This window comes from Columba livia, chromosome 14 (assembly GCF_036013475.1).
Source record: "Columba livia isolate bColLiv1 breed racing homer chromosome 14, bColLiv1.pat.W.v2, whole genome shotgun sequence".
Classification (NCBI taxonomy): Eukaryota; Metazoa; Chordata; class Aves; order Columbiformes; family Columbidae; genus Columba; species Columba livia.
In genome coordinates, this window is record NC_088615.1 from 3,600,376 (window position 1) to 3,672,464 (window position 72,089).

At 42.9% G+C, this 72,089-nt stretch overlaps 1 long non-coding RNA gene across 1 annotated transcript in view; it reads right to left on the reverse strand.

Moving 5' to 3' along the window:
- Positions 1-71,015: 71,015 nt before the first annotated feature.
- The window catches only part of LOC135575403 (uncharacterized), a 3,275-nt gene continuing 2,201 nt past the window's right edge, over positions 71,016-72,089 (reverse strand). The window contains exon 4 of the long non-coding RNA XR_010466102.1: positions 71,016-71,225. This is a non-coding gene — a long non-coding RNA (uncharacterized LOC135575403). The remainder of the gene's footprint in view (positions 71,226-72,089) is intronic.

Here is a 72,089-nt window from a genome sequence, read left to right on the forward strand (position 1 = left end):
CAGCAAAGCAGCTACTGAGGCAGGTTCCCCACTCCATCACACCTGCTGGGTTTTGAAAGAGGGCACTTGTGAAGCAATTCTAAATTCTCTTCACCTAGTTCTTGAATGTTTTATGTGGGTATGGCTGTATGGAAGTCATCAGCTCTATTCTTGGTTCACAAAATTATCCAGGAATAAGTTGGCCTTGAGATAATTACCTTTGGTAATTTTTTTAGAGGATTTTGTACTGTTCAGCTGCAAAAGGCAATACGATTTTCATCCAGAACACTTGGGAACAACTATTTAACAGGATAATCCGCTTAATACGTGTTGGTCAAAAGGGCATAATTATCGACAGCCAGACCACGGGTAAAATCCCCATTAGCAAGTTCCACACATCAATGGATGACCACTGTGGTTGAATGAAAGCTGATAATGGCATTGTGTGCGCTCAGAGGCCGACGTAGTTGAACAGAGCTCTCTGGCTGTAAGGTTAGGGTAGAGTTCTGCGTGTCGAAACAACTGATAATTGCATTGACATAGTGGATACCCTATTTTTAGACGAATCAGTGAGGTCTTCCAGCCCTACAGTTGTTGCCCTAGATAATGGTTGAGAGAGAACAAGAGCTGTCTTGTGTAAAACATAGTGCACATACGTTACCACACTAGGATGGTTTTTACTGTTCTGACATTGCAGTTGTTGGTGTGATTTTGAATTCTTTAACCTTGCCATAGATCAAGCAAACACTTCTGTTAAAGTAAATATTGAAAATACATGTAAATACACGACACAAAGGTACAATTCTATGTACAGCAGCAGCACTGATAGTCTCCAGCACTCATCTGTTTCCTCTTCCTATAGCACTGGAAATGATTTGATGAATACCATGACTTCCTGTCCTGTCAATTTATTGTGCCGCTCAGTTAAGTGAACGTATCACTGTTAATTCTGTGTAGATAAGAAAGTCCCCTGCAAAGAAAAAAGACTAAGAAGAATTACTCATGTCTCTGCATTTTATGGCAGTATAGTTCTTGACCCTTGGTGTGTTTAAAAAATGAAACTACAAATTATTTATAACTAAATATACAGATTTTTTAAGATTTCAAATTCAGTAATTCTTTCTCAGAGACTTAAATTAATCCTACCATGTCTCTATCTAGAGATTAGGACCAAAGTTCTATTTAAAAGTACTAAGTGAATACTTTGCATCCTAAGCAGAAAAGAAGATAATAAACCGTTACACTTGAATAACCACTGGACAGAAACACAGAGAAAAAACATCTCTTTTTTCCTTTTCCACTCACCCAACTCTTTCGCAAACATTCAGTCTCTGAAATACAGTTATAGTTTTTTAGAAAACCCAAGAAAAATGCATTCAACATTTATTAAAACTGATGAAAATTCCTGTCACTTATTTTTTTATGTTCCCTGCTGATCCTATATCATTGCATCGTAATGAATGCAAATTATTCAAAAGCCCGTCCAGATCTTGAGGAGTACAAATAAAGGAAGGGGATGAATAAATCTCCAGGAAAATAATAATCAAGGTGCTATTCCCATTAGACCCATTAATTACTACAGAGCTTTCTGACCACAATAAAATTAAAGCAATATACCAATGCCAGAGTAGAAATATTTATTCTGAGGCAAATATTACATAAAACCAGGTAAATCCACTATGATTGATCTACTCTTTTTGGTTTTGGAATCATTTGAGATTAAACCTCTGATTTACAGGACCACGCTGCCGAGAGTGAGAGCTTCTTCATACTTTTAATGGAATTTGTACAAGGCACTTCAGAGCCGAGACGCTGAAATGGAAAAGGCATAAAACAAACTGGGTAAATAAACTCATACGTAACTGGCACACGAAAATAGCTGGAATGAGTTTTCATCCAGGCTGAATAAATGTGCAGCTGAGGAGCGCTGGGCTCGCTGCCCACGCTGGAGCTCAGTGCCCGCCAGGCAGAGCTGCACATTCCGGGTAGGCACCAATAAGCCAATGAACCAAACCTGGCACTTCCAGCTCAGCCCGCTCGGATGCGAGGAGGTAACCCCGCTCTGAGAAAGGCATCTGACAGCCCTGCTGCTCCTAAGAGCCTCAGAGGGGGAAATCGCAGGCGAGGGAAAAAGCTGAAAACATCATCAGTGAGGGATTTCCCACCCGGTGTGGGAGTACGTGCCCGTCTGGCATAAGCGAGTGTGGAAGGTTCCCATGTCCCAACACAGAAAGGTACAGGAGAGAATTTTACACAGCCCCTTAACCCCTTTCCATCTGTGCTTCATTAATCTACAGGATTGCTTGTGAGCTGTTTTTCTCCAAGCAATGGGCCAAAGGCATCCTTTGTGTACATACAGCAGTCAACAGAGATACATTTGGCTCATTGTACCTTAAAAACAGGAATAGGATGAAGAAGGTATGCCTCATTGGCGCAGGAACAGTTAAAATAAAGTTTCTGTTAATGACACAAACCACTGCAGAGAGAGAAAAACCTCTAAAATTCTCTTCCAATCTCCTCCTCTTTTTGTCTCCTTTTGTTTGTTTTGGACACTCACTAGTCCCAGAGAGAAGTATTTGTACCTGTGCGAATTAGAGTGTGTCACCCCGATGGCAAGCCCCACTGGTTTGTATTGGGAAAATCTGTCTTCATGGACAGGAGTGCGTGAGAAAGGAAAGCTGCACCCACAGATTAAAAGAATATGACCTGTTCTTACATTGTGGATTCAATAGAAGATACAATGTGCTTTCTTAATTCCACCTTTTTTTTCTAGCAATTCCAAAGGGATGCAAGCTTTTCTCTAAGTCATAAGCAATTTTAGGAAATGGGTATGGAAGCAGTTGAGGAGGAGGAGGAGCAGAAATCTTTGTAAGTGGAAAAAAATAACTCGAAGGAAGCTCCAGAAAAGCATTTGATGTTTAACGTCTGTATCATGCAGGGGATTATGTTGGTCTCATATGTAAAAACCTTTGGCAGCAAGGACCGTGCTTCAGAAAGGGGCATTTCTAGAGAAAAATCAGTGCTAACTCTGTCCTCTTCTGTAGGTCTCAGGGTGACTTGCTTCACTCAGCAGCTTCTCCCTGATATTTCTTGGAATACTGTTCTGAATCTCTTTGGCTCCCTTTCAGCTGAGACATCTGCACAGTGCTATGGAGATGGTACGAGTGTGGCCAGACACCACAGAACCCTTTCTCTGCTGGAGCACTGGGTGCTGCTCCAAGAAAACAACTTTCTGCACAACCTGCCACCTTCTGCAGAGCCAGAGAGGGATGAGAGCGGCATTAGGGCAAGTAAGCAGCTGAGAACCGATCTCCCCCCTCTCCTTTTCAGGCAGTCCAGCAAATATTGTACAAAGTCCTCCAAAAAAAATAATTTGAGTTAGGCCTGAAAATGGGACCTTCATTTCCATGAGGAGTGTCTTGAACAAGACAAAACAGAGGCTGAGGCTTTCATCATGAGACCTCACCTGAGATATGTTGGTGGAGAAGATACAACGTATGATCCTGTAGCACACTTAAAATTGGCCTAAATTGCCCCCGAAGTGCAAAAGAGACATGTTTTTTGCTTTAGACCATTTTTTTTGCCATCCATTTTTTCTTAAATAAACTACCTGGTTTTAGTGGTGTTGTTTATCGTTGCACCTATGGCCCCGAGCAATAGAATAACCATTGTGATGATATTTCACTGAGCTGCTCCTAGCTAAAGCAATGAACTCTAGAAAAGCACACAAAGAGATTAGCGTACAAGTAATGTTTCTACAGTTACCTGTAAAAATGAAGGATTATCTTAATTTGTTTTACAAATGTCTACAAAGACAGCGAGTAGATCGGTTTGAATTTGAGGATATGCGAAGCTAACTTTCAGCAACTGTGTTCGGAGTGAGTTAGCTGATATCATTTAATTTCATCTCCATCTGCCTTCTGAACAGTTTGCCATGTGTTTCTGAGTACCCATCTGTGTCTGTGGGCTGGGTCAAATGATTGTACTCACAGACGTCATTTGGGATCCTTCTGGTTTGGGGCATTCATGAAAACCAGCGATTCATTGGCACATCGCTCTTTAGTCATTCTGGACTCTTCCCACATTGTGCTTGTCAGCTCTGATATTTCTCCTGAACCTTTGTCCCAGGCTGGTTTGTGCAGTTGTTCATGCTGCTGAGAGTATAAAGCCAAATCACCAAATCTCAGTACAATGAAATGTGGCCTTAGTAGTGGCTGGGTGGCCAGAAAAACAAAATAATTTACAAGTCCAAATTTGATGCAAAACATAAATCTGGTTTCAGATCGAGAGTTCAAGAGCTCCTATGCACACTGCTATGAAAAGTGTGTCACTAACGACGCAGATCGTGGATGCCTGTCAGTGCAGACTTCCAAAGTCCCAAGGAATACTGATGCGTTTTAATGCTGCGGAGTTGGACAAGTTTGAAGAGAAGCTTTGGGGTTAGGACAAAATCCAGCTGTGGTGTCTGCTGGAATATGTTGTTACACCTGTGCAAATAGCAGTGATTGCCTGAAATGTTACCCTGCGGATCTGAGCCAGGGTTCCGACTGAGACCTCACATTCTGCCAGGGAAGGCTTCCCAAAATCATGGTGACATCAGGATTTTTTGGGGCCCTTCCAGGAAGTCTTTGAGCACAGATTTATTGTTGCAGTGTTATAGGCACTCACTCCACGTTTCTCAGTATTTGTCCTGCTTGACCAACTAAAGGGCAAAAGGCTAAAATCGTGCAGTCTTCTTTTCCTGGTGGTTTGTGTCTCTTCTTTTTTCAGTGAAGCTAACTATTGTTCCCTTAGCTCAGCAAAAGTTCAGGTCCAGCAGTAATTCCCAGAATTTGCTAAGAAAATGTCAGCCGAAAGCCCATCTTTTGCCATTTCAATGTGTAGCGAGGCTGAGGACAAAAGCCTTGCTGTGTTTTCATAGACCCTAATTTATAGGCTGTGATGCTGCATATTCCTGTATTCCTGAACAAGTATTCCTAACTTGCTGTACTCTCATTTCTTCTTTTAAAGGAACCTGACCGCAAAGGTGCTATAAACATAAACCCAACATTGGTGCTCAGCAGACCCAGGGCCTTAGGGAGTGCTGGTTCTGTGCTGAAAGGTAAAGCAGAGACCAGCTAAAAATCAACTTGGTGATTTAACGCTAGTGCACAGGAAAGCGAGCACTGCAGAGAAGACTTCTTTTCTTCAAGGTCTTTAGCATAAATTAACTTGAAAACAAAAAGCTGCTGCAAAGATTTCTGCTGCAAAAGCTTTCAGCCTTGCATTCCTTTTCTCAGAACACTGGTAACTGCTGAGCAGATTGTTTCACCCTCAAAATAAGTGTGGTCGTCTTAATCTTTGACAGAAACAAAATTTTCACCTTATTTCGATGAAATGAAGATAAATAAAGTTGGTGATATTTTCCTTCCCCCATAAAAATCAAGGCTTCCTCTTGCCCTGAAAGAAAACGCTGTACCCTCTTCATCAAACCCTTATGCGGAGGAATGTCTCAGACCTTTTGTCGCAGTGTCTGCTTGGTATCTTCACTGTCTCTGTCCCCACGACAAGTGGCACAAGATAATGCATGACTGCAGCACAGCTTAACCCCAGCGCTGTCAGTCCCCGCTAACTCTTCTGTTTCAACCCTGCGGTTCAAAAGGAAAGCACAGCAGGTCGTTCTGCCATTTGCAGCCCAGACCACGCGGCATCCGCAGAGCAGTGACCCACACACAGCAATTCTCACGCCTGGTTTTCTCCCGCATTCGGGAACCTAAATTTAGCGTTCTTAGCGATGCATTTGGCTCAAAGCAGAGCTCAGCTGCAAGGGGCTTTGCACTGGCTATTCTCGCAGCATCCTTTACCTAATGAACTTGCGGAGCACGGCTGCTCCTGGCTGCTCTGGACCGCTGGGCTCGCTCGGCACGGCTGCCTTCGCACTGGCAGCGAATGACTTCCTACTGCATCACACACAGAAATATATTCTGCTAACAATCCATTGCAAAGCTTTTTCTCTCAGTAGCCACGCACAGTGCTGGCTTTGGGGGGATTTGTACTGCAGGCTCCAGAGCAGTTGGGCTGCAGTTTTCCCTCTCTCCCCCTCCTTTTTTTTCCCCCCTCATTTTCCCTGACACTTTTTTTTCGGAACACTGACTTTCCAGCTCCAGGCAAAACAGCCGCTGCTATTTTTCTCTTTATTTTCAAGGATCACCTCAAGTGAAACTTTGTGGCATTTTAAGAACAGGAGCGTTTATCTCTGCTATTTATATAAAGCTTCTCCATTAACCCCTGGATTTCTGTTTGGATTAAAATCTAGATTGCCAAGAGTTTGATGGTACCCTCCTCTTGCTCCCACCTCCTCCCTCTGCTTTGTAGCAAAAAGATGTTGCTTAATCATGTTTGAATTACACCGTGGGAGCTTATTACAGAAAGAGTTATCACACTTTCTTCCTGGCTGGATACAGCACCCTTTGAATATTGAGTCAGAATAACTACAAATTTCAATTTATAGATGCCCAGGAGGTGACTAAAATATTCAAACAGTCTGTAATTAAAAAAATACATTGATGAAGTTGGTAAAGTAAACACTTCTGAAGAATGTGAGTCCCTTGTTATGGTGTGAAATCTTATCCTTGTGGGTCACAGCATCTTGGACTTCCAAAGATGCCGAATCTGGCCCAGAAAATTTGAATGTACTGCTCTTTTCCCTTACTTAATCTTTGCTGATGTTCTTAAAATAGTCCATGGATTCCCATGGGACTCCAAGCTGCCAGTTAAAAACCCTGTAATAAGCTAACCACATTTCACATTTAAGTCTTCTTGCAACAATTACTGTACTATTCCCAGGCCAATATAAATTATTACAATCTCAGCACCAGACTTGCCTGTCAAGATGCTGTTTCAATACAACTCAAATGCTCCGACATACAAAGGATCACTTCTCCTATAGCCGGCCAGGTTGTTAGGGGGAAAAAGAACACTTGTAGATCAACATAATAATTTTTTGTTAATCAAGCAAAATGATTCTTTTCTCTAGCTGGGCTCTGCTAGGAACATGGGCTTAAACCTTCCTGGGCTGCATTTCTGCCAGTCCAAACATGATATTGCCAGGAGGAGAGAGTAACAGAAGCTTGTCACGGGTGACTGCTTCTCAGTTTATGGCTTCCTACACGCTATAAATATAAGATGCTGTTGTTGTCAGTGCACTTCCCGTGTGTGTAGACTGAGCAGGGACATCTTTAATGCTGCTGTAGGTCAGGCCGTGTGGACGGTACCCACAGCTGCCCACGACTGGGCTGCCTGGAACAGCCATTCCCTCTTTGATTTAGAATTTCTCAGACAGATCTTACTCCCGAGCTCTCTGAGCTGGGTTTTGCAAGCCATGCACTCCGAGGCATTCCGCCTCAAGAGTGACTCGCCAGTCAAAATCAAGCACTAGGCTGAAATGAGATTAAAACACTTCTTTTCAGATTAGATTTGGCTAATATATTTCTGTAAACACTACAGATGCGATGGGGCCTGTGAAAATACTCTGTCTTCCACCAGCACAATGAAAATAAATTAGGACAAATTACAACAGCAATAAACAACAGAAATGCACCAGAAATCCCATTAATGTCTTCTGGAAAATGTTTTTTTTTTAATTTGGGTACTTGACAAAATGGGATCCTCAGTACACACGCTCATCAGAACAGGCCAAATTAATTTCATGCAGCAAAATTAAGTGGCCAATTTTGGTCAGAAGATCCTGCACAGTGTTACAATATAAAGATGGCATTTAAACTGATGCTGAAAATTAATTAGAGCCACCCTAACCATTTTGCATCTTTAAATTTGATAGGAGCTCTCTGCAAAACATCTGGGCTCCCCTTGCAGCTAATTGCAAGCACAGAGGAAGAAAACACAAGCAAGATGTTTGATGCCTCCTCCCAAAGACCTATTTACACTCGCTAACACAAACACAGCTTGCTGCAAAACTTGCCAGCACTCTGGGCTTCTTACACCATCTGATTTCTGCTTGCTGGCCATTACAGAAACACTGCGATGGAAACTGCCAGTCGATTACATATTAAAGTCCCGAATGCCTCATCAAGTAAATTGCATTGTTATGACACAAACTGGCAAACTGGTTGAGACTTGTGCTCTCTCCTGAGCTCCAGAAGAGATTCGAGAAGACCTGGCTGTGCGAGGGATGGCTGAAACGTCTGTCTTCATTTTGCAAACCTTTTTATGTTACAGAGAATTCAGCTCCGTGCAGGGATTCATGGGACTGCTGCTCTTTCTGGTTTCAGATCTTCCTTGAACTGTTGAGATAACCAGGAAGGACCAAGTCTGAAGGACAATTTAGCCTTGAGACGTGCCAAGGGCTTGTGGCATGTCAGCTGCTGTAGGTGCAAATGAAGACACTCCTATCTCTGCCTCAGAGAGTAAATGCCACCAAAACAGGGGAATTTTTCCTATTTTTTGTGGGTTTTAACTAGTTAATATTTGCATAGTAGACTTTTTAAAGTCTTCTACATGTAGAAACATAAAAAATAAATGTTCCTCTCTTTTTGCTAAAAAGGAAGAAGGGCAGATAAGTGCTGTGACCTTTGCGAGCTCCAGAGTTTCTTCTCACAGAGAAGATAAAACCTCTCTGGTATTCTCACGGGGCTATCTATTTTAGTGATGTGAGAGGACATCCTTTCTCAATGCATTGCCAAATGTGCATAGCAATGACGTTATCTGACATATCTGAGCGGGAAATAATGTTAATAAAGGAGGAAAGCTGAGTCAAAGGGAGAGCAAGAGGGAACAACACAAGTCTCAAATGGAGAGATGTGCAGACCTCGGGAAGGTGCTGAATGCTTTTGCAGAGCTGATGACTGATCCCACTTGATATTTAATCTGCTCCCACCGAACTCTTGGCAGCCACGATGCTGTCTTCTGCGTAGATTCACTGACATTTCTAAGCAAGGTTTATTCATCATTGCAAAAAGGTACATCGCCTCAAATTCTTTGTCATTATTCATTGGCAGTTTTTTCTGACCCTTCTGCAAAAACCCACTGAATTAAACACCTGGATATTTATCTGGGTGTTCTGGTTTGTCTGGGATACAGTTTATTTTCTCCGCCGTAGCTGGTATGGGACTATATTTCGGATTTGTGCTGGGAACAGGGTTGATATCACAGGGATGTTTTGGTTACTGCTCGGCAGGGCTTACACAGCATCAAGGCCTTTGCTGCTGCTCACATCACCCACCAGCGATGGTGGGAGAGGACGAGGAGCTGGGAGGGGACACGGCCGGGACCGCTGACCCCAGCTGACCAAAGGGATGGTCCACACCATGGGAGCTCATGCGCAGCATATAAAGTGCTTGCTGATGGGAAGGGGCAAATGAATTGTCTTGTTCTGCTAGTCCACAGGGTTTGCTTTACCTATTAAATTGCCTATTAAACTGTTTTTACCTCAACCCACGCATTTTCTCACTTTTAGCCTTCCAATTCTCTCCCCCATCCCACCAGGGAGAGTGAGTGAGCAGCTGTGTGGTACTCTGTTGGCAGCTGGGGTTAAACCGCAACACCGGCAGGAGTTCTCTATAAAAGCACAGTTTTACATTAGGAAAAAATATAAACAGCAAGCTGAGAGGCATATGACACCAAACAACGGAATGATTTCTTCAGCACCATGACCTACAATAGTCCACGCCTTGATTCTGTCAGCTTTCCCAGCATGTTGAACCCATTGTAGTGAGAAGAGAAGGGATCTGAGTTCTTCTATTAGTTTCCCTTTACTCTATAGAGAGACTGATAGATAGTGCCTTTCTCTTTTGATAGCCCCATTAAAAACCAAAGCAGACAAATATCGTGATGTCTGTTATTATTTCACTGTTACAGGAGCTATGATATGAAATATTAGTGTAGACAGCCTTATTTACCGGCTACAGTAATAATAAATATTATCCATAATAATATTTTGTAATTTTACAACCTTATTATAAAGTACCTCATAAATAAAGCACAAATTAAATGAAAGTCAGATTAATCTATATACATCTATCCCTGGAGATAAATGTCTGTGAAATGCTGGTAGCAAATTGCACATCTCAGGGGCCTTAATTTCTGCAGCACTAATGGCATTCCAGAAAAATGAGTTCTGATGAAGAGCTACCATTACCTGTGCGCACAGTGAGCACACACCTGGGACAGGTGACACCATGGGGAGCATTCTTTGGGAAGGACAACAAAACAAGGACAGGAGCCTGGGAGCAGGAATGTGCTGGGTTCGGTCTGGCAGAGGTTGGGATGGAGTGAATGGTGCTGGCAGCCATGGTGGGTACCAGCCGTTCTTCTTCACCGCCAGGTGTGCCGGGGTGAGGGAGATTGGGCAAGGGCATGAAGAAATGTGCACTCTGAAACCACAGGCAAAGGCCGTAAGTGGGTGAAGCTCTGGGGTGGAAGCAGCATGACCGGGGTCCTGAGTGCATCAAGCACAGCATGGCCAACCAGGCAAAGGAGAGGATTGTCCCACTCTGCTCTGCACTGGTGCAGCCTCACCTGCAGCACTGTGTGCAGGTCTGGGCACCACAGGATAAAAAAGATATTGAGCTACTAGAGAGTGTCCAGAAGAAGGCTACGAAGTTTGTGAAAGGTTTGGAGAAGAAGCTGTATGAGGAGGGGCTAAAGTCACTTGGTTTGTTCAGCCTGGAGGAGACCTCATTGCTATTGCAGCTTCTTCACAAGGGGAGGAAGAGGGGCAGGGCTGAGCTCTTTAGCAACCAATGACAAAACCCAGGGAATGGCAGGAAGATGTGCCAGAGGAGGTTTAGGTTGGACATGATGGAAAGGTTTTTCACCCAGAGGGTGCTGGACACTGCAACAGGCTCCCCAGGAAGGTGTCACAGCCCCAAGCCTGACAGTGTTCAAGAAGAGACTGGACAACATCCTCAGACACATGGTGTGAACTATGGGGTGTCCTCTGCAGGGACAGGAGTTGGACTCGATGATCCTTGTGGGTCCCTTCCAACTCAGGACATCCTGTGATTCTATGACCAGCCTTGCCCCATCCCTCCTCCCTCTCCAATACAGCCCCAATCCCAACTCAGCCCCCTCCAACAGAGTCGGCTCCCTGCAGAGAGCTGCATCCATACGTCCGTCTGTAGGAGAGTGGAATTGGTGTCAAAGGTGTGATTTCTTCCATCAGCAAGGGCAGAGCCCTGCGTGCACCACCAGCCCTGCTCAGCCCCAGGGAACAGCTGGGACACCTGCTGTCCGTGTGCTCCAGCCTGTGAGTCCCGGGACTGTTAGTACCAGGAGCAATCTCTATCAATATTGATAACGCGGCATTTGTCAGCTCCCCGATGCTTGTTTGCATTTTGCTGTTTTCATCCCCTAACTATATGCCATCTATCAACATTTCTCCAACATAAACTGCCTCAGGGGAAAACCAGAGATGAACAGCAGTAAGAAATTATACTCTAAATTAAGCACAAAGGAAAAAAAATTAAGTGCATTTGCAAAGAAAATATTTTAACTTTCCCTTGCAACAATTAGAACTTGTTCTTGCAGCGCTGTGTTCCTCCGCAATTACTTTTCAGACCTTCCACCACAGTGTGGGTGAGAAGCAGGAATGTGAAAATGAGATGAGCTTAATTAAAACTACTTAATTTATCTCACTTCTTTTAAGGACCAGAACAGCTACCCTGATGGAAAAATTTAAAGACATAGCAGGCAGTTTTCCTATTCTATTTAAGTAGAAATATAGCTCTAGAAATCTTGATTTTAAATATACTTGTGAAAATTGTTTTTTAAAACTTCTTATATTTTATTTTTAAATTTTCACTTTCTGCATAAGAATTTCTCTGGTCAGCCATAACAAAGAGAAAAAGCAGCCTTACAATCCAAACTGTGAATAAAGAAATCATCGTTATTTACTGAGCACTGGGATTTTGAGGTAGCGCACATAGCTGGGAAACAAGGGCAAGTGTCAGAAATTACACATCCTAAAACCAGTCTCATTTTCCATTCTTGAGGATCCCATCCAGTAATGGGTGTGTGGAGCTTAACTGGGAAAGAGAATGGTATTTTACAAGTTCTATCGAAGTAGAGCTGATTTACTTGGGAGTGTCAGAGAGTAGATCTGGAATTATTGCACTGGAGTCATGAGCATTATTTGAATGTCATAGCTGACGTGAGATGAGAATGAAGGTGATGATTAATGCCACGACTAAATTAAAATATTTATTATTGTAATTAGGTATTATTAGCAAATCTGTAGAAAAATAAATTATACCAAAAATACTCAGTTGCATTTGTGTTCATCAGAGCTGGGGTTTTTTTTGTCTCTATGGGAATTCATCTGGAACCAGAACCAACTATTACCAACAATCGCAGGGTTTTTTGCAGCTTATCTGACAAATGTCACCTAAATGAAAAGAAGCAAATAAATTAAAATCTTAATCTTACTGGGTCTAACATAATAATCACAATGTGAAACGACATTTGTGACAGAACCAGATGACTTTCGGTGTTCACAGAACCGATTTGGCAAATGCTTTCTTGAGCAGGTAGTCCCACAAGAAAAGTGGATTGTTTCCATGGACAGTATTACTCATGTGAGCAACAGCTTGTGAGTGTTTAGTGCTGCATGTGATACGTACAACTGCATTCAAGTGACTCTGCTGCTACTGTGATTATTATTTCTGTGTGTATGGTATTGTATTGCTGTTTCTTTTTTTCTTTCTTAATTATACTTGATTAGAGAAACCGCATCACAGCAGGAAACAGGCAGGATCAAATTTGTTTAACCCTTGCATACCTCTGTTTGGTGATTGCAAACCACCGAAAATATTTGAAGGTCATGCTATTCTGCTATCAACTATTTCTTTTTTCAGATGGTAGAAAATCTAAGAAGGTGCAGGGCTAACAGTTGGAGAGTTATTATGAAACAAAGTTTGAGGCAAAATTTAATTCCATTCCTGACTTAATTAGAAATGTTGTAAATGTTATATACGTCTGTTTGGGAGCTAGATGTTTAAAACCGCCTGCAGCTGTCAACAGCAGGGCAGGACCTGAGGTGTTCCCCGTCCCTTATTCACAGTGTCCGAAGTCCTGTCAGGCCAAAGATGTGCAGCCAACCCAGAGCTGGATGCCAAACGCATCCCTCGAGTTGGCTACGGGTTCCTTGCAGTGCCTGCAAGACAGAAACCCAGATGCTGGGCAAGGGGAGCCCCAGCACAGCTGTATGAACTAGGTGGTGTGCAGCCACCAGGTCCTCTTTCCTTTGTGCACATTCTTGAGTTTCTTGCTCAGAAAGACTGATCTTATGAGAGCACTTGTGGCTGCCACAACAGAGAGCAGCAAACAGCAGGTTTTACACCCAAAGTTTTCAGAGAGGTAATATGACAAGTGTCAAGAGCCAGAAGTGATGACAGTCAACAACATCACTGCGCACCAGAAACCCAAGTTAGACTGGGTGTAAGGGATCCACTGCACCCGGATCTACACAGCGTCTGAACGACTAGTGAGCTGCTGCAGCAAGGATCAGACCCTTCATTCTGGTCATAGCACAAACAGGACAAAACGATGGCCCTTGCCCTTAATAGATAAGGTTGTGCAAGGAGATGGTGAAGCCAATTCTCATCTGTGGGATATATATCAATCTTGGCACCTAATTTAGTAAATTTTTTTTAGAACAAAAATGGAGACTTCCAAGTCACACCAGGAACCCCACACCTGGAGCACTGTACCATCCACTTTCCTGCTGTGATGGGTGGTGCTCATTCACCACAAGTGAAGCAGGTACCTGCAACAACAGTTCTCACGCTGCGTGGCTCATATGTCCTCCTTACAGCAGGAGCAATAAGGCTAAAGCAGAAATTAAAGCCTGTCAAAATGAAAATGCACTTCCAAAAAATATTCATTTGTGTGAGGATCATGGCTGGCAATTTACAGTGATGTTTAATTATGAAATTACCATAGCAACTTTGTTAGTACTATAGAGTAACCCTGGTGATTCTTAAATACACCTCTGTATATGAGGAAATGCTTATTCTCACACCAGAAGGAAAAATGCTTTTGTGGTTAAGATGTTTGATTAGTGCTTTGGAGAGCTGGCTCCCAGCTTCGATGCAGTCACTGTGTGGGACTTCAGGTTAGAGGCTTTCAGCTTGCTGTGGGCTTAGTTTTCGGCACTCCGTTCTAAACACGTCCACAGGGGGAAACACATGCATTTAGCTCAAAACACATTTCTAGGTCAAAAACTGGGCAGTAAGTGAGCGCACGCCTTGAGTTTTATTACTCTCAAACAGCTATTCTGACTAAACATGTTCATCTTCGAGAGGTTTTGAGTTTAACTTTCCATGATGACCCTATTTCTGATATTACAGTGTGATAGGTAATCAAAGACAACAAGAGATGGTTTTGTACTAAGTTTCTAGTTGCTGTTTGAGTGATAATTCATAACCTGCTGAACTCCATCTTCATTGACTTCATATTTGGCCAAACCTTGGCTAATTAGATCACATGTAGGACTCCACTTTGGTTCACAGAATTTCCTTTGGACTATTCCACTTGTCTGCATCCAATCAGAACCATATGAATTCATTAACGAGTTACTTTTGTTTCATCTTAACAGAGAAAACTATTCATGAGGAAAACAAATCTCCCTGGAAGACAGAACAGTATGTCTGCTCCTTAACACTGCCTCAGCTCCAGATAAGACAGCACCTAAAACACATTCCTAGGGCTGTAGACATGTGAAGGCACAGACCAGTTTGATCTCTGGTGAAGGTGTGGGTGCAGCAAAAATGTAGAATCCAGGCAAGATGCTTAATTTTGCTCCCAATTATCCATTTGTGAAACAGGGGAAATTCTCTTGCCTTTTCCCTGAACTGCCTGTTGCTTTACATAGTTGAAGAGTGGAGCTGTCTTACCACTACTGTACATAGTACTTTGCTCACTGGTCTCTCGGGCACCTTCAGATTTACTGAAGACGTTACCCTGCTGCCCTCCTCCCAGGAGCAGCTGCTGGTACAACACACACCTTGTCTGAGGAACTTGCTGCCGTGCAGCTTTGCAAACCCCATTCCCTGTCTCCTCTTTTAGACTTGCATCCACTCAATTGCAAGCACTATGGATAACGACATTATTCTCATTGTAAAATCACTGTAGACTGATAACCTGGGCCAAACAAACTGCTTTCAGGTGATAAGTCAAATACTTTGAGCTTGTTTCTGGAGGTTGCCTTTGTTTTTCTTTCCCCTTTCTTCTCAGGGAAATGCGTAACAAGGGGTCGACAAAGCCTGGCTTTATTCTGGCTGCAGAGTTCCCGCACAGCTGTGTTCCCTGGGGCTGTGCTGAGGTACATGAGGCAGCATGTGAAGGCAGGACCTGCTACCCCCGGCTTCCAGAGCTCAGGCCTAAAATAGACTTGTCTGCCTGCATCTATCTGTGCGGTCACCGGCCGCACGCTCCTCACCGCCATCGTCAGAGGAAGCTTCTTGCCTACTGCTGTCTTGGCTGCGCGTGGGTGTTGTGATACCTTTTTCTACATTCGCTTCGGGTTTTTCAGTTCATACTTCTTTGATTACTCCTCCCTCAATTTTTCAGACCAAATAATATGCTAATTAATGATGAACTGCCAGTGACAAATCACTGCCTTTTGTTTCCAGCAATGCCTCTGTTTGTTAGTTTCACTTCCCAAAAGCAATTAAATCAATGGAAAATAGAAATATATATTAAGAAAATTTTTTTTTGTGGTGGAAGATTTTGAAAAGGACATAATTTGCTGTTTTTTAAAGGAAGCTTCATTCTCTCTCCTGTAACTACATATCTGGGAAGCCACTTCTCCTATGCTGGCTACCTTCTGCTATCCTGAAAAGATTTGAAACCTCAGCTCAGCTTGAGTGCATATAAACACTATATTGCAAGGATGAGTTCCCTTGATCAAAGCGAAAGACTTTAATTAACAGTGGTGCAAGTAAAGTGATATCTATATTGAAAATAAAACTATACCACAATTGTAACAAAAGCCCAGGTCTTACAACCAAAGACTATTGAAATGAAAGCCATCATCATAGCTGGCTTCCAGTTCCAGAAGCGTTTTCCTGTGATGGGCCCCTGAGAACATCTATTATCCATACTGCTCACTCTTAGAGCTTTCTCCTAAATCCACCATGTGTCAGGAGAAAAATAACGTCCAGAAGAAAAACTAATTCTCTAAATCACGTGAAAAGCTAGATGCTAGGGAGAAATATAATTCACAGCCATTAAAGTTTTATTGTAAACCAAGGTGAAAAAAATAATCCTTTAAGATGTTATTTATAATGTTCAACCTGCTTCACTCTATTCCCCACTGTTAATAAATACAGTAGCATTGTAGTAATGAAATGGGAGTCCCAAATTAAGATCACCTTCTTCCCAATCCTGAAACAGCACAATATAAAGCTTTCAGGGATAATGAATTTTGAAAGAGAAACTATTCATCAAAAACTTTAGGGATGGAAAAAGGGGGAAAATATAAAAGGAAAGGAACAATAAACAGTGGGTCCAATATGTATTGCTAGGAAATAAAATGCCACAGCTATACAATATTCTGGAGCGAGATTGCTGACAATTCATCTTTTGGCACCTAACCACTAGTGATGAAAGGTTGTCAGTGATGCTGTGTTTGCTCTAAAATCAGTGAGAAATAGATTTTCCCTGGTTGCAGCCTGCACAGCAGCACAGGGAGTGATTCGTGGCTCCTGAGTCAGGTAGAAAGCTTCAGTTGTCTCCTCGATACTGCCCAGACTTAGCACCCCTGCAGTAAAGTGCCTGTAGAATCCATACTGCATATCACCAGGAGCGCATTAGGACTCAGCATCCACGTGTCCCTTGTGTCTGTCCATGACCGCTGCCATGACCTGGTCTGCAGCACCTGCTCTGTCCAAGGCCAGGCCAGCAGGTACCGCAAGAGGAGCTGCCAACAGTTCACGTCATTGGCAACTTCATTTTAGTACCTATTAAATTATAATATCCTGATGATGATGATTTGACTGATTGCACCTGATACTTTTCCTTGCACTGTTGGAGACTCACTCATCTCAGCTGCCTCTTAGATGTTCATACCAGGCAAACTGCCACCCGGCTCCCAGGGAAGGCTGCGGGTCAAAGTTCTGCCTTTGACTTCAGTGAACAGGCCATAGCAATGACTAGTACACTTTTATACTCCTAAAAACAAGAGATTTTGAGGCTGGGATCCTGGTGGGTCCTACAGCGCGAGTAACTGGGCTGAATACCAGTTAGTCCAAAAATTTCATATGCAGCAAGCCTGAGGGTGAGCAATGCAGAGTGCAAGGTAACAAGTCAAACTTGGTAGACGAACTTCCCATGAAGTCATGGTCTTAAGCACCCATACTGAAATATTTGACCTTCTTCCACATGTTCTGCTACAAAACAACTATTTTTCCACTCACACTGACACGTGGGAGTGTTTGTGGAGACCCTGAAGCCCCTTCTCAGGTTGAGCTCCTGATCTTGCACTGTTCAAGTGCTAAAGTGTCACTGACCCAGAAACACATTGACTCAGGTCACACCTGCTTCTTACAGCACTAACAGCACCAAAACCTGCCAGCTGAATCTGTCTTGGGTTTATTGAGGACAAATGTCAGGTATCACTGCAGATATTATCGACAGGACATACATATCTCAGTATAAGGAGAGACTTGTGATTTCCACTATGAATATAAAATGTTGGTGTTGATGGCCTGTAAAAAGAGATCTGAGAAAATGAAAAGGGATTTATTCATGCAATAAGTGCAGAATTTTTGTGTTCTTTATACCTAATGTATCAAAACTGAGCCAGCCCATCCAAGGTGGCTGTTCAATAACATATCCAAGAGTAAATATTCACAAGAAAATGCTCTGCAGACTTCAGCTGAAAGCTTGTGAAATGAAGTATGCTCTCACGTGCAGAACATAATCTGCAAGAAAAAGATGGCCTACAGGAGGTATTAAAAGAATTAATATTTGTGCATTTGACAGTGTATTATTCTTCTATGGACACTGGTACAGTCATTTATGCCCTTCTTTTCTCATGCAGGGATGAAGTCTCTGACAGCACAGTAGACTGAATTAAATTGCTGTCTACTTACTGTAGTGCACATCCTAGTCAAAATTACTTAAACATTGACAAATACATGGAGAAACAGCGTGCATGACTGCATTGTACAGCATATAGAAGTGTGTGAGCTAAGCGCACTGATTTTGATATAGAGACAGATAGGCTATTATGAAAATCAACATGGCAAAATAACCTTCTAAATCCTTTAGATCCCAAAGTACTGATCTCTACCTGGAACATAACTATATTGTGACAAGATATCCTACAGCTAATACAAATGAATTAAACTTAATTTGTAAATGTTAGGAAGAAGCACTTGTCTTTACTGATGTGTTTACTTGCATAGAAACTCTTAAATTTGTGTTAACAATCAGAACGTGTCATTCAGTGAGGGACAATAAATAATAAACTTCTCACAGCTCTACAGCTTGTATATTGATTGAGCAGTGTTATTCTTCATAATAAGTGTCTCAAGAACGCACCATAAACTGAAACATGCTCGCATAGGGTTAGAGTAGTTGCAGTTAACAAACATTTATTGGTTTGTTGTTATTTTTTGTCAAATTCGTCCTTGGAGGAAAAAAGCCAAACTTATTAGAGAATTATTGCCTGTAAGAGTTTCAGCTAGATCTCAAATGATGTTCTGCACCAAAGTTATTTTTGTATGCAAAATTAGAGAGTTAAGATACTTTAAAAACTCTCATTCACCTCTTAGTCACCTCTCCTGAGATGTGTATTGAATAACAATGGAACAAAAGTCATTGTGCTTCGTGTTTTTTTAGCCACCGACTTGAGCTTGCAAGATCTGTATAATAACAGCAGAAATATTCACAGCTGACTAACTGTCAAGGGGCTATTTATGGATCAACCTCTGCAGGTTTTTGTATTTTAAAAGTTCAGAAGGTAAAAGTTCCGAAGTTCCTTGTGCGCCTCTGTGTTTGAGGGTCTCTAACACAGAAGCGGACTCTGCTTTCACACAATGTTTTCTCTTTTCCCATTCCTACCAGAGCCTTGCTGAAGGAAGGTAAATGCAGCTTGCTATATGATGGGGCCTGACAAACAAATATCTAGGTGAGCCATCTGGGGCTGTGCAGGCATGTCCACGGATGGGGAAGAAAGAGAATCCATCACGGTATGTTTTACATTATAGGAAAGTTTAAGACAAGCTACATTCTTTGTGATTTGCGCCGCCTCTGAAAGAGAGAAATTATGTTTTGGCATCTTTTCAGTGTTCTTCTAAAAATGGTGCTTGGTCCAGCCCCATGGAAGCTACTGCTGGGTAAAGAATCACTGTGTCCCTGCTCCAGAAGATGTCCCCAGCCAGTGGCGCCTGAGGGAACTTGGTTCTTCAGAAACAAAACTCTCTCTTCTCAAAGAGCAGCAGCTGAACTTTGCTGCTGCAAGGTGTGAGCAGCTGAAAGCTGTATGAGGAAACTATATATAGAACAAGGCATCTTCCAAGGGACTGGCTGTCAAAGAGCTGCAAGCATCTGCCTCTTCCTTTCCCCTGTTTCTGTCTGTGTGTGTAGAAGGAAGGGGGCATCAGGCATGTTTACTGCTCCAGACTGCTGATGATGATGTTGCCGTTCCACATGAACGGCAACAGGACATTTCACATATTACAAACGTTTAAAAACTCAAGCCCAGTAGTTGTTCAGGCCGAGGACACCATACTGCTTGCACCACTGCAGCCCAGACAATGTAAAGCTATCAAGCTTTATAGCTTTCATATAAATCCTTCAATATGCTACTGACAAATGCTGGGTATCTTTTAACAGCCACATTGGCAGCAGGTACAGTTGCTCCTGCCACTGCTGAATTCTCTCTCAGCTGCAGAGAATCATCATGCCATTGGGGGTAACACTGCAGGAAAAGCACAGGAGGTATAAATAAATACCATGTAGTTTGTGTTCCGTTCCTTGAAATGTCACTGGTAATGCACAGTTCACCATAAAACTGTGTGAAATCACAGCACCACTGTTAGCCATTTGTTGAACCCACTGCAAGGTAAATGCTCTTTTTTCCTCTTTTATGTTTTGCACAAGGTGGATTCCCTTTCCCTTTTGTTCCAGGTGCCCATCCAGGGTCTCAGTGTTTGAGGTCTGAACTCAAATGGGCTCAAACTGAGTAAATAAATCGCTCATTTTCCTATTTCCTTCAACAGCAAGGAGAAAGGACCGCATGGTACCACTAAGCAGAAGAAGTTTGGGCTTTTGGTTTAAGCATTAAATCCAGACTGGGAGAAGCTGGGATAAATACCTGTGTGATCTGACACAGGTAATGAGATCATTCTGTGCTTAAACAAGCCATTTTAAACGTGCTTTTATTTTCAGGCACCTTCCCCAGCAGTCATCGAGAAAGAGAATGACTATAAAAACAACTAATTGTGACTGAGTTATGCTTCTGTTTGCTAATCTGGAATTTAGCATTTGGCCATGTGTTTGCAGATCTTGCAATCATTTTAAAATGACTCAATACACTGGTGTAATTCCGAGGTCTTCCTCGCTACGTACTCTTTTTAACTTAAAAAAATAAATAAATAAAAATACAGCTTTTAAGATTAGAAGTCTCTATTATGACCACATATCCTGAGTTTTTGCATAGCACAGGTAAAACACCTGTAATTTCAGCTTTGCACAATAATTTCTGATTCACTCTAGGCATAATTTTACAAAAGGACTTTTACATGAAAAGCAGGTCCTTCATATCTACTACCCTGTGGTTCCACATTATAGCCTCTTCCAGGGGGACAAACTATTAAACTTTGCTACGGTGTTTGAATAGCTTCTAATTGAGGCATTGCTTCTCTTTTCCCACAGTACGAAGGGAGGTTGACTCTTTCCACTCAGCCTGCACCACGAGCTGAGATTACCCCCACCCCATTATATTTGTGTATACCTTCCTATTCATATTGTTTTCCCACTTGACAAAAAGCAACCGGGGGACAGTGTTGCATCTGTCTGGATGTGAAGGTGTCCGAGACACCGAGCTCTTGCCCTTCCAGCAAAACTATTCATGTAGGTGTCCCAGTGTTTTAGGCGCAACGTGAAATACCCATTGCAGCTGCAGTCTTCCTGGGGTTCATTTCCCTTGGGAAACGAACATGATAATGAATCTCACAATACTGATAATTATTCTGAGGAAAGTTATATTAAGAAGTGTTGTTTTCACAAGGTCTCAGATGTATGGAAAACAAAACCAGCTTTTTTCTATGCTTCTCTTCACCCTTAATTCTCAAGGTCCTGATGTCCCGAGGCTCTGAATGTGTTACAACACTAGCCTACATCACCATCAACTACAAATGTTCCAACAAGCTTCTTTAAACGTTAAAAGAATGAAAGAAATAGAAAATCACCATGACTCAGAATCCTTGCAACTTCGTATTCAGAAGCAGCTACACACAAAAGTGATGGCAAATGATCCTTTCAGGTAATTTCTGAAGAGCTAAGGCTGGAGTTTTCCAAAATATCACAGTTTTCCTGAGTTTCCCAAGCCAATGAACCTAAATATTCCAAGGTAAATCAGGAAAAACTGCAGTGGTATTGTTAGTGGTATTTTCCAATTTTTAATCTTATCAGAGATCCCTGCAGGATTAAGACTCCCTGGAATATTCTGTATATTTGGGTGAGTACTGCTCTTAGCGCATTCATGACCTGGGTAACATGCATTAGTGACCTGGCTCTCATAAAAGCTTAAAAGGTGTTTTATTGCTTTATCTTTATGTCATAAAGCATCCTATAGCCCTGGGGGTTCTTACAATGTGCTGTTAAAGATACTTTGCTATCACTAAACTGCTTACAACAGGTTCATTGGTTGTAAATACCGACCTGGTTGTAATTGGTAGTATTTTTTTCATGGGATTGCTCACCATAAGCCCTACAGATTCATAGAAGTGTTACCTGGACTTTCCTTAAATGGATTCCAGGTGGTTTAGCGTATATTACATTCAGTAACATAGGCCGATATTAGAGAACTTTTGGCAAAATTAACTTATGTACTTTTTCCAACTATATTTTGAGACACAACAACTGTGACAGCCTGCAGGCATCCTATTTGCTATTATTATTATCACTATTATGACTGTTGTTTTCAGTTGATGGATTGTCTGTTATCACGCATCGCTTCTTTTAATATTGCTCGCTTTCTGTGTAATGTTCAATATTCACACTGCTAACAAATACAATTATATATTCTATCCTCTTTATGCCTAGAGCCCTAGTGAGCATTGATTGAGATTAATTTAATAAAAACAATTAAAAAATAGCTCCTGGTCCAATGTGAAAGTGGTGAAAATATAGACCAGAGGGTGGAAAGCAACAGAAGATTTACTTAAACCTTTACAAGATTCTGGAAGCAATTTTCCACTCTTTCGAGGGTTTGTTTTATAGTGAAGGTGTTACCTGCTGCTCCAACCAGAAGACAATATTTATTTTTTACCTTCATATGTATGTAAATGAAAAACTGGGATTGTTACATCATGTAGCTATTTTCTTAGAGCCTTTCAGACAGCGAGTAAGATGGCTTCAAGTATTAATATACTTGTCTAATATAAACTGTGGCTTTCTAGCAGTCACTTCAGATATTCATCTCCAAAGTAGCAGCAGTTACAAGTTTAGTTAAAAGGACCAGGAGCAGGGGAGAGACACGTTTCTGCTTGGAATAAGCTTCTAATACAAGAATGATTTTGTCTGGTTCTTTCACTTCTGCTCTTTTGTGCTCTATCTTCAAGTCCTCACCTCAGACCCATGTCCTAAAAATGCCAGTGGTCTCTCTGCTTCCAAAATCCAGCCCTGCAACAGCATTTCTCATTCAGCAGTAATTCTGAGGATCACAGTATCATCCAGAAAGGAGAAATACTCCAAGAGAAGGGAGGGGAACCCCATTTCTTCCCCTTTTGTTGTAGAAATACGTGAGAACTGAAATGCATGTGCTATTCTGCTCTAACACAAAAGCATCTTTGTCTTTGCTTCCCTGATACAGTTCTGTCACTCGGCAAAAACAATGCTGTAAATTGCTCCATGCTGATTTAATAAAGTGACCTGGCTTATAGCCCAGCAAAGCAGATGGCATTATAGATTATAGGATAATGCCTTGAGGGAGGACCAATAATGAAAGATCTTCAGAAAAGAACTCAAAAGAAGAAAAAGGGCTGCGCTCACTGCCTATAATCACCCTTCTTAGCTGGCAGGATTGATAGAGTCAAGACAGAAAACCACTACACATCTCAAACAGCAAAATATTGAATGCCATTGTAAAACACCCTGCAAACCAGAAGGATTTCTTCCCCCAGGCCTGAAGTCGCTGAGCCGTTTTGGGAATCAAACGGTGTCCCCAATGCAGGAGTCAGCTTGCTCACCACAGGAGCTCATCACAGCAGGACAGCAAAGGCACAATTCTGACCTCACCATGGGAGACACAGACCCAAGCTGCGCAAAGAAAATCATCATAAGCATTTTACCTCACAGAATCTTCACATTTGCAGGTTCTTTTCCCATCTGCACCAGGACTGACGTGTTGCCGCTGTTCCATGGCTTGCTTCACTTGCATTAGTAACTTGGAGTTACGACCATGTTGATATTGCAAGTAGGAACCTCATTGTCTTCTGCTCTCATGCACTCCTTCTTAATCTGATAGGAGTATCTACCTTTCACAGTAGTTTAAGAAAGGCAATACATGGAGGAACAGTGCCAGATTGTTTGCTGACACCGTAAGTAAGTTGTGTTTTACCATCCTAACAAACAAGGGGCTGGAGGAACTCAAAGTGGGCCAGGACTTCAGTCCCCTACACCTCACACAGAAATCAGGAAACACAGGCACTGAGCTGCTCTGACCTCTTAAGTGATTACAATCATGATCCATTGTGTGCTTGTTTGTAACAGATCCATTTCTGTAAGCAGTTGAGTTTAATTGGGCCACAGCTGGTGTTGGTTAAGTACATGAAAAGCAGGGGGGTGAGGGGAATGGGTTTATTGACTCAACAGCTCTCTTTTAAGTGAGGATTCACTGTTCAATGATATCTGTTGTATTTGTTTTAGCTCATGAATGTTTATACAGGGCAGCTGGCCTTCAAAACAGGAACTACAGTGTGGGACTCATTACATATATCTCCGTGGCAGTTTGGGAAAAGTCACTTCTTCCCATCACATGGATTGGTGCTTCCAGATGATTCCACTTTGGCACAAATCCTTGTATTGAGCTGTCCCCAGCTTTGAACTACAGGTATACAGCAGTCTACTGGTCCTTCCCAAGTGATTAACCCTCTTCCAGGTTGTGCCTGTGCAGTCGGTTAAAAAACAGACAGGTTGCACACTGAGCCTAGCTTAGGGCTTATAGATCACAGTGAAGATCTCAGTTACAGCTACATGTATAGCTCCTCTCTGCAGCAAATCACTCGATGGTGATTTCTTGCTTTTTGTGGATGATCTTCTGAGAAAGACTCTGCAGGTGGTAATTTCAGACTTTCCGTAGTGGCAAATCCTTTGCCACGCAGATTTTCAGCTGTGGATGTGATGGCCAGTGACTGCAGCAATGGTGGCAGTGAAGGTGACGTACCTCTGTAGCTCAGAAATGACCATACTTTGGATGTTGGCAAGCCAAAGGTGTGGGAAATAACTACCTGCTAAGGTAGGCAATTGCCACAGCTTTACATGATGATTCATTTGTCAGACACTAAGAATTAATCTGCTGAGACAAATAAAACCCCACAGCAAAGCTTTTCCATTGGTGATTGCTTACTTACACATGGATGCTAACAGGACTGCTCATGTAGATGCCTGAAAGCCTTTGGTATGGCTCCTAACAGTAGCTAGGAGAATATCAGGTTCAAATCCAGACATTTCTTCTTGCTCACTAGTAAAGCTGGAGAGTGAATATAAAACCAGCCAATGCACAGAGTTGCTCCTTCCCTTTTTCTCTGCACACAGCCCTCCTATGAATGAAAATCCTAAATAAATAAGCTTAATTACCCCCCTTTTAAACCCGCTAGTGAGTGATCCTCACTTCAGCGTGCCTTCCCCTCTATGCCTTTTTCGTCATATCGAGTTAATGCTTCACTGAACATCTATAGACCTGCTTTCCTTCAGAATTCAGTTCTTGCATTCCCACCAAGCCTCCTAAGTGCCTGTGAGCTAGAGGAAAAAACTCTCGTTAACTGGGGGCTGCAGGTTCTTTGTCCTGTACCTTCTCCACAGCAGTGTGTCATCTCATTTTGTAAATGGAAGGGGTACACAGAATCCCAGATTTTGCCTCACGAGATGAAGAGCAGGACAAAAAACCTCTCTTAAGCCAGGCCTGGGACCACACTTGTCTGCTCTTTTTCAAATGCAGTCATTTTAATCCCACAATTTCTCTGACTTCCACAGCTCAAAAGCACTTCAAGAAAAGTGCTAGAAATGGAAAGGAGAAAAAGCAAGGGCACAGCCTTCGTCTGAAGGAAGGCTGTGAGGACCGGGGCTGAATCACAGCACCCAGCATCCCGTAAGCACCAGCAGCACGTGGGTATCTGACACCTTTGTGTGTCCTTTGAAATCTCAGATGACTCATCCAATGAGATACAAAAGTTTATACATCCATTTTCCAGACAGAGAAGCTGTGGTGCAAAAGGCCCATCTTTGCTTTGATTTCCTGATTGAGCAGCAGAAGCAGGAACAGCACTGGGAGAAGAGGAGCTCCCATCTCCTGCACTGGCTGCTCACAAGTTGGGGCAGCTGAACCATCCAGCTTTGTGAAATATACAGTTATGTTGTCAAAGGAATAACCCACCCCAGGGTCACATTAGGAACTCCTCAAAGAGGTACAAGAAGAGGAGACTTTCTGAATGTGACCCAGGAGAGGCAGGGGAGCTGCTGGCCAAACCGAGGACCTCAGTGAGCTCCCCAAATGCAGGGCAGCAAACTGAGGCCAGTTTTGGTGAATATCCAGAAATCAGCTGCGTAAGAGACTCAGAATGAACCATCATCATCTAGTTAGCTCTATTTTAGGTAAGAGAGCAAGGAAAATAATGTGAACTATTCATAGCTTCAGCTAGCATCTCATGCAGCTACCATTTAAAATAACATCTTTTTTTTCCCAGTGAAAGTCTGTTATAGTACTAAGATGCTGTAGAAAATTGAGACAATTTTGCATCTACAACAGGCATAAATGCGCTGATTTCCAGCATTAGGAATGTCACTGAAAGCATTTCATCTGCTCTTCAGGATGTGTGATACATCACTGCATAAACACTGAGGAAATAAACATAGTTCAAGGGCTTACTCTGAGACTAGGTCCATTATTAAAACATGGTAGTGCTATTATGCCACAAACAACCATTGTTGTGTCTAAAGGAGACATCTTGCTGGCATGACCTGTGTTCAAAGCTTCTGAAACAAATCTTCTTTGGAGCATGTCATGACAGCAGTGGTTTGTAACACAACACAGCTCAGCGTGTGTGCGCGCGTGTGTGTGTATTCTCATTTCCTTAAGTATCACTGTTGTACGTAAGGATAAAATTTATTTGTTAACACTTATGAATATTTATAAGCAAATTTACAATGAATATTTCACAAAGGAAGAGTTGCTCATATTCTTATTAATTAAGAACCGGAATAATCTTGCCCTCTGAATGTTTTTTGACATGCTGATACAGGGGAAAGTCAACGCAGTGGGTTTAATTCTGCCCTTGCGTACAAAGCCAGTGGGTGGGATAAGTGAGTCCCATTGGGCCAAAAAATTACTTAAATGATGTCATATCACATCTAATACAAATGAGTCAGATAATAGGCCAAACTCAGATCTCACTGAAGGCAGTGGGAGCAAGGGGAAAGTAGCAAGACTCATATTAGTATTGCATTCATTGGTTGTAACTAGGGAGGTGGGAGAAGAGAATTGACTCCCACTGTGTCTTTCACCTTAATTTATACTTTCCTGGTACTTTCTTTTTTATGTGCTTCAGGAGGTCATTTTATAGAATACCTAAAAAAATATTCTTAGTTCTTCAGTAATTAAATTGCACAGTGGCTGCAGATGCTGGTCTCTTTTCGACCCATGAATATAAATAGTTTTCACAAAATGTAATGATTTTGCATAGCTTAAAAAATGTGCAAGAGATGACAATTGATATTTTGAAGAAAATTGGAGCAATTATACACTCAACGAGAAGTCAAAGTGTAGGAATTATGCTGTTCCTCATTGTATTTTAGCTTAGGGCAGGTTCCCCGTGAGGGTCAACACACGGTCTCACACTTGCAGGAGGACGCAGCCTCACTCTTGCGTTGGGGGGCACAGCAGCCCAGGTGCTGGAGAAAAGTGGACCTTTCCTACAGTGACTGGACTGGCTTTAGCTGGTTTAACCTAACCAAGAAACACCCTGTGTAAATTATTTCTAATAATTTATGAATAATAGAAGTAGAAACAGTAGTAAGAGCTCTCTAGGTACTTGTAGTCTTTCCTCATAAATTTGGAAGTATTAGTAAAGAAGCTCCTTCTGGGTTTTTTTATAGCTCCAGTGCATGCTGGAGTCCTCAGAGCCCTCTTGAATTCAATAACAATGAGTAACACACCACACCGTTTTAATTAAGCTTGATGTGCACTGACCTTGAAATTGGATCACAATGTCTATTTAACGACCATGTTGAAGCTAAATACAACAATTGATTTTCATTAGTTACACTGGAAATACCAGTGAGCAACTCTATGCAATGCCAGTTGGTCACTGGAGAGAGTGAGGCCCTTCATGGAGCAATAAATGCACTTACCTTAAATGGGAAAAGATTTATTTAAATTTCTATTTAAGTAGCATGGGGAGGGCAAATTTGGTATCTTGGTGTTGAATGCAGAGAATATCAATTTAAAAAATCTATTTTACATGATTTTAATTTGAACACTCAAATCATTTTACTAGCATTGAGTTTCTTGGTGGCACTGTAACACTCACAAAAGTCTTATCTCCAGTTTACTATTGTGAAAATTGGGGCAACAAGTAATTGAACAGCTTGTTAAGACCAAATGGAAGGACTCTAATGTCACAGAATATTGAAGGGGTTTTAGTTTATGTCTTTAACACGATAACTCTGTTACATTCTGGAGGAAAAGTTGGATCCGAAACAGCATATACTGCAGGGTCGGGCTTCTGAGAAGATGAACATGGGAAGGCAGCTAACTGATCTTCATATCCATACCCAACCCAAAGCAATCACCCAAAATTCGCTGAGAACATCAATACAGTAGGAATTCAGCTGTTGAGGTTTTCAGAAGTAACATCATTGCCTCACAGTGATGTAAGTTCAGTTTGAGGCCTGATCACCTTTACTAGAATCAGGGGTCAGAGACTTTGATTGGACAGCATGTTATTCTTTTGCTCTTTACTGATGTGTGGTTTCATTTAAAAAATTAGCTCCACCACGCTTGTCTTCATGAGCTACAGGGAAATGGCTGCTCTCCCATGATCTCTCCAATGGACAGGAAGGACAGCTGCTTCACACCACAGTCCTTTCCATGGGCTGCAGGGGAATGTTTGCTCCAGCCCCTGGAGCTCCTGTGGCAGCACAGGGGACAGGTCACAATGGCCAGGGCAGTCACCAGGGGCACCAGGGACAGGGCGGCTACAGTGCAGCCTGAGCCAGCGGTGGGTGCACACACAGGGGACCGGGCTGGACAAGGGCTGGAGCAGAAACGCCAAACCCTGGGGAGGGGGGGTCTCTGCCTGGAGTGAGGGTCCAGCCGCTCAGGGGAGAACCTTGGCCTGAGCATAGTGATGCTGCGGGGACGGGTGCATCCCAGCTCCGTCATCCCCTCTCCCTTCCTGCCCCCAGGTCCCTGTGGTTCCCGCATCTGGTCCCCCCACCACGAGCTTCCTCCTTCCCAAACCCACTGAGAAACCTTCTCTTCCCTCTCCTGCAAGACATGGCTCTCATTGTGTTCCTCATCCTGGCTGTGCTGGGCTTTGCCCAGAACACCCTGCAGTTGGGTGACCAGCTGCACTGGGACCTGCACAGGCCCGTGCAGCAGCTTGCACAGCAGCTGAGCTGCAAGATGACTCGGCTGCTGCAGGATTTGGAGCAGACCTCGGAGCAGAAAGGGGTGGCCAGGGAAGTGCTGCTCCTTGTTGCTTCCCGGCATTGGTGCTTCTGGGTGTCTGCTTTTGGGGCAGGAGCCTTGTTCCTGCTCCTGTGGCTCTGCTGGAGGACCAGAAAAAGGAGCCAGAAGCCAGAAATCAGCTGCCAGCATGGCAGCCCTGGAAGTCAAGAGGATGATGATGAAGAGGCAGAGGAAGATGACGATGATGACAACTATGGAGGCCCAAGGGATCTGGCTGGATATGTGGCTGATCACATCTGCTGGCCAGCCCTGTACATGGCTGACCAGTGGAGGCTGGTGGAAGACCTCGTAGAGGAGCTTCTTAGTACCTGCCGAAGACTTTCCAGGAAGACCTTCAAGCCACGGCTGTAGTCAGCCATCATGGTGGGCTATGGCTACGAAGGGTGGAGTGCCCGGGAGGACAATGTCCTTTACCACCTGCTTGTGCCCCTGCAGCCTCCTCCCGGCCATGCCTTCTTCTTGGAGACGGACATGGCGAAGGACTTGCTGAGCAGCAACTCCTGCCTGCGTGTGCAGCTCCAGCGCATGTGCAAGAGGGAGAGGACGGTGGGGGACATGTGCTTCCTCCACCACAGCGAGGAGGAGCTGAAAAGTCAAGGCCCCAGCCTCCTCAGCACCCTTTGCACCAACTCATACTTGGACATCGAGAAAACTGCCTGCTGGGTCCAGATGTTGGTGAAAGCCGCCTGGAAGCTGATAGCTCCCTCACACCACTGCCAGCTGACCGTGCTGCCCGCCACACGCGCCTGCAAGCTCAGCCTATGGAAAGGGCAGGAAAACCTGTCCATTCAGATTACTTTAGGGGTGCTGCTACCTGACTCCGAGTCCTTCCTGAGCCTCTAATAGGACACCGTGTGGATTTCTGCCTTTCCGTGCCCTTTTTCCCCATAGAGTACATTGCTGACCCTCTGAAACCACACCGCTGCGGGAACGGCAGGACATGCGATTCCAGCTAGAAGGCCTTGGACAGCTTATCCAGAAGTGTGAGTTTGATGAGTATAAGGGGTGACAGCCCAGGCCAGTGAGAATGATATCTCAGGCCGGAAAACTGCCCCCATATGTATGACGTGTGAATGAGTGGGTTGAATGCCACCCTCCCTGAAAATAAACTGGTGTTACAATAAAAGCTGTGCGTGACCATCCTGTCTTTTTTAGCCATGGGCTCTGAGCATGCAGATACTTCTGGGCTCAGCTGCGGGGTGGTAATTTGTTAGACAGCTCTTCCCTGACAGGGTATGCAACCCCCTGAATGTCTTACTGTGTCTCCACTGCAGCTGGGGTGAGGAATAGAGCTCTCACACGGGTATCCTGGGATGGCTTCTCAGCACAGGCTGCTCTTGGCACATTGACCCCCTTGGGCAGTGCAAGTAATTGCCCTCAGGATGTGTGGTGCCTTTGTGTGATGACGTCTGTAATCATTAGTGACCACACGCCTTTTATTTTGCAGAAGTATTTTAATCAAGACATTTGTACTGAAATCAATCGTTTGAGCACTGCGTTTTGCCTTGTGTTCCCTTGCCACTGGCAAGGATGAAATTCCCTGTTTGACAAGCACGCACTCGCATGCATCGCCCCTGTCCCTGCGATGGAGACTTGAGCCAGGAATTCTGAATCCCTGGGGCAGCATCTTTCCAAGTGAGCATCCGTCTGCACGAGTCCAATAGCGGCCTCAAGCTGCCCTCAGGGTAACTCAGACTTTAAAGATTTAGGCACCATTTTTAGCACAGTGGCCATGACCAGGGATTCACGCTGCTCAGCACCAGCCGTTCACAGCAGGAAAAACAAGTCAGAGGAATATTCAGCATAGGCAGATGAGGCAGAAGAATAGGATGAAAAACAACACTCAGCGGTGCTAGACAAAGGTGAAATGACTTGGCCAAGATCAAGCAGCAGATCAACAGCAGAGCTCAAAACAGAGCTCACATTTTCTGTTAATTCACAGCACAAGTACTCAATCTCTTTATTTCCTCATGTACCTGTGTTCATGAGACAGACTGTATTCTTCAGCAAAATAAACATGCTGGTGCTTAAATAAAAATCTGATGCCTTTTGCCTTACATTTTAGCATTTCTGTACTCTGTCATCTTTATGATTGTGAGATTAATTTAAAAAGATAAGTAAAGATTGTGAAGAAAAAACACAATATTTGAACAAGATCAGAAGTTAATTTTAAAGGAGTCTGTTTACTCAACCTTCCGTTTCACCTTTAAGATTTGTTTGTTAAAATCTTAAGAAACACAGTCTTCTTTTTATATGTCTTTTTATATGTCTGTATTAAAGCAAGACAAGATGTTCCTTGAACAGGTATTTAACAGCAGACTGCAGATAAACCTGCTCTCCAGACGTGCCGTGTTATTTATTAAAATGTTAACTCAGTTATAACATCATTCAAAATTTGAAATTAAATCATTACAACTGTGATCATCCTAATTAGGAGCACCATCTGCAGTGCTGTTACTTGAATACTACCAGCATTCAGAAAGAAACCTTTTTAACTAAAGTGGACCATAAAAATTTCAAGATACGAAGTTATTGGTGGAACCAAGAAATACACGTACCTACATGAATTGCATGCACCAACATTTGAGGTTTTCTTGGAAGACCTTTGATTTTCAGGTCAGCTTCCCTAAACACTTTGCAGTTGGTAAATCTCTTTGCCATCTTAGTTCAACTCTTGTTTAGTCAGATTAGTGGTCATTAATCTAGAGTCCATTTGCAGTCTGGACTTCTCTATCTTCTTGTCTTCATATCAAAGATGGTCATACCACCTACTCTGTCCCCTCTACCGCTGTCATGAGAGCCCGTCTCACTCCCCTCACTCACACATCTGATGCTCTGCCTCTGTTTCTTTCATTGTTAAGTGTGGAGCTCTCCTGGGTCTGCTACCTCCATCATTCACTCTCTGCACTTTGCTCTGCAGCAAAGCACAAATCAAAGCATTCCTACCATAAAGATTTGCACTGGTCCTCTCTCCAGTGCCTGTTTTGGGACAGTTATGTATAGTGCCATATGTGAACATTGGCACTGGTCCTTGCCGGTAGCATGTGTCTGCCATCTATTGGCATGTCTATACAGGCAGATGCAGGCAGAACCACCTCCTCCATGATCATTTGGATTTGTCCAGGTGCAAATCATCCCTAGTGCTGCAGCACTGCCCCACTGCTAACGAAGCTGCGTCCCCAGACAAGCTGGCAGGGAGGGCGACACGCGGGCACCTCGCTTCCCAGGTCACTGGATTCCGACTGCCTTCAAAACCTTGATCCGCAGCCACTGCTTATTGGCAACAAAATTTCAGAAAACTTAGTCAAATATTTACTTTTCTATTTTTAAAATGCATTTGGAAATAACAAAACTACATTTTATTTGTATGTGTGTGTATATATATATATATATATATATATGAGTTACATTTTACATACATATGTATGTGTGTGTGTGTATATATGCATGTATAAAGGCTTACATTCCTAACTTAACTCAGGCACAAACAATGCTGGTCTCCTAGAATGCCCTGCTGGGATGGATTTTTAAGCTTAGCTGAGTCAGAATGTATTTGCTTTTGCATAGCACTGGGTTAATGAGTGTGTGTGACATCTCAACCAGAAGTCTTTTGCATCTAACAACTTGGAGCATGATGAACAAAAGACCCCAGGTCTCCCTGTACCTCTCTGATAGCTTTGCTCTATGTTGAGGTCAATATCCTGTTTTTCGATCTCTTCTTCCTATTATTTTACTCTCAGAGCTTTTAGCACCAAGCACCTTCTTGAAGAGTGATTCTGTTAAACGAGGATTTGTCAGCAAAGAGAGTCTGTTTTCAGCATTTTCATTTTGGCTTTAATGCAATGCCAGTTTTAGTTAACTGAAATACCACAGGCCCATGGTTCTCTACTGCAGAGCATCTCAGTAGTTAGCTATTAGTGTCACAGTGGATGCCATGATTGACTGGAGTAATCCATCACAGAAACAAAACCCCAGAGCCTAATGCAAACAGGCTAAGTGCTTGCATTACTTTTAGGGAGGAAGGAATCACCTGCCACTAAATTTGAAGTCTCAATACTCAGTGCTGATGACACTTCCACCCCCAGATCTGCAATTTCTCTCATTTGAAGATAAGATGTGGTTTTCTTAGTTGATATTGCAATGCTATTATTTACATATGCACATGTACACAGCAATAAGCAACATCTTGTGAAATCGTTTGTCACTGCTGCTGTGACCATCTCTTGAGATGAATTTGCCTGTCCTCACTCTGCTGGGGTCAGCCTTCCCACCCACCGGAGCTGCATCTCTCCTCCCCCAGCTCTTTGCACAGTATATGCTCTCACTTGGCATCCTCTCAGCACACGTCCTCTCTAGAGCCTTCATGCACTGTGAATATCACATATATATACATATATATTTTTTTTTTCCCATGTGCTGCTCCTCAAGCTACTCTCCTAGTCTCTATGCAGCAGTAGGCCTGTTTTTAATACATATTTAGTTTGCATATCTTCTCTGGACCTGTTTCACCAGCTTCCAACATGAGAATCAGCCTCGTGCCCCACTGTATGCGGTCCCCAGAGCAAAGCTTCGCTGGCTGCGTCGGAGCCCAGAAGATTGCCAAGAGCACAGGCTCAGCGTGTGGTATAACAAACAGATGGTTCCTTTCCAGCCTGAAGTCAGAAGACATTATGAGGACAGATTACTGAAAACCTGCTGGCTTCTCCATGACAAAGACCAGGAGGACATACACTGCACTGCTCCCGCCCATTCTCCCTCTGTACAGACAAAGCAGCGCTTTTGCAGGGGGAGAGGATGAAGGGGAGTAAGGACAAATAGGTGCTTTCTTAGGTTCGCAGCACTCCTGCAAGCTTCTTGCTACTTTTATCTGGTTATTAATTACAATCAGCATTCAATACATTTTGGTCCTGTTTCTTCTGCTGGTATGTGGCAGGAGATCTGTTCAAGCTAGGATGCCATTCTACATCACATAGAAAAATCCTAATCTGTGAATGAGAAGCTTCCTGGGAGCCAAAAAGGAAGTTAAAACAGATATATACTCAAGTCAGAATTGCTAAAAAATAATCTTGTTTTCCCAAACAGGCATACATTAGACCACAGAAGGGAGAGTTCAAATAAATTCCATTTAATTATGTCTTGCATTGAAAGAATATATTTTATCTTGAAGAGAGTGACCTGTTTACATTTTGCACATCATCTTCAATATTCTTCCCCTGCTCAGCTGAATCTAATGAATGTGCCATTTGTTTGAATAGCACAGCACAGATTTTGTTCATATGTTTCTTGACATATTACCTGGGTAAAATGGGGCAAATCACCATTTTGTGTTTCATTCATGCATATTGTTATTAAGCGAGAAGTAACATGGGGATGAAGGGAAAATGAAAAGGAGAGAACATATGAAGATTAACACTGGGAATCAGTTATTTATTTTAAAGAAGATAAGACTACGAGTCCAAATGAAAATTAAAGTATGGAGAATCTCCTATGCCAAGAAAAATCTAGCAGTAATATACACAAATGTAACCATTATTTATGAAAACTGAGCCAAAGAACAGGGTAGAGAACTTGAGATTTTCACAGTCCCTGTGCTACTGATTTCCTGGATGTCTTCATTCTCAGCAGGTTTCTAAGAAAATCACTCACTCTGTGCCATGGCTATGAGCAAACTGTCCAAACACAACCAGCACCCAATGCCTGGCAACTATTGTGGAGCCTTCAGACGTTTAAATCAAAGTCCAGTCAAACCTCACTAGGAAAAATTTCTCCTAAAAGAGTGAATTGAAATGAGCCAAGCAGCAGCGACAAAAGCAATTTTCCAGCACTTGGAACTGTCTGATATTGCTTTTTATAGTTGCATCTGAAAAGGTTTTATTCTAAGCGATATTTTGTTTACTTCCCTACTGCATAAATCATCCAGGCATTTCATTGTCTGTTTGGATGCATTTCTTCAGCAAGTTGTCAGACAAGAGTGGGTGCAAAATGATGGCCCAGGAGAGAGGCTATGCTTGGAAATGTCAAAGCCAGTCACACAAGGAGATGGTATCACTTGGCATTTCATTCATTAGAATTGCTAGTCATGGAGATTTCCAGATCCCAAATGTTAAGCAAGCATGTATTTAAGGGGCACTGGTGGTCCATCTTAAACAGCTGATTTTTTTCCAAATGATGCATTTGTTGTCTCTATGGTGATTCTGATGATTCGTGTGACTCAGATGTCCAATTAGCTCAGGAACATGCCGTGCTATCTTCAAAGAAGGGTTCAACTGCAGAAGAGATGCTGTGCGAAGCTGCAGTTTGGGGCGGGGGTCACAGTGCTCTCCCTGCCTCCTCTTACTCTCCATTTGTGGAAATGACCTTCCACTAATTTCTTCAACAACTGCCAACTTCTTTCTTTCTTTCTTTTACAGGCTCTGTAGTGCCTCAGCTGTGGCCAATGTGCTAACGCAGCCAGCGATGCAAATGACAGGGGAACTGGAGTAAAAATTGCAGTATATTCTCATTCTCGCTCTTTTTTACACACAGCTGTATAATTTGAATTAGTTTCACCCAGTCTGCAGTCAGAGTTTAGGACACGTGTGAGTAAAAGTGATTTTGTCACATTTATTCCTCCTTGATCCCGGCCTGGCTTTAGGCCAGTCCAGTCTTCTTCAACTTGCTATTTTTAGGTTCTGCACCAGCTCACATTTTGAAGCTTTTGACATGATGTGACAAACATTTTTAAGATCTATCAATAGAAAGTTTTGCTAAGAAAGAGCATACAAACCCAATAGCCCGATGAATGTCTTTGAGAAAGTAGTTTTTACACTGCTGTTGGAGGGATTAATGAAGGGAGGTTGATAAAATTATGAGAACTGTTGATGGAATATGGATTTTTCTACTCTGAACTTCTTTTTGTCCTATGAACAAGTGAGCTGTGACAGAACCAATATGTGTGGTTAGACAGTAGACAATAAAAGATTATGTTTGTCTATTAATGATAAATTAAACAAAAAAATGGGGAAAAATTTTTTTAATGAAATGTCAATAAGCTATTATTGATCACAAGGTGAGGGAGTGACTGCTGTTATTCTGCAGCCAGCAGGCATGTTTGCAAGTAGTTTTATCTTTATCCTTATTTTGCATCTCATGCCCACGGACAGTAATTAATTCAAGGTTGTTTTGGGAAAGCAGACAAAATCAACATTCTGGTTCTTTTTCTCTCTGTACTACAGAAACACATTATGAAGGAGCTGTAGAAGCACAATTGGGGGTTCAAAACGCTGGTTTTAAGCAAGCATTCACAAACATGGAAGCTGAAGCCATGTACAAACTCCCAGTCAGATTATTTCCCATGTCTCTCAAAACACAGACGGGGCTAAACACCACCTGCTGCCTTATAGACTGAATGAAGGGATCTATTCTTATCACTAAAAATTAGCTTCCCAGTGGCCTATGTTTCATTTGTGCTGTAGAAAAGAGCAAGGTGGAGATTCGATACGGATGCTCCACAGCACACATAGGGAGCTCACTGTGTTTCTAACCAGCATTCGCTTTTCCCGCCAAACTGAACAGCTTCATCGCCTGTTGTCAGTGCCAGGTACCTCCTTCCCAGCTTGTCACCATCTCATATTACAAAGACATGCCGGTTTTAATTTGCAGCATTTGCAAAAGAGCTCTGGTGCCTGCCCTGGGGCAGCAGTGCTAATATCTTAGGCTCTGATTAAGAAGCTTGTCACCATCTTTGAAGATGACGGTTTATACAGCGTTTTGCTGAGATGGAGACCCCTTGCAGCTCAGTCTTCCAACTCAGCAAAATCTGTGTGTATGAGAAAGAATCAAGGGCTTAAGTAACTTAAGCAGGTTGATAGGTAATGCTTCTGGTTTAGGAAGCTGTTGAGATATCAGCTTTAGGTGTATGCGAACTACTTTGGGGATTTCTGTTATGTGTAAAATTAGGCACAGTGTCACAGCCCCTTAGGAACTGGAGTTACAACAGGTCTGATTGTGCTTCCAGAAGGCAGAGTGTCACCATTTATTGCAGGGCAATAATAAAGAGTGGCAGATGCCCTCTGTTAACCCTCACCCTCCCCACTAAGGAAATGGAATAAGATGGAAAAGGAGAGAGAGTTAGAGTTGGAAAGGTTACAGAAAAAAAACAATACTAATAATTAGAGAAAATTATGCAAAATATACAGAACCAATATTGAATTTCTTGGAGTTGTCAGTGATAGTTCTCAGAAATCATCAGGATATTGTACAGTGGGAGCTAAGGCAGCATCATTTTGCAGATACATAAAAGCTGATGATTCTCATGTCTTTGAGGACGGTGGATGTCCCAGTCTCCACAGCTCGAGACAGAAGCAGTGGCAGCAGAGAAGATAAAAAGGGCAGCTAAAATGATCAAGGGGAAGAAGTTGTTTTATAAGACACTGAAAAAAAAAACACCTTCACCCTGGTGAGAAGGTGGCTGGGCAGACAAAATTCATGCAGAGTGAGAGTAAAGTGAATGCAGAGCTGCAACACTAAATCAAAGTAATTACACAGCAATGAACAACTGGAACTGGCTGCACTTGGGGACACTAATAGTATTAACAGGATGACAAAGGGATAAGACAAATTCCTGCACAGCAGGTGTCTGAGTGGATATTTGAAGGATTAGGTAGGGACGTGCCCTCTGACATCCTAAATACAGCAGCTGGGAATGCCAGGGATACAGGGGGGATGAACTGCAGGATGTGGCCACTTTTCTGTGTTCTTTCCAACTAGCAGCTCCTATCTCTGCTGGATGAAGAGTACTGGGCTATTGGGCCCATCCAGTAGGACATTTTCTATGCTTTCTTACACTATTGCTTGTCTTGGAAATGGGACATTCAGAATGATATAGATATCAAAAATTTAAAATCATCATTAAGTGACTGGCTTCACTTTTTCAATTCTTCAGACAAGTAATGGTACCAGAAGGAAACTGTTTCTCCTAATGATTTGTTTATTCTTTGAGCACTCATGTACATCTGGCCAGTATTGTGACAGATTTCAGTTCTATATTGCAGTTTCCATCTTATTCCTGATTGATTTATTCATCTTTGCCAGTATATGAAGAATAGATTTACAAAGCTGCTCATTTTTTCCAGTTTGTCAGATGTCAGTCCAGCACTAACAGTCTGATTCAAAGCACAGTGCCGTAGATTGACATTACACCCTAATTAATACCACTTAGCAGAAAAGCTGAAAATTTGAATTGCTGCTCTCATCTTCTCTGGTCCAGCCTAGAAACACCATTAAAAGCATACCTTGAAAAAAGGCTTTGCTCCCAAACTCCTTCCTCCAGTCTTTCCCAGGATTATTTTTTGGATGGTTAATTTGATCAAAAACTCCTAGTCTTATCAACTGTATATTTACTACTGGTTATGAGCTGTTATAATGGAGTTATATCTCTTGAGACCAGTAAGATCAGCTGCAGCAAAACTGCAGAGTGCTTGCAGTCTCATTTTCTAGGATAAGAATGGGAAACCCATTGGGTTTTCCATCTCAGAGGAGGTAAGAACCTGAAGCTCCTGAGGCTTCATGCCTGAGAGCCCAGAGAACAGATGAGAAGAGCTGTCAGCTCTGGATGTCACAGTTCTCTTTAAGAACGGAAGGCAAGACCAAAGCCCCAGTACACTGACCAGAAATACCTGCACTCGTTATGTGCCCAGAACCCCAGTTCTCTTAAAACACAAAATCCAATTTGAGAGCTTTATTTTAAATGCTCAAACCATTATCCCAGCCTCACCTACCCTATGCTGTCCTAGTGACAGCAGAATGATATGAAAGCACTTTGATTTTTCTTTGTAGACTCTTGGAGTTTGACAGTAAGTCACTGAATTTGTCTTACAAGACACATTTGTCACACATTGTTTGCTGTGCAATCACAGGCACTATTCAACAACTCCCTTATACTTGTTGCCTTCCAGACAGCAGAGGTCTTCCACCTGAAAGAAAAAAGGTCCTAAAAGTATGTATAGACTGTGACACAAAACCAGGCAGCTCTGACTCCATCCATGCATGGTTTCAAATTCATTAGGGTATTTTAAGAGCAGCTGAAATGGATCATTGTTATTTCTGCTCCTCAGAGACTTCTGCTATGTTTATTCCCATGACAAAATGTTTAAAAAAAAAAAAAATGATGTGGCAGATGTAATCTGTCTGAGATTTGATGGCTCCTGAAGATAAATGTATGCACAAATCTACAGACTGGATTGCACTAAAGAGCTGCTTCAGAAAACTCTCCTTCCTCATCTGTAATGAATTCACATCCAGAAATCCTCAGATTGTTACAAATTAATACTCTATAAATGATGCTGTTTCAAAATAAAACACAATCCATCTGGCTGGCAAGACAAACTGGAGCGCTGTGACATGCAGAGGAGTTTTCATCACACTCTGGAAGGAAACAGTCACCAGTGGTGACCAGCAGCCTCCCACCTTGGGACAGATCTCTGCTATAGAGCCACTGGCATGAGCCTGGGGCTGACCCTGAGATCACTTGTAAATACCAGTATAGAAATAGCCTGGAAGATAACTTTGGCACACAAAGAAAGGGAGCACTTTAATGCCATATGCTTTTGGGTAGTTTCACACCCACTCAGGGCTTAGGGGAAAAGAGAACTGGAATTTGGGACCACCATGTTCACCAGCCAGACCATCCTTGCTTTCTCACTTTCTCCACACAGTCCTTGTGAAGAAACATGCCCGATATCAAACAGGAAAGTACTTTCTAAGAAACACATTCCTTAACTCCATGGTGCGATTCCCCCTATGCACTGCACGAAGCCTCCTGCCTGTCCTTTCAGTTCCTGAGCAAAATACAGCAGGGTGCATGGAGCTGTGTAATGCGAGACCCCAAACCTCTCACCATTTGCAACAGCTATTGGAAATATGGCATTTAGGTGCGTGCAAACTCTGGCTAAACCCCACACTGCAAAATAAACAATCACTCAAAAAAAATACGCGGCTAAATCCAGAAAGATGGCAATATGTTTGCTATTTTGGGCTTTGCTACCAAGCTGCATGCAGCTATGCACAATGCACTCTTTGGAAAGGCAGGAATCAGCAGCAAGATACTCAGTGAACCATTGCATTCTCCATATATCTTTTTTTCCAATTTTATATTTATATATTTCTATCCTTTTTGCAATGTGCATCTGCACAACAAGGCCCCTCTCTTTCCAGATGGTGTCTTGCCTGCTTCACTCTGGCTTCCATCTGGAAGAATTGCTCTGCATCTGCCTCCGAAACTACAGCCAGCTCTGCTCCAGTTATCAGTCAGTGACGGGAAGCAGTGAGATAGTTCATGCTCTCTTAGATGAGGATCATTGCTGTGATCCCCCAGCTTTCAAAAGGATTGGCCCTCAAGCTAAAAGCTCTGCTATCTCCTTTTCTCAACAGAGCTGCTCAGAGCAAACCACTGGCCCAGCTTTGCTGATATTCATGGACCAGAGCTAGATGGCACCTATGAAAGAAAAAGATATTAAATGCATCCATGACATTAAGGACTGGATGACTTGTTTTTAATTCCTGACAGCTGAAGCTAAATCCTGACAGAGTTAAGGCAGAAGCAAAAGATAAGATTGCAAAGTACCTCTACACCAAAGGATTTATCTTATCTAAGCTTGAAAGGAAAATATTTAATCAAAACTACTCATCTAGTCAGAGGACAGAGACAGGCAATTCATCTGGCTCTTCTTATCTTGCAGTGGGGGGAATCACTGACAATCATGCTAAACTATCTGTCAAGTCTGGCTAAAATCAGATTATATGAATCCCAGCCCCATATAGATCTTGATCACAATTCAGAGTAGGCTGAAGAAGTTAAAAACTGATTTTCTAGACCTCAGAGTCCTTTTGTGACAGTGTTGGAGATGACAAATGTCATCAAGACATGTTCACACCAACTATTGATTTTAGTTGAAGTGTTACAATATTTTCAAATGCAAGTGGTCAACTATCTGATAATAAGTTACAGAGAAGATATCTTCCATGGAACATAGGAAAATGATTGTGCTAACCTTGACCTTGGAATGCCACATGGAAAAGACTCTCTTTGCAGTCGTTTGTAGCCATCTCCTGAAAGCTCCCCTCCCACTCTCCTGCCATGGATGATGGCATATCTAGAGGAAATCTTCTTGCCGACATGTGTGGGCCCACTGTCTGCTGAGCACACTGGTTGTGTTCACTGTAAGGATAAACGTTGACTAATTAAGGCTTATAAACTATCAGCCACAGATGGTACCAGTTTTAATGCCTCCTTGCATGAGTCTACATATGGCTGGGAGAATAGGAGCCAAACACCATCGGTAAACTTTCATTAACGATTATCCAGGACCTAAAGCAGGTCTTCCCAAAAGACTGAGTTTTATTCTCATTTTCTGAAGTCCCCATGAATTTTGAAACATGCACCTCCCGTAACTTTTTGGGTGTTGGCATTTCCTTTTCTATGTGTTTCTCCCTTCTGAATAATCCCGTAGCAAAACTTCTGTATTAACACATAGGTTGGATGTTAAATTCAGCCGGGCTATTCCACTTTGTTTTTGACCTATTGTGTGAGTACAGATAGCAGGTGACTCCCATTGATGTTCAGGTGTGTGGAGGTGTTTATCGTCTTCTTATACTTTGAAAAGTCTCTTTGTGATCTTTTGCTGTCACAAATGTAAAATGTTTTTGTATTTAGTCCTCTTCTCTGGCTTGTCTCAGTGGGAGTTTCTGCTGTTCAACCTCCACCTTAGCATCTCACCTTGCTAGTGCATTTCTTTGTTAAGCTATTTTTGGTATCAGCATCTTACCTGATGACGCTTTTTATTCTTCCTGCAAGATATGAGTTGCCTTTAGCCCTTAGGAAAAATGTTTGTACTGGATTAACACTCAGGAACAAATAAATGAGAAACTGGACCAAATTCTGCTCGGCTGCAAATGCAGAGGCACACTGAAAACACTGATTGTTTAAAAAAATGGCAGGGGAGGAGTCCTTCAAATTCACTATAATAAAATATATAATGAAAAGAGAAATTACAAAACGTGCATCTGTTCATAGTCCAGTATTTATATCCATCTGCTCTTTAACACAGTAATGCCCCAGTAAGATCTGTGTATTGGATTAACTACCTCTGCTAGGTATGAAGCACGGAACTGAGATGTAGATGGGACTTATCTCCTGCAGGCAGCTGGAGTGGAACACAAAAAAGCTTTTTCAGTTCTGTGCGTGTCTGTACAGAAAACAGTCACATTTTAAATGACGACATGATTGTATTTTAATGGGACAAATTCAGGATGAACCAGCACTGAACAGGTGTCAACCCCCACATGCGCCACAGTTGTCAGAGCCTCTGAGCATTCATACAGACTGTTCGTTCTACTGCTGCAAGAATGGCACCTTTCTGATGAGGAGAGATTGAGAGAGCTGGGGCTGTTCAGCTGAAGAGGAGAAGCTGAGAGGGATCTGATCGATTTTTATAAATATCTCATGGGTGGGTGTCAGAGGATGGACCAGACTCTGTTCAGTGGTGCCCAACGACAGGATGAGGGGCAATGGGCACAGACTGAAGCACAGGAGGTTCCATCTGAATATGAGGAGAAACTTCTTTATTCTGAGGGTGCCAGAGCCCTGGAACAGGCTGCCCAGAGGGGTTGTGGAGTCTCCTTCTCCAGAGACATTCAAACCCACCTGGACACGACCCTGTGTGGTCTGCTCTGGTGAAGATGCTTTAGCATGTGGATTGGACTGGATGATCTCCAGAGGTCCCTTCCCACCCCAACCATCCTGCGATTCTGTGATCCACCAAAACTGTCTTGAGCAACCTTTACCCAGCAAAACCAATGCTGTTACTCAGCTGCTGAGTTATCCACACTTGTGGGCAACAGCGGATATACAAACACACCAAAATAACTCTGTCCCCACATTAGCACAACCCAGCACAGCCCACACTACAGCTCACACAAGAAAGAAATGTCTGTGCTGCTTGGCAGTGGTCCCCCCCTCCACCCCACACCAGCGCGGTGTTCAGAGCCTTGTACTAAACCAAAGGCAAAAGGCATGTCCCAAAGCTCAGCCCTCTGTTTTTTAGCCTCTTGTACAGCTTGGCAGCACAACGTAAACACCGTCCCATAGTGCTGTTTCTATAGCACACAGTGAATGTGATACGGGAATGCTTGGAGGAGCCCCCCTGGAGAAGAGAGGACCTCAAGGACAGCAGATGTGGTTGGCTGCATGGCATGAGGAGATCACTTAAAGAGATATGTAGAAAAATGATCCATAAGATGAGGTGATAACGCCACTTCAGCTGACTTCTTTTGAATGATTCAAGGTACTGAAAACATGTCTCGCTTCAACTTCAGGGAATTTTATATCATACCCTATGTTTTTTTTATCCAAAATGAATAAAATATAACATCTCTATTAATAACTGAACAACTTCAGCTTGTCTTCTTCAAAAACTTTTAGAGCATCAGTAATAGAGTAATAGCAGTGGCTGGTAATAGGCCTGCTCCACCTACTCCCTTTAAATAATGAAGTAGTGTTTTTAGTACAGCGTTTTAAAGATGGATTTGCAGACAGAGATTGTTTCTCATCATGTGCTATGGTTAGGATTGTTCAGCTTTGCATTTTCCTCTGCAGTTCCAGCTCTGAAGCCCAGCGGTGGGGAAGCTGCTGGATGAGCTTTTCTAACTGTGCCGGGGAAATGGTTGTGACAGTGGTCACTGCAAGTCATACAGTCATCAGATGTAACCGGACATGAAGGAACGCTTGAAGCGTGTCACGGCTTATTTTTAACTCACTACCCTGCCCTACTTATTCATTATTTTTGATGCAAAGTGCTTTTAATTCCATGTGAATAAATGAACAAAACAAAGCATGTCCCCAGTGCTGAGCCTGAGACTAAACAGGCTCAGTCTTTGCAGAGGGGGGGTTCTGAGCAAAGGGTAAGAATCCTTCAGAGCTCCCATAAAAAGGCTGCCTGAGTTAATGGAACATATTCACCGAAGGCAAGAAATGAGGCAGGACAAATAGAACTCAGTATTTTTGAAGGGATATAAAGAAGCTGAAGCTTTGATAGTCGGTGATAAATGACGGGTCAAATTTCTGTTGATACAGAAATTGGTACAATGGTAATTGGCTCGAACAACATAATTAACGCAGTAATAGATCTGGGACAAAAATGGCAGGGAAATAAACGTGTAAGAATGAGAATGGATAGAACCAAGGGAAAACATGGTTTATCTGAATAACAGGGCGAATTCTGGAAATGCTGCCACCAAGCAGAGTCTTCCTTTAGCAGAGACAACCAAAAGCAGATCTGTTCAAAAGACGCTAATACCAACATTATGCTCCATGAAGGAGTCTTCCAGTCTCAGTGTGCTGCTCGTCACAATGTTATTTGCTTAACAGGAACTTAGTATTTCCCTGCAGCCAGAATTTCCCATCGTTTTATCTCTGAGTGAAACACATGGATGTTTGGAAACAGATGCTCGTTGTCCCCAGGCTCAAATCCTCACTGCGGGGAGGTTCAGGGCAGCTCTGTTCTTCTGCCTCTGGACAGGAGCTTCTCCTTCCACATTACAGCTCTTCTGTCAGGATCAGATGTGTATTACCTTGACGCACTGCATGACATTTGATGTCTCAGGAGAGCCATAACTGATGAGCTAGAGAACTTTATGTTTCTATGACAGAAACAAAATTTATTAAAAACCTAAAAAATTAGGTTTAGACATAATTAGACATACTTCTATTTAACTTCACTAAAATTGCCTATTCTTTCTTATATTTGATTGCTTTTTTCAACTGTAAATAGTTCACTTCATAGTCTTTCATCACAGAGACCCCCAGACCTTGTGCTGTGCTTGATTCGTCACTATTGAAATCCCAAACAGGTTTGGGTATTACAAAATCAACAATTAGTTTATAAATACAACCTTGCATTATCAGAGTGCAGAAATTGCATATATTTCTGTAACAATGTGTCTTCCTCCCCTTACTTTGTATTTTATATATGCATTAAAAATACTCTAAAAGCATTGAAACACTTACTCAAAGAGAAACAAGGAGCATAACTCCATTTGTCAAGTAAACTGTGGTTCTGGAGGTGTTTCTAACACAGAGAAGTCTGGCCATATGTGTGGGTTTTAATTTAATATCTGCTCTGTTCCCATTTTGATTATTTAGGCAGAGGACACTTCATGGATTTTCCTTTCCATGTTTTAATTTTTCACTGCATGAATTAAACTTACCGTACTTTCACCAGTTCATTGAATCTGTTCATATTCATACATATACCATTAAACAAACTGAGTTCATTTATCCCATATATCTTCTTTAATGAAAGGATTTCCTTCCAGCCTGCATGTACAATGCAATTAAGTATTTTTGTGCTCAAGTCTAGCAAGCCTTTCCTTTCTTTGCCGTTAAAACAGCAAAGCTATTGGCTGAACTAGGCAGCGAATAAGCTTAGGGAGCTGGAAAAGACCTAATAGAAGGGAGCAAGGGAAGGCACATTAGCAAATCAAAGCTATTCAGTCATTAAGTAACTGTTAGCAACTCAGAAGTGAAAGGTCCACTGAGGCTAGGAATGGTGCTGCATCTCCCACAGTTTGGCTCACCAACCCACTGAAATTCAAATTGTCACTGGAAAAAATATCCATTAAAACTTTCCAATGTGAGCTGAGCCCAGAGAGGGTTTGTTCACATCCCGTGTGGGACTGCTGGACACCAAGAGGTGCTCAGGTTCCCCAGACCAATCAACCTGAGCACGAGCACCTCTTGTCCATGCCAGGTCCCACCTGGTGGACCAGCCCCTCTGCCATCAGGGCTCTGGATGCTCCCTGTGAGCCGCATTGAACCTTTGGTCCCGTTCAGGGTCAACTGGCAGCGACGTTTTCACCTGGGATATGGCCATGACCTCAGTCTCAGCCATTTGAGATATCGTCTTCAGTGATGCATGTTCTCTGTCACAACAACACGAAAAAGAACAGAAATATTTAGGAAGATGGTTACTATCCTGAAATCCAGCATGCAGTGACAGCCCTGATCAGGGATGTATCAATCACAGGAAATAAATGCTACTCATCAGGTTGAGAGGGATAATATATTTTGCATAGCTACAACCATAAAAGGCCACTGTGGCTGTGAAGAAAAAGGAGAAAAAGGAAAGAAAACTATGCCTGGCATGTTTTCAGTTTGAATAAGATTTCTTTAGCAGAATAGTTTAGTACTCTCACATCTCCACATAATCAGTGTAAAGATTAATTCAAGGGCACAGTGTTATCACCTTTGGAAAGCTTTATGCTCTTCAGTATAAACTCAATATAAACTTAAATATTAATATTTACACTTCTATGTACACTTCTCAGTCATGAAAATCAGATATGTGCATGGATTCTAGGAGGGGGATGAGTTTTCCTGAAGATCAGAAGCGCTATAATCATAATTACTGATAAACCGAATGATTAATTAAGTATTAGAGAGACATATTAATTCATCTAGTGCCTGATCCAGTTTTAATTTAGAAGTCCCATTAGTAACATCGATGTGAATTGCAATAGGTATCTCATCCATTTCAGTCTCTCCACCCATTATGCTTTAGGAAGAGTTGATTGAATGCTGCAAAGAGAGTGAGTGCATCTTGGCAAATATTAATTTGCACTTTGAAATGAATTTGCTGTGACTGTTCTAGTTTGCCAGCTGGAATAACCATCAGAACAGGGAATTTTAAGCAGAGATTGGATACCATTCAAGAAAAGTAGAATTAGGATGGTATGATATTCCCCGGCTAAGCTTTTCTGTTTGTTTATAAATTCATTCAAATAAGAAAAATACACTGTATCACTATAATGTGCAATAAAAGGAGTAGTGTTTTGCCACCTGATATCATACATGAGTTGAGGATTATGAACTACTTATAGCATGTAACAAACCAAGCACTATTCACAGAAATCATTTGATTAATGTAGGCAAAGAACAAAACCCCGCAGATCTGAGGTGATCTGGCTGACAGTTTGCAGTCAGAAAATGACAAAATTCACTGAATCTCCTTTTCATTTCAAAGCCTCCTTAGATGATTTGAAACCCCCAGAGGAGAGCCCAGTATTCAGCACGAGGCAGAAAAGAAGCTGTACAGCATCTGTCATGTTGGAGAAATGTGGAACAACCTCTCTGAATCAGTTCACCAGCCTCATCATCACACCGTAACTGCCCCAAAGACCTGTCACGTCAAAATCCCCGTACCCTCCCTGTGAACATGGGGTCACTGAAAAAGCAGCAACACATTTATAAGAGAAAAGTCCTGTATTCAACGGTTGGAGAACAAGAGGAAAAATTTCAAAGCATCAAGACCTATCGGCTGACACCTGTCAGTTGAAACATCAGTGGGACTTTCCCTGTGACAAAGCAATTCACGTGTCAGCCTGCACACTCTTGCTTAGCCCACTGTTCCCTCATTCATCCCAGAATAAATGACAGGGGCTGGTCTACTCCACCTCTCTGTTTCAGTCTTCTAAACGCATGTAAATAATCTCACCTCTTCAGCATTATTCAACAATTGCATCATATGAAGCAGTTCCTCAGCTGACTGGAGGCAACATTAATCCTATTGCAATATTTCTCTAAGCCAGAACAAAAAATTAAGTACGGTTAGGAGCATTGCATTCATCACTCAGTTTTCCAGTGGACCTCGGCAAAGTGTGTGTCTGAGCCTTTTAGCTCTCTGGTGCAATTTTTTTAACCAGAAATACATGAATCAAGTGCAGGATCCGAACTGCTGTGTGGACAGATGAAAAAGGGACATCAGCTAATTTTCATCTTCACATCCTATAGTCCCCACTTACTGTTCTCTGAAAACATAGTGAAATAAACACTTTTAGACAATATTTCAGCAAATCTTCCAGCTCAAACCTCAGCTGGGTGGCACAACCCAGTGTGCTGAGGGCCAGGGGCTGTAACTACCTGATGAGTTGGCAAATAAAGGGAAGGTGAGAGCCACTTGTTACAAAGATGATGCTCACTGTGGGGAACAGAAAGTATAAGTGCTCAGACAACACACACAGCTCAACTTGTTGGCACACAACTCATGGGCAAGCTTAAAAGAATAGGAATACAAAGCCCAGTTCATGGCATTTAAAGACTCAGAATGCTGCACATGTAAATACTTTTTATACAGAGAAGGTAGCAAATAGCTTGATGTTTCTTTTAAAACCTTCTGTTTTCTACTTCTCAAATTTTGGACAGCTCCAGACTCAGGAAAGCAACGATGGAATTTATATGAAAATTAAAAACCATTTTACATGTTCCATCTCTGTCACTTTTTAAAAGTTACTTTCATGAGGGCAGAGGATGTCAGAGTGACATCCCTGCGGACTGGCATCTCTACTTATAGCCCAAGGGCAGGGACAACAAGGGTGGGAGCAGGGCAGACACCTGCCCAGACGCCCTCTTGCTTCCTCCCTTTGCTGCCTTCTGTCTGTTTTGCCTGAAGTCCCTCAGGGAGCTGCAGACGTCGTTTCTCCTGCTCTCCCTGCAGAGATGCCCTCAGAAGAGCTGATGGCCACCTCGAGCCACCAGCCAAGCTGGGTCCGTCACCGTTACCCCACATCTCCAGGTCCTCACAGGCCAAAGGTGATCAACCAACGTGCAGCCAGCAATATGAAGAGACTGAGGAACATAATAGGGAAACTCGGGATTGTTTTTAGAGGATAAAGCCCATCAAAACAGCCTGGGGTGGGCTGTTTCCAGGCTAGAGGCAGAAAGTTGTAGAAATGAGGTTGCTGGAATTTAGTGCACAGGACTGGAGAGTGAGCATGCAACAGCAGGACAATTAATGGTAAAGCGATTAGTGTAGGGCAGAACTGATATTTAGCACAGAGTAACAAGTTTATCATAAATTTATCTGAAGCCAAGGATCAAGGGGAAATAGTCTAGTAAGATGAAAAATTAGTTTCTCAAGCCTGAACCAGCACAGCCTACATAGGGCAATGATTTCATTTCTACAGCCACATTTTTGGGAGGAAAACTTCACATGCTTGCAAGACTGTGAACAGTTGATTCAATTGTCAGGTCTGTTTGAATATCTTAGCATCACATTTTGAAGAGGCTCTTGCTTTATTTTTAAATTCTTTTTCCATTTCAAGAGCAGACAATGACATCTCAAGTTGAGACAAGGCTGTCCTTTCTTTTTATTTGCAAATTGAATCAAGGTGATAAACTGAAAAGGGCTGGGACAGAGACTAATAGAAATTGGTTAAAGACCACACAGTGATCACTAGATCAGAGATTATTCACAGAATCACAGAATCACAGAGTGTTAGGGATTGGAAAGGACCTCAAAAGCTCATCCATTCCAATCCCCCCATGGAGCAGGAACACCCAGATGAGTTTACACAGGAAGGTGTCCAGGTGGGTTGGAATGTCTGCAGAGAAGGAGACTCCACAACCTCCCTGGGCAGCCTGGGCCAGGCTCTGGCACACTCACCAGGACAAGTTTCTTCTCAAATTTAAGTGGAACCTTTTTTGTTCCAGTTTGTATCCATTACCCCTTGTCCTATCACTGGTTGTCACCCAGAAGAGCCTGGCTCCATCCTCCTGACACTCACCCTTTATATATCTGTAAACATGAATGAAGTCCCCCCTCAGTCTCCTCTTGTCCAGCTCCAGGGCCCCAGCTCCCTCAGCCTTTCCTCACACGGGAGATGCTCCACTCCCTTCAGCATCTTGGTGGCTGCGCTGGACTCTCTCCAGCAGTTCCCTGTCCTGCTGGAACTGAGGGGCCACAACTGGACACAATATTCCAGGTGTGGTCTCCCCAGGGCAGAGCAGAGGGGCAGGAGAACCTCTCTGACCTACTGACCACCCCCTTCTAACCCACCCCAGGTACCACTGGCCTTCCTGGCCACAAGGGTCCAGTGCTGGCTCATGGTCACCCTGCTGTCCCCCAGGACCCCCAGGTCTCTTTCCCCTATGCTGCTCTCTAATAGGCAGGTGGCTTCCCAAGCAGGGAGGAGAAATAAAAGGTGATCTGTCAGACTGTGCTTTCTCTCCACAAATTCCAAAGGAAGCTTTTAAAGCTGTGCTGAAGGCAGCAGAGACTTTTCCACATGGTGAGTAAGAAGCGTAACGTCAACACAAAAATGAAGCCAGAGAGGAATGGGAAAGAGAAAACTAATGAGTCAGAGTAGCAATTGTGGGGGTGTATCAATATTTATAGCAAAAATCCCCAGGCTTCAACTGACTCTATCTAGTGGCACAAAATAGATTTTCTTTTTTATTTATTTTTTTTAGCACTAATCAGGAAATCTGTTTGACAACAATGAGAACCTGTTGATTCAAACCTTGTGCTCTGCAGAGCTACACAAAGCTCTGAAGATCAGTTTTTGATAACTCTCTGCTATTGCCTGTACATTCCAAAATACAAATATTTGCTAACAGCTTCCTTAAAGAACAAATCAGTGTCTTTTTCAACGCACAATGATTGCTTGTACTGCGTTTTACCTAATCTGCTATCCCGTCATTAAGGCAAAAGAAACTAAGAATGAAATTAGCTAGATTAATCTATCATTTATTTTCTATGTACAAATAGTTATTCCAATTGCATTGTTGAAACAATCTAAATTTGCTGAATCTGTTGCTAAGAAATTGAAGCCACCAAAGTTTAAATCTTGAATTCTTATCCTTTATTGTCTGAAAATATGATGCAAGTGAATGGCTCAGAATGTGAGCTGATATGTTCTAATTCAACTTCCAAGGGCATCTCCCAGTCAAATCTCACCACGATTCATGTGACAGGAGTAAGCCCATTTTTAAAAACGACAAATTATTTTCCTGTTAAGCTTTCCCTTTCAAAGTACCATTTGCCAAAGAGACTTTTGAGGGCATGGAAGCAGATTTTAATAATTAAATGTATAAATGTATCATCGAGCATTTTAAATGCTTAGAACACAGCAGTTAGTGTTTGGGGAGGCATTTTAAACAGTGGAGAAAACAGCACCTAATGGAACAGACAGTTTCTCACATCCAGCCATAAGCTTGTCCCACAAATGAGTGTCTTTTGCTCACAACAGCTAATGATATACTATGCTCTGGATATGTTTGGAGTTGTGTTTTGTTTCTTAAATACTGATAATTCTGTTTATTACACACAGATATTTAATCACCCGTGGCTTAACTTTCAAAGCACATTATCATCACTTGTTCACTTAATCGCTTGTTTCAGGCTGGGTTTTGAGCAGGAAATTGTCCCCAGGCAGCATGAGAAGTTTGGGGAGCTGCTGATGGAAGCCGGTTTGGGAATTATCGATTGCTGATATTTTCATACTGTGCATATTTTTATTTCAGGTTGGTTGGGGTTGTGGGACTCTGTGCTCTCTCATGTGGTCTGAAAAAGATTTATACCAATAAGAATGAATATGGTTGGAAAAAGTAAAGTAACATTAACGGCACTCCATATCATGTTTCTGCTTTGATCTGCCTACTTAGTGGCTTTTAAAACGTAGTTCTTAATTTTAGTAACATTTCTGGAAAGTAAAATTAGAGTGAATTTTGGTTTTCTTTTAATGTTTCTATGATTTCAGATAGATATGTAAGAATAATGTCATGTAAAAAATACACAGCACGACATACACAGTTCTTTATTCTTGCACAGTCTTGTGATATATAATTTAGTTCAGTGAACGATATAAGTATAGAATATATACTGGAAAAGATTGATGGAAACCTCTGGGCCTTTAAAATGGAATAAGCCCATGTGTATGGAAACCCTGGGACTCCTGCAGGAAGCTCCTGTTTCTACTTTTCAAGTGCAAACATCCCAGAAAAGACTGAGAATTTGGCCTTGCATGAATTCACATCTCTCAGAATTTGTAGACACATCAGAACAAAATAATATTAACAATTGTCCCAGTAATTATGATTGTGTGCACCTGGTGAAAATAACGTACTGCAAATAGTACTTTCACTGAGGAACAAAGCAACAGAAGAAAGCATGAGGGAATCGAAGTGATATATGTTCACAGAAATCCTGTTATGGAGCTCTTAACAAATACTTGTCCATTCCAACACAAAATGTCATTAAACTACATTTGTTCAAAGGCTTATCATCCAAGATAATGAGAGAACTATGACTCCACTGAGATAAACCAGAGGGCAGTTTTCTCTAGTCTATTATATGTTACTTAAGAAGGGAAAGGGCAAGTAGAACTGTTAAAATAACCTTGAATTGTTGTGGTTTGTACTCGCACCTCCAAAGAAGAATTATCTGATGGGCATTTCAGTTAATGCTTTTACAGCCTCCAGGAGGTGATAGAAACAAAAGGTCTTTCAAAAACGGCAGGTGTAAAATGGAATAATTCAAGGACAGATTAGAAGAGTAGGAGATGAAATCAAATATGGGAGGAAAAAAACTTCTCATTGTATCCTTGTGCATGCTTAATAAAACTGTCGTTAAACCCAGCCTGTGTTAGCCTGATCAACACTCTGCCCATCGTCAGCAAAAGCCAACATGAAGGTCCAAACACAAAGACACTCCCATTACAGGGTTACCAGCCGCAACAGCTTTTAGAGACCCCTCAAGCAAGAGCTCCAATATGTTCTGGTATATTTTCGATATCCTTCCTCACCTCGCAGGCTGGTTTGTGCAAAGACAAACATTCCTCTCCTGAAGCACAGGAATCCTAGCATATATTTCAAGCTAAAAGGTATAATTTCACCCTGGGTTTCCAACCTATCATTTTCACAACTGTTGTGAGATACATGCAAGTAGTAACTTAATCAGTTGATTTGAAATGCAGGAGTTGACAGCTCTACCACAAAGCTGTCAGGAGTCCCTAAACTTTTTGGGCTGCAAAATCACTTATTTGGCTCAGCTAGAGCTGAGCTAGATTCAGAAACCACCGTGTGAAACTCAACAGTCTGTATTAGAGAGAAAGCCCAGTAGATGCTGAACACGGTGTCTTCAGTCCATATAACAGCGATCAGTTTACTCAATTTTGCCTCATGCTGGACAAAAAGCAGAATGTGTCACTTGAGCAAAACCCACGGGGTAATCAGTCACTGTGGGGGCGGATTGAAAACAATCTGCCCTCCCACGGTAGGTTCAAAACCACCAGCACTGTTCATGGCACATGTTTTATGCATCTGTTATTCCACAGTGGGAAGCCATTCAACAGATGGGTTTGTCTCATATTAGGTATATAAAGTTGTGAGCTTGTTTGCAACAAATGATAATCAAGTTTGAGCTATTAAAAAAGAAAAATCATATTTATGCCATGCAAATTTTCATTACAAGTTTGCTACTACATTAGTGAGACGTAAAGTTTTGAATAGACAGGGACTCGTGCTGGTAGGGACACAAAAGGATCCACCCAGCGAGCCAGGGTCAGGGCTCCTCCAGCCCCTTCTGCTTTAGCTCTGGTGACAGTAACATCAGCCTGGGATGCTCAGAGATTTTCCAAAATGTTTACAAAACACACCTCTTGTTCTTTAATAATTCCAAACTGGAACAAAAACACACCACAAAATTTCAGCACTTGTGGTTTTCAAGAACTTTCAAGTTGTAACCAGCGCTGTCCCCATGCTGCAGTTTGCCCTTGCTCTCTCTTTGTCCCTTTATCACATGAGGCATTTTCCAGTGTTGTTGTAGGAGTGTTTCAGTCCTTAATTCTTCCTTAGGGAGAGATATAAGTAGACTGGCAGCAGAAAAGAATTGAGTGTGAGAATTTAAGTAGGTGAATGAGCTTTGGGTGTAATACTAATGGTTTTTTTTCCTCTTTTGTAGTGAGATACAAGTTCTCACACACTTTCCCGGTGACTCCACCTCCATCTTTCTATGCAGGTGATAAAATAGCTCCATGACCTGCCAGGGGCTGCCGGGTGTGCCTGGGATTCCTTCCACATCCGGATGTGGCCACCGAGGACAGAAATGAAACCACCGATCTACTGAAATGGCCATTGATCAATGGTTTAAATAGAAAGGGCTTTCAGACAGCATCTATCTGAGTTTAATGTCAGTTTATGACTAAAGCGGTGGCTTAGTATTTGAAAGCTGCTAGCTAGGTCATAAGCAATGAAATGCACAAAGTCGTCATCTTTTCCAAAATTCTAATTGCAATCAATAATAAAAACTGAATATTCCTTGATATTCCTTCCTGTTCCTGTATTCTTGGTGTTCATATAAGCCCCAAATTCCTCTGGAATTCTTGTCTTTTTTCTCTCAATGACTGTTGCTTAAGTGAATGTCTCATGAAATTATTCCCCACTGCCAGCAGCTTCACACCTTCCAAAGCCCCTTTGTTCATGGAGCACGACACGCAGAGAAGCTTCTGATCCACTGCTCATCAACCAGGTGTTGCTTTGTGCCTTTCCATCACGTTCCTGTCTTCCCAAAATAAAGAATCCATTTATAAATTCCAGGAAAAGAGTTCTAACTATGAGGAAACAAAGTTACTTTATGTTCACATTTTAAGCAAGTAAATGATTTGCACTTAATAGACAAGATGACAGAGCTGAGTTGAAGCACAGTTTCTGAATGCAGATGTTTCAAAAATTCATGTAAAATAGACTCAGAGAGGATTTGTGATGGCTTTGGCGGAAAAAAGTGAAACATTTCTGACAGTGATGGTGTTGGTATTTTTCTTACATCGTTTTCTCTTTTTCTTTCCTTGCCAATAGCAGGTTTCACCCAAGGTAAAAACAATTTCAATTTCTTGAGGAAACAGGCAGATAAGTACTAGTGAAAAAAATATATATAATAAAAACACATGAAAGATGAGCAGATATGGGCACACGGCATCAAAAGGAACCTCCTGAGCCATCAAGTGCAGCTGCTGCTCGGGCACAAGCATCGTGCAGTCACTTCCATGACCTGACGGAGCCGCTGCGATGTGCTCAGAGCCCTCGTGTGCATCTCTCCCACCCGCGCTGCCCCTCACACCGTTTCACCCAACAGGGTCATGAATTCTGCCCTTTGAGCAAACCATTCTGGTAAGCCCCGGATTTGTTGGGTTTGGGATTTTTATGGGTTTTTTTGCAACATTGCCTGAAATATTCAGTTCTGCTGGGAAAAATGTAGGTTCTTCCACGACGTTTCCTGGGCTGCTTGCCTGGAGGGCTCCTCTCCATCTCACATTCTGCCTGCAGGGAAGGGAGGGAGCTGGCAGGCAGAGGAACGGGCAGGGGGAGCAGCAGAGAGACAGGGAGGAGGAGGAGGCTCTGCTCTGTGAATCTTCTAAGCCCTCAGCTGGCATGTCAAAGAAATAGAGGAACAAAGCTATTTTGACTCCTTCAAGAAAGACAGAGACTCGCTTGGTACTGCTGTTGCAGAAGAGGACAGCATCAATAGCATCTTTACTTTAGCAATTCTCCTTGTGACCCTTTTTCCCCATCTCCAACCCACTCTTTCCACCAATGCCCTCTTTGTACCCCCCACTCTTCATAACTCTCAATTTCCTCATTTGTCCTTTACATTATAATCTCATAAACACCTTCCTCTCTCTTGTCTGCTGGCAAAGCGCCTACACAATTTCAGAATACGACCAGGCAAGTCAGGCTAATAACAGAAAACTGGCAATTTGCAAATATCTGGGCAGTTTTGTGTAGCCAAGATGCCTTGAGTACGTGTGCCAGTGCCTGGGGATTAGGCACACCAGGGTCATTGACAGTAATGGCAATTTCACGGCTCTGTCACAAATGCGCTGTTGGGGAATGCACCCAAACATGCATCAGACACGGAATGTCCATAGGATGGCATATTTTTACATGATGATTCCTCTGTTACTGAACTGTTATTTCCCTGCAAACTGCCCGTCCCACTGAGTCTGTTGACATATAAATTCATGCTTGAATTTGCGTCTTGACTTACTCAGGAGAACTTTCTGAGAAATGACATCCTGAAAGACCTGATGGGAAGAGCCAGAGAACTGTGGGCAAAAGAGTAAATGTCACTTTATTTAGCGGGAAAAAAAAAATGCATCAAAACAGCTCCATGAAAGTTGTTAGGACACAGCTTAGCTTTAATTTGTATGTGTAAGATCGCAGGACTCATTTCTACGCTGTCATTTCAGTTATACCATTGCCATCGTTGCCATCACTCATTATTGGCAGCTTTGAATACTTGATTACAACCTCACACACATGTATGCCTACCAACAGGCTCTGATTTCTTTGTGTCATGACAGCTTAAGCGAGATCCTGTTGGATCTGTCATCAGCCCTAGACCTCTAAAGAAAATTCATGTAGCTGCAGTTTAGGAAGAGTAAAGTGTCCACTGTTACCCCACTGCTTAAATCTGTGGAAACCACGTCCTTTACCTTAGTGACAAGTTGTGTTGGGTTTCTTTGTTGAGCAAAACAGAAAAGCAAAGATCCAGCTTTCATTGCTTCGTAAAGATCCAACAGTTACTATGGAGGATTTCTCCTGTTCTGCTGAATTTCTGTATGAGCAGTCAGTTGCTTTCTACCTCAAATTCTCCTTCAAAAGTAATAGGTGCAAGATATTTTCTCCCTTCTTGCCCCAGCCTCTTTGCACTGACTGATATGTATTGTAAAAAGACTGTTATTTCAGCCCAGAAGGGGCTGTGGGGAGCTGGTGAATAAAAGGATGATTTTTTTAGAAAGATCCCTAGAAAGCAGTGCTGGAAAGGACAATAAAAACGAATGTTACAGTGAAACTTGTCCTCAAGATGTTCTGAGGGCTGAGATAAAACATATTTTGTGTACACGGTTGTTCAGTTAAAGTGGACAAAATCGCTCTCGATACGTTCAGGAACCACTGCAACTGAATTTTTTTGGAAATGAATTGGCCCTGACAGGGCTGCATCTTCCCCAGGTTTGAATGATCTATGCTACCCAAAGCCCTGGTCTTTGTCTGAGTCCTTTTCAACAAATACTTTAATCAGCCTTGGAATATAACCCAAGAAGCGACGAGGATGCGGCTGGATGCTGTTCTGTGTCCTCAGTGAAGCGAGCAGGCGAACACATGGCTCCAGTCTCTCTGCAGGTTCGCTAACACGATTAAAGCAAAGCCTGGGCATTGATTTAACGGAAGGTGCCTGTGCGGGGAGAGGTCGGAGCTGGGCAGAGCTCCTGGAGCTCAGCAGCAGCTACTGCAGCCCTGGAGAGGGAGCGACCCTCCGCGATAGCTGCACGACAACGGGAATTCCCGGGGAAAATGTCATGGCAAATTGCCCCCATTCATGTGCTGAGCACAGCAGCGGAGCTGCTGTGTTGTAAAAGAAAATACAGAGGTTTTAAGTCTCTGTTGCAGGGGGGAAGCTGCGTGCAGGCACCGAGGAGGAAGAGTAGCTGATGAAGAGCAGAGCTTCGCGGATGGAAAAAGCAAAGCTTTTCGCAAGCTCTGCGGACCCTCCTTCATCTGACTGATAAACAGCAATACAACTGGACAACATAAGCATAGGAGCTGAACTGGGGAAATGCTGTTATTCAAGAAGGGACTGAAAAAAACCTTCACTAACAAGCCTTCGTGTTGCTTCTAAAATAGCCCACTTCTTACAGGTGATTTATTAATAACCTAGATATTATCTAAAGTGATAAAACCCACTTTAATCTTATGTTACCCTGAAGCTGCAAATTATTTTTTTTTACATTTTTACTTTTCAGTTTGGGTTCTTTCCATATATTTTTAAACATACATTAAACTGATGGAGGTTTTACTTTTGCTTGATAAAGCTTTGAATTTGCACTCTGGGCAAATGTGCACTCTGACACACACACAGTTCAGAAAACCTCCTGTGAGAACGTTGCTTGGAAAATACCACCTTCCAACCAAAAATCTCACAAAACCAGCCCCACTCTGAATTTTCAGGGACATTTCAAAAAAATGCTCAGATTTCAGGTATTTCACATTTTGCTGCATGTATTGCATGGCATACTTAAAAACAATCCTGGGCCTTTTGAATGAATTAATACTTATTCTTCTTTTTCTGAAATAGCTTCATTTTATAAGACAAAAGGTTTTATAATTCTCTCTTCTGTTTCAGGAGAATATTCACACTAAATAAGAATTCATGTTGCTATAACCAAATCGTTTATCTTTACATTTTCTGTGGGAGGAGAACTTCTTTATAGCTTGGAATTTCATGAAAATTTCCAAATAGGTAAGGGCAGCATATATAGGAAATAACATTTTTTTGTGGCTGTTTTGCATGTATAACAGGACAAGCATTGATTGATGAAACCACCCTTAGCCCACCCAGCTGTACATAATACATCCTTATTAAAGAGGACCTTGGCAGAAGGAAAGACCAGGTGTAGGAAGAGCAGAAAATGCCTCAACTGCTAAAGCACATGAGGTTGAGGGGCAGAGCTAAAGAGGGAGCATCTGTCCCCATCGGCAGCCTAGATTTGGGTGCTGGGATCACTGAATTCAGAGCCACCTCTATCCAGCCCCAACTCCCCAGCAGAGCTTTGCCTGGTGGCTTTTAATATTTGAAAAAATAGCACGAGTTATGTAACGCAGCGAATTCTCTTTGAAGCACTTAAAAAGAGAGAAAGGGGAGGGAAAAGAAAATATTTTTAAAAGCTTTGATACTGGGGAAATTTTGAAAGAGGTTAGGCTTGAAGCATTTGCTTCATGTTAACAAGTGTTCTCTGTGGCTCAGCATCGACACAGCTGTGATTCTGCTTTGGCCTAATGCCTCTGGAGAAGAGGAGCGAGTTGCTGCCTTTGGAGGTGAGGCTGGAGCTCCCCATGGTGCAGACCTGTTGGGACATGGCTAATAGAGAAGGGGCATGGCTCTATTGATCCATTGTATCAGGAGAATTCTGTTCTAAGTTAGCATGAGTAGGCCTCAGTTAGCATGAGTTTGGTGTAGCATAGTGGAAAAGTACTGAGCGGTTGCTCTCTGGTTCAGCTGAGCGTTTAGATAAACAAGCTGGGGAATTATCTCTAGCAGGGTGAGGAGGTTGCATTCCAGAGAAACCACAAGAAGGTTGAGCTCATTATGTATACTATCCAATCAATAGAAGACGAGTAGGCATAATTATTGTATACTATCCAATTAATAGAAGACGAGTAGGCATAATTACTGTACACTATCCAATTAATAGATGACGAGTATGCATAATTATTGTAAGTCTTATATAAACCAGCTTAGTGCATCAATAAAGTTGAGGTATGCTTATCACTCATATTGGGTCGACCGCATTCCTTCCTCCGTCCGCTCGGGTCTGGAACTCTGATGGAATTTTTCTCTCGGCACAGACCGGCGAGCGCAGGACCTACCAGGGCTTCCTCGGGCACGGAGCCCCAGGACCAAACGGTGACAGAGGCTTTTGCATTGTTCGAAGTCCTTGCAGAGCTCTCTCCATCCAGCCCCCAGAATGAGAGGTCTCACACAGCCAGGGAGACAGGCGCGTTCTCTGCTGCACCCCTGTGCACGGTGAGTTAATGACTTTGTCCCCTTCACAGCCACTAAACAGCAGGGGACACTTCCAAACCTTCCTGGGGAGCCACGGGTCTGGCTCCTTTAGCCTGGACCTCTCCTTTTGACCCCACCCCCAGGCGCACAGAGAGAGGTGAAGGTGGCGAGAGCCTCGCTGCAGCTACTCCAAAAATTTATCCCCCATGTCCCCTAACAGCCAGTCCCTCCTGCCAGGAGTACAGGCTCGTGATGTCCCCACGCACAAACCTCCCCAAACCCTGTGGCAAAACAAGCGCAGAGGCAGGTCGAGCAGCTCTGTGCGCTCCTGTGGGTCTCCAACCTTTTATTTTCCCAAAGTAGCCTCCTCTATTACAGTCTTTCCTAAACCATGTACATAATCTCACCAGGACCGCGGGTTTCATTATGTTTCCCTGATCTCCCACTGGACATTTCCAGTGCCGAATCTGAAAGAGACGCAATGTAAATCAGCTCTAAAGTCAATGCCAAAAGATCCAAAGTGAAGCAAGCATGGATGAAGTAATAAGACAACACAAGAATGCTCTCTTCTTTTTGTTTGCAGGGTAGGCTAAATGACACTGTAATAGGACCAGAATTATATCTGGACGAGGATTTTGTCTCAGCCCCCCCATTGAGAGCACGGTGGGCGCAGGAGCAGGTAGAAATCTGCCCTCGGACACATCTGCCAAGCAGCCCTGGGCTGAGATCTCCTGATGCTCACACGCTGGCCGTTCTTCTCCCGCTGCAAGTTTTCCAGTTCCTCTGTGGAATGAGCATCATCAAGTGCCTCCTTGCCTGACTCATTCCTGCATGGAGATGACTAAAACTCTGAGTTCACTTTCTACCTCTCGGGCTTGTGATTGAGTTCCTGTGACTCACATGTTACAGCTTTGGTCTCCTTTGCGTTACGGACATTTTCTAGTTTCTCTCCACAATACACTGTCCATGACCCTTTTTTAAAAATTAAGATTTTTTTTGCCTTAATCCTCTTCCGTCTTTCTGCTGAATGCCTTCACTCTATGTTGTTATTTCCTGCATCCTAAGCATACAGCCTGAGCCCCATCATACATCTACATACATGAAAGGAAATTTCCCATGTATTATTCAGCCTTTCCTCTTTTACTCTGCTTTCCAGGGCCAAGTTGGCTTCACCGCAAGCACCAAATTGTTCCAGAGACAAACTGCTGATTTTGTTGAGTATATTTTCCAGCAGACATCCTGTTTGGTTTTTCGAGCTCTTGGTCCTGCCTGAAGACAGTCATCCATCAGACACACCTGCTGAAGAGAAGAGAGCATCTTGGGAACAAATCAAACCTGTCGTCCTACCTGAGCGCCCCATCTCCTGACGAGCTGTGTTAAATACTTCTGCAAACAGAGATCCTGGACTATCTTGTGGTGAACATTCCTTTCTGTGGTTATTTCAGCATTCAGCTGATGCCTTACTCAACTCCCGGGATGCATTACAGTGTGCGTGAAGGGCAGAAACACATCACGGAAAATAGGATGCTAAATCTGTAAAATTTGTTTTATTGCTTATTCTCAACCACAAGCTGCTCACCTTTTTCTTTATATGTTTACCATAGCCTACATATGCTACAATAAGATTTATATTTCAAATCTGAAAACAGCCATTTCTTGGAAAAATATACAAACAACAAGCAACTCATTCCAATCAGAGAACTGATATTTTTAAAACCCCCTGAAGACTTATTTATTGCTATCTGAATAATAGATAAATATAGCAAGGTAAAATAAAATTCAAACTAAAATCATAGATGCACACAACATCTTTTCAGGCAAGTTTAGGGGATTTGGGCATGCTAAAGTATGGCACCTTCTCCTCATTCGCACCCACATGCTGTAGCAATGCTGTTAAAAGAATAAAAGAGAATAAAATCAGATGATGGATAATACAATATGGAAGGAGATCTCTGCTGTCTGCGTGGGTGGTTGGGCGATGGAGCAAGCTCCTGGCAGACCTCCCCTTTTTAGGAAAATAGATGAAGCATGACAAGAAATGTGGTAGCAAGCTAATATTCATGCACCTCAACAGAAAGGTTCAGTTTTGCAGTCTGTCAATATTCACAGACATATTTAAGTACAATTCATTCCAAAGGGCTGCTTCAACTTGAGGTGCTAGTTGAAAATGAGGTGCTATTAAAGCCAGTGGAGCTATGACAATTCATACAGAATTCACCGTGAGTGTCCAAAACACTGGTGAAAAATGAGCGTGCAGTATGCAGTACTAAATTTTTCTTTTGGAGCAAGTATTTCAAGGGGGTACTTGCTTTTCATGTTCATTTCTGCCTTCACTGGAGCCTGGTATTAAAATGAAATTATTTCCTCTCATTTAGAGAGTAATATATCTGAACACAGTAAAATGCACATCAGCTTTATTATTATCTAAGAGTGAAAACAGTGGTTAACTGAGAGCAGAATTAAGAGGGATAAAACAACGACATTATTAGTGCCTGCTCCACAGACAGGGTTGTACTATATAATCGCGAGTCCATTACAAGGGATTTCTCATTTGCTAAGAAGGTTAAATGGCTGAATGACTTATCCAAAAGTGATTGCTTTTCTGATCCCAGGTCCCTCGTGTTATGGCAACATTATCTTATTACTTGATTACATGATTCAAAATCACTCATGTGGCTTTTTTTTAATTATGATTTGACTCTTCTGTGAGGTACCATGCCGACCATCTGGAGCCCATCAGCTCTGCCCAAGGTATGTGAAGCCACTGCCAGCTCCGTATGCCAACATGGGCAGGACGTCAAGACACAAACAACCCCAAGGCTGAAGGGACCAGGGACAGGTTGCAGGTTTTGTGCAGGATCAGCCTTGCTGAGCTGCCCGTAGGTCAGGATGGGGCTCGGCCATTCCCTCCAGCTGATGGGAAATGCTTTTCTCGATGAAGCACAAGGCCACCCGTACGTACATGAACACATCCCATTGCTCCCTGTGGGACATGGCCAGGGCTCTGCTTGCTCTGGCTGATGGGAATATTCCTTTTCCACAGCAGGAGGGTAGGCGAATGGGAACTGCACTCACACAGCAGGAAGAATAATGTAGATGCCGAAAACGTGAGTGAAGGAATGTGACCCAAAGGAATATGAAGTCTAGTTTTGTCCTCTCTCTCCTTTTTCTTCTCTCTCTTTGAGACTGCAGCTTTTCCATCACCTTAGATGGATTCTTTCTCCAAACTTTCCTCAAATTCAGGGGAAAATAAGCAGGCTAACACCAGTCATTAGTGCAGGCAGAGAGGAGCTCATTGCTGCACTTACTAGTGATGGGCCAGGAGGGCAGGCTTGGAGCAGGAAGGGATATCTCTTGGGTGTCTAAGGACGAAGTGATGTGGGGGTGGTTGCACCGTTAAGTGAGATCACCCTGCAACACGTGGCAGTGGAGCAGATCTTCTAGGCTTTCTCTCCTCTTCCTAGAAAGCTTCAAACACCGAGTAATTGGTCAGGAAGAAGGTGAGGACATCAGTAAAATAAAATAAAGACTTCTAGGAGCTATGGACAAAAGCACTGAGGTTTTCTGAGAAGCATCTCCTTCTGAAATGCTCCAGAAAATGAAAACTGTAGCTTGATCTGTTTCTGGATTCTTTCAAACTGGGATTCTCAATCTAAGCAATTCCTGTCCTTCTCCCTTCGTATCAGCTCTGTCAAAAGACCTGGATACTTGAAGTGGAAATAAATCATGTAAAGGAAGTCTGGATTTGTCTTCCAGCTCTGGTGGAGAAAACTTCCTTTGATCCTATAAGTATCCTGCAAGTTGTTACGCTCATGGCCTCAGCATGTCAGTAAAACCAAATTATGGGGCTGTCACGCTTTTGCTGCCTCTCAGTTCCTGTGATGCAAGAATTATAAGGGATTCTGCTTCTTTAGGCTCAGATAAATATCAGCAATCCAGTCGCTTTCCTTAAGCCTGGGTTTGCAAAGCTGATGGGAGCATTACGAAAACAGCATCATTTCAGTGTTTTATTCAGTCAGCTAAGGAAAAAAGTATAACTATGATGCCTATAGGCATCAAAACTAATTTAAGCATTTCTCCCCCCTCTCCACACTCATTTTAATACCTCAAAAAGGACACATCTGATTGGAATACAGAACCAGAATGTGGATCGTTTTTATTTCAGACCACTCCATGCAGTCTTGATCATCAAAACTCCTGTTCAGAGAGACTAGTAACATACAGGCTATTTTAAATGTATGACATTTGGCAAGAAAATGCAATCCTACAAAGCTTCCACAAGCAATTGCTGCTTAAAAACAGGCATGTGCAATGCCTGAAGCTAGACCACGGAAACGCTCTGCATCGTGGGTTGGGAACGTGAGTTGGATATGGTAGTATGAGACAAAACGGGTGCGAATTCCAGCAATGTGAGCTGACAGCCTTGTGGGGACTGTTTTCCCCAAGTCTTCTGCCCAAGGAAGGCGTCTCGAGTGGGTTTGGGCATCAAGGCTGGGAGCAGCGTCTCACCGCGTTGATCTTTGCTGCCTGCAGCATGTTACAAATGGGACACTATTTATCCTTTCTTTTCAGATTCACCAAATCCCTCGTACCTCTCCCCCACCTTTTGCCTTGATGTGAAAGGAAGCTCCAGCTGTTTGTTTTCCTTTTTAGTGGTGTTTAAGTCCTCTCAAGCTGTGTCAGCTTTAATAGGAAAGACCTCTGCTGGTTTCATTTCCTGGATGGCAGCGCTGGCGTCACCCTGGGCACACAACTGTCACTTCAACACACGCATGGAAGCAAGCGATTAGCGATATCTTCCCGTTCTGACACTGGTGTATCCTTTTAATAAAGACAAAAAAGAGCAAACAAAACCTCTTCCTCTTCTATTATTTAATAATAAATTCTTAATATTGAATGAGAAAACCCAGCTTCGCAGCCCACACCGTGGGGCTGGGAGTGGAGGGTCCTGGGTTCCCAGCTCCCACCCTCAGCACTGTTTCTCACCTGCCGGCAGCTTTTCTGTCCCATTCACCATGAGGTCCCTTCTCTGAGCAGGAAACCTCAGCCCTGTTATTTTGCCTTTTCTAATAACAACTGAAAAATACCTTAGCTCCTTCCTGTTAAACTACTTGTGCAATGAGGTGATTCTGAGGCAAGAACAGCAGTTTTCATCTACCTCAGGTTTCAACTGAAATGTCTCAGGTAGATAGACCTCCCTGGAGCATCGAAATGGGTTTTTAAAGGCACAGGACGGAAACTACTTCTCCTCTCATATGTGATACCACCATAGTCAAGGCAAGCAAAATCCTCCTCTGCCTCTGCAGACCTTGTCTTAGACCATGCCCAAAAGCCCAGTGGAGGTAAGCCCAGTTCCAGGTGAAAGGAAAGGAGCACGCTTGGTGGGGACGTGTTCATCAGAGATACTCATCACTCTCCCGAGCATGCACAAATTAAGGTGGTTCCAGAAACACCTATATTGCTGGAGTTTAGGTATATTTTTCCCTGCTGGAATAGCAATATCCAACAGAAGGCACCGCCAGCCCCAGCCGCCCGCAGAACTGTCTGCCCTCACCCCAAAGCGCAGCAGCTTTGGAGCTTCTCCTCACAACAGCCACAAATTTTCACGTGGGAAACGCAACTTTCTTCTTGCTGCTGTTCTCTTACACTGCAGTGACTTCCCTGTTGTGACTGACACTTTGAAAGTTTGTAGATTTGCCTGGGGCACATACCCAGCATAGAAAAATCTCCATCTAAATGGCTGAGGCGCAGCAGAGAGATAAGCGACTGAAAAAAGGGTCTTCTGAGGGAAACAACAGACGGTCTTAAGGTGATTTGGAATTTCATCTGAATCGCATTCTGCTAATCAGCAGGGGAACCATGCGTGCAGAACTTTGTGGTCTCGTATACGCCAGGGTAAATCTAATGCAAATCCCAGGGAATAAATTATATTACTGTGGATTTATTCAGCTGTAATAGATCAACATTTGTCCCCGAGTGACTCCAGTATTTCTTTCCCGTGTGTACAGTCTCTTCCCTGCTAATGCATCCCCACCGGAGGGAACATTTCTTCTGCTAAGCAGAAAATAGGGCAAGAAACCAATTGCATTTTGCTTGATGGGAGAATTTCAAGTGTACAATTGCTCTAAGACAGGGCCTCCTGTCTCAAATGAAAGCAGATATGTAACCATGCCCCCACATGGAAAAAAGTGATAAACTCAAATTGTGAAGATCTGAAACAGAAACTTCTCAGAGCTCAAGAGGATCCGCGCCTCTGCATTTTTTTCCTGAAAACACCTTTCACGTTAATCCAGAGATAGTTTGTCTGGTTTCTTGTAAGCGTGTGCCCCCTTTCCTGCGTGTTTTTGGATGCATCAGAAATTAAGTAGCTGCTCATCTGGCACTGTGTCTTTCCTTAAATTCGCTGATTAGAACGTGCTCCCAGGCAGAGCGGGGATTGCTGGGCGTTCTTTCCAATCCTGTTCCAAACCACGCGGACAGTCAAGTTAACCCAGCGCCCTCCGCACAGACCCCAGCGGCAGAGCTGCCCCAGCCCCTGCCATGGGACGGGAGCAACGGAAGAGTTTTGGTGGGTATTCACGCAGGAAAATAATCTTCCCCAATTTTTTTTCACTATTATTATTTCAGTCTTCATAGGGGTTTTACTGAAATGAATCACGGATATCCAATAATCAAAGATGATTGTTTCCACCTCAGAGCGAGTTCTGCACTGGTGGGGAGGATGTTTGGGATCCTTAGGGGGGTAGTTTTCAGTATTGAATCTTTTCTGCCCAGCTCGGAATCCACATTTATGAAGCCTGTATATTTAATCCCAAATCTTTTCCACAATTAGGGAGCAGTTCACAGCAGGACTAGAATGAAAGAATAAAAAATTATACTGAATGTTTCTCAATTTTAGCTGAATGTTGGTGTCCATGTCTAGACACACAGCTTTTCCTGCAGTGGTAAACATTGGTTTTGATTAGAAAACTGTTCTTTCTCCAGTTCTAGCCTCACAAGGAAGAATTACTACCTGGCAGCTGAGATCTGAGAAAGGTCGGAGGCCAGCCAGTTTAAAGTAATCTTTTTCTGATTTAATGAAGAAATATTATTTGTTGTATTTTTCGCTATCCACCTTGGAAGCAAATGTTGTTTTACTGCAAGGCTCTGCCTGCAGTCATGCATCACATGGGAGTCCAGTGCTAGAGAACAGCACTTATAGCATTAAAAATGCATTCTCTGTGTATCAAACCAAAAAAGCATGCCTCTTGGCAGCACTGGTGGCCTAATTTTGGCCGCAGAATGAATAAAATCAAGGCTTCCACTGAAATTCCAGCATCAGCTCCTCCTGAGCTGCAGGCAGGGAGATAACACAGAGTGGGAATTTGGGCAGAAGGCACCGTGCTCAGGCAGCACTTGCTGAGCATCCCAAGGGCTCCACGGCCAGTTGCAGTGAGTCTGTGGGATTGGATCAGCAACATTTATCTCCTGAAATCACCACGTTTTTCAAAGCAAACCCACCCCCAGGCTGCCCCTGCCCACCAGAGCAGCTCTTTCTCTCTCGCCCGAGCAGCCCCATCAGTGGCAGCAGCAGCGGTCACAGCGAGGATTTCTTGCCCGTGATGGTTCCTTTGGTGGCACCGACACTGTCAGTCACCGCATACCGGCTGCATGGGAACATCTCCATCTACTTGAAATGGAGCATTTGGGATTAGCTGACCCTGTCCCCAGAAACAGCTCATTGAGGGACTGTTACAGGTGATTTAATGTGTTTTTTTTACAGGAGAGGCTGATTTCAAGAAGGAAGGGAGGAAGCAGGAGTCATCTGGGATGCCAGCGTAGGGCACGACATGATGGCTATAATGAAGACGAATCGGGTAGCATTACAATGATGCCCTCGTTAGCAAACCTAACAGCAGTGTGCCCCGAACCCACATGCCCAGGGCTGCTGTGATAACAGGAGTGATGGCTCCTTCAAGAATGACAAACGATAATGACACAAAAGCAGCACTAAAAACTCCTCATGCATGTTCCTCCCATCTCAGCTTCCCACTGAGACAGATGTGACAGATTGGAACAAGCTGGAATTAAACTATAAAATGTCATTACACCCTGCACCTGCTATAACAAACGGTAACTGTGTCCTCCCTGACACCCTCAGTATAACAATGTACCTTCATTGCAGGATGCTGGCTTGAATAACAGCCGCAGAAATGGTATTTATATATGTGTTAGCACTGTGAATATCCCCAGATCATTCTGTGGTGAGTAGGACTGTGTATTGTGAGACCTATTAGTTTTTTTATTTTTCTTGTACAGTTTTTCCATGCGCTGCACACACAAGCTACAACCCAGTCTGTGACTGTGCATCGTTGCAGACTGTAGCTCACGTGTGCCTGAGAAACAACTTCAACATTGAGGAACTACTCCACAGCATTACATGTCATTCTTTTATATACCTTAAGGAATGAAAATATAAAGGGCATTTTGACTAAACTGTTGAAACAATTACAGCCTGTTCAGTGCACTCGGGCTATGAGTACAACTAAACATCTACTTGGTGCTATCAAAAGCAGCGACAAGACGATGCTGGATTTCCCGTTCCAGTCAGTTGAGTGAGGAGGGAGAAAACCCAGTAACACACTCAAAATATACAATCAATGAGACATTCAGCCCAAGGAAAGGAAATACTCACTCCAGAAGCCAGAAACAGCTCCTCAGAAAGGAAGGTCGTCCTTCCCAATGTTGTCCTGCACCTCTGCTTCAGTGTCTCCTGGTTTGTCCATGGCACTTCTGGGGCACTGTTTCTGGGGCACCTGGAGCAGACCTTAACGAGCCAGCTGGTGCCTTTGTTATCCACAGGTGCTAATAGTTTTCAAATATTACACAAAGCACACAGGGAAGCAGTGTTTGGGACTGAGGATTGATTTTCTGTCAGCTGGGAGGAAGGGGAAGCTGTAAAATAAAATAAAACACCACAGAAGCCCTTCCATTTTGAGGAAAAGTGCATTTTCTCTTCAGTCATCCCACCCCACATGTCCCTCTCTGCAGCAGTTCAGCACTATAAACCCCAGAGGCTTCTCCTGGTGACTCGTTCCTACATTTAATTTTGAGCACAGCCAGCAAATGGGGGTGGAAAGGGATCACCGGTTATTTCGAAAAAGAAAGTGACTGAAATATTGAACGCTCCATTGATTGCAGCCTGTGGGATGTAAAGTGTTTCTCTTATTGTGTTGGTTTTGGGGTGGAAATGCACATGTATTACAGAGCAGACCCCATCGCTGCCGCTGGGTGAGAGCCTGGTCTATCTCTTTGCTCACACCGCGCCAGCTCAGCACAGTTTCAATGCAGTTGCCCTGGTTTACATCCCTGTCAAAGGGATGGGAATCCAGCCCTTCACTCATGGGTTTGAAAATGTTCTAATTTGTAAGGATTGTAATGATATTTAATTAAAGTGTTTCTGGAATGTTAAGTATCATAATATTAAAGTTTTTCTCACTTAGAAAATACTGGTGTTCTTGAAGCCATAATCCTTGCTTTAGAGAAAACTAATTCAAATTGCTTGCAAATACATCAGGAAAAATATGAAAATTGATTAGTTTTAGGACCTACAAAACAGATAACAGCTTGAAAAGCTCAACAATAATTTCCCACTGATCAAAAGCAGCCATTTCCAGGCGTCTCCTGTCACTGCTGTCCCACATCCCAAGGGACCGGGTGGGACGCAGGGTTCCTGCGGGTGTCAGCGGGCTGGAGTCTGTCCAACTGAGAACATGAATGATGTCAAAGAACAGCAAAGAGAACAGAATTGGATGGTACAATTTGCAACTTCGAAATCATTATGGAAATAGTTACAAAAGCCTTAGAAAACCAGAAGGTTTAAAAGTACATAACAGCATCCTGAAGTATTATTTTTTTTTAATTTTATCTTTTTATTTAAAACACCTTTTACTGAGCAATTTCAAAGAGTATGTTTTTACAGCTTCCTGAGCATCTCCTCTCTCAGGCACACATGCACTCCAAAGCCGGCAGAGCACAATTAACTGTAATTAACCACAGTTCCCCAAGCGCAGCCCCTGCCCGTCCCAGCCCCTGCGCAGCACGTTGCTGGTGAAACAGGTGCTGGAGCCCCAGGTCACAGCCAGGGGACAGCTCGCATTAAAGATCTATCGATCCTGACAGGTCTGTCCTTTCAATGGCGGCAATACAGGCCTGGCGCATCTTCTGCCGTCTGCTCCTACAGGGAATAAGTATATTAATTCAAGTTCACTTCTCGTCACTTCCACAAAGTCCATGAATCTACTAATTGAGAACAAGGTATGTTGTGTATGTTGTGCGTATGGAAGTGAAATTATTGGTACTGACACAGAATGGCATTAAAATGATGGGGGAAAGCAGCACTATCAGAAAGTCCTTCATTAACAGAGAAATAAAACAATCTGAGGGAAATATCTCAGTGTCTGAATCCATAATTGTCTCTTTCTCTGCAATTAAGAGAAAGTTTACAACAGTAGTTTAGTTCAGTGATTTCTCTGCTCACATCAGTGGAAAGAGAACCTGGGAAATAAATATTTCTCTCATTCTGTGTCTTCTTTCAGGATTTCTAAATGTCTCTTTGTCTTAGGAAAATGTGAAATTAATAGGAATTTAATGATCTGAAAATCAAGGGATGGGAGCTGGATAAAGCTTTCAACAGTCTAATTAGCACAAGTCATCTTAAACAACTTAATTTTATTTTTAGTATTTAACTTCTTTGCCAGTATTTTCAAACAAGAGATCTGAGTTTTAAAAATCTAACATCGCAAACTGAAAACTTGAGTAAACTAAAAATTCAATAAATTAATTTTGAAAAGGTCAAAACATCCTCTAATTATATTTTCAAACAACTCTATTTCTGTATTTTTTTGTTATAGGAAATATGCCGCAAAGAGTTTTAGTTCTGTTCGGTGGAAACTATTCAAACAGGAAAAAAGAATCCAACTGATTTAAAAGGGAGCTACTGGCACAACAAATACAGAAGAACCGAGAAAAACAAACGCGTGAGTTATTTGGAGCAAAGCAAAGGCTGACTTAGCTGCACAAATCCCCGAGCACAGACAGTATGACAAATTTCATTTCTTTTTGAGTCAAATCATTGCCCAAAGCCAGATGGAGACCGGCGGGCATTGGGGCAGAGCAGCCGTCACCCCAAAGCTACATCTTCACCGAGATGTCCCCAAGGTGACACAGGGACCGGGAAAGGGTTTGGTCCTTGGGACTGGCCGGGGCAGGGCTGGAGAGGAGCTCGTCCTTCATCCCGAGCTCTTCCTTCATCCATCTCCTCGGGCTGCCAGGGATGGCAGCGGGGGAGCAGGGGCACAGGGTTTCCCCAGTGCCACCATCCCCAGCGCTGGTCCCCTCCAGCCAGCCCCGGGGCCCCTTTGTCACTTGCTCTTTTATGTCTCTTTTACACCAAACCATCCATCTCACCAGGGTGAAGATGAACAAGGCCCAGGGTATCCCTTTGATCCCCGCGTTGCCTTCCTGGTGAAGCCACCCTCGGCCAGAGGGACAGGAACTGAAGCAATGCTGCCCATGCCAATCACGTTATTTCAGTGCAGAACCCGGAGCTCAGGTCTGTTGTTGCTGCTCCCAGGGACCGGTATCGGGCTTTGCACCATCCTGCCTGCACCATCCATCACCGCTGCCCACGTCAACACTGAGGAAGCCCCTTCCCCAAAGAACTGATGGGAACGTCCGTCTTGGAAAGGGGAAGGAACAGCCTGGCAGGACCAAAAGGGAAATGCAATCAAAAGAGAAAAGCAACAGCCAGCAGCACAGCAGGGCCAGCAGCCTTCTCCCGTGTCTTTGCCTAGAGATTTTTCCTAGAAATATAATGAAAAAAGGCATGGCAGAAAATTTCCATTTTGTTCTGACCGTGACTGTGGAGACAGTAAAGACTGTACAGACAATCAATGTAAAAATAACCCCAACATATACTCAGTTTAGACACTCAGCCTCAAAACTACATTTGTAGAAACATGGTTCCAGTGGCATTTTGGGAAGAGCTGTGCCGGGCTGGGGGCAGTGGGGCCAGCAGCACTGGGCTCTGCAGACCCGTCTGGGAAGGCTGGTGTTCACAAACGCACCCCCAGATTTGGGACCCCGGGTGGGCATGGGGCAGCACCGTGGAAATCCAGCAGCTGCCCATGGGGCACGAGGAGGGGAGCAACACTGACCTGCTCCGAGGCTCAAACAGTGCAAGAACATCTTCCCTTATATGTGTTTCAGTCTTCTAAAGTTTAAGAAACAGATACCCTGTTTCCCCAAAAATAAGACCTATCCCAAAAATAAACCCCGGTGTGGTTTTTCAGGATTTTTGAGGGTACTTGAAATATAAGCCCTACTCCAAAAATAAGCCCTAGTTACAGTTAATTTTAAAAAGTCAATTTAAATATTGTCCAGGCAGCAATACATGTAAAAAAGTAAGCACCTTTTGGAGCAAGGTTATACAAGACCTGTCTTTTTTTCAGGATGACAGGGTACCATTATTTTCCTTATTCTTTAAGTTACATTCAATGTGTGGCCACATCAGTGGTATCACTGGGAATATATTCTACTATTGTTATATTAAAAAATATATATTT